At 41.6% G+C, this 72,089-nt stretch overlaps 1 long non-coding RNA gene across 1 annotated transcript; it reads right to left on the bottom strand.

Annotated features, from left to right (window-relative positions):
* Positions 1-20,270: 20,270 nt before the first annotated feature.
* LOC128107745 (uncharacterized) lies at positions 20,271-47,604 on the bottom strand. The gene is made up of 3 exons (XR_008217201.1): positions 47,515-47,604; positions 22,810-22,857; positions 20,271-20,730 (listed from the first exon to the last, which is right to left on the bottom strand). It is a non-coding gene; the product is annotated as an uncharacterized LOC128107745 (long non-coding RNA).
* Positions 47,605-72,089: the final 24,485 nt, after the last annotated feature.

Here is a 72,089-nt window from a genome sequence, read left to right as displayed (position 1 = left end):
ACCAGAGACCTACACTTACGCTAGAGAAAATCTCCCAAGGTACTCTGGGATACTTCCCATCAGCCCAAGGCAAGTTAAAACCACAGAGAACAGTGTGACTACAACACAAGGACTCACTGTCTTCTGATGAGGCAGTGCTAGTTCCATGGGCTAATACAGGAGAATCAGTCGATCGCGGGTTATTTTAAAGGGAGCATGTAGAAGAAATGGTTTCAACTGTCAGATTTTTAATACCTTGAACAGGAATTACTGACATGAAATGTGCTCATCTCTAAAATAAGTGCATTGTTGGCATGGAGCAACAAACCCATGCTGCCAGGGATGCACTAAAATAGCTCTGCACATTAACAAAGGGAATTTCAAAATTAACTTACATATTGTGTTACTCGAGAATCTTATTTGCAAGCATCACACTCTGGCTGATTTAATCAGAAAATGAATGAATTGAAATTATATCAGCTGCTTGCAGAGCTGAGTCATTTTTGAAGGCTGGAAAATGGGCAGGAACGGGAAGATGAGACAACACCCTGGCCAGGCTCAGAGCCATTCCACAAGACTCCTGTCATAGGGACTCTGAGCCAGAGGTGCTCAACATCCAGACCCAGTAGTCTACAGCAGCTCCCACCAAGGATCCAAATACAAGTGTTCCTGTTTCCTGCATTGCTGCTTCCAGAGGAGACAGTGAGTGGAGCTACCGACTGCTCTCACCTTGGATCCTCAGCTCCTGAATAATGTGCTTAGGTGCATCCGTTGCCTGGTCAACCTCAAATGAAGTGCCTGCAGAAGAGGCTGTGCAAGCTGCCAGCTCATCTTCATGTGTCTCTAAGATACAAGGGCATCTGTCTCCACTCAGATGCACAGCTGGAGGAATAAGTCAGGACAGTTCATATTATACCACAATAAGAACCTTCCTAAAGTTTGGTGACTTTACTAAATTGCTTTGATTATGTTATGCTTCACATAAATTGATCTTTGTTTCTATTGTTTTTTCTCAATCACTTACCCTTGTGTAATGAGTGATCTGTCCTTCTGTCTGTCCTGAGTCATTCTCTCGGTCATCCTAGAACACAGACTGAAAATGGTCTCTAGATGGAAGACTGGAGGCCATCATGTCAAAGGGAAACACTTTGTAGGAACACACTGGTGACTAAACCTTCTAACTTGGAGTGACACACACCACTTCCACATACACTTTAGTTGCTAAAGTAAGCTACCTGGCCAAACTCAAATTTGGGGACCCCAGAGAGGTGCAGGGAAGCACAATCCAGACATATGCTCAAATAAAGAAATATTTGGAAGACACCATTAGTGACCAGCATGTGTGATCTCCCAAGTTATAAAAAGGACTCAGACATTAGGTAGCCCAAACTTGATGAGCATGTTACACATGAGTCATGGGTCCCATTGAATGATGAACACATCTAAGGTACTGATGTTCTTGATTGCCTTACATACAGCATCCATTTAACTTACCTGCTAACCGAGCTTCTAGGATTATCCCCATTTAGATGAAGACATTGATGCTTACAGAGATTACATGACTTGCATACTAGCTCATACCAGGAAAGGTGTGGTAGTTTGAATGTAATTGCCCCTGTAAGTTCATAGGGAGCAGCACTATTAGGAGGTGTGGCTTTGTGGAAATAGGTGTGGCCTCATTGGAGGAAGTGTGTCACTGTGGGGGAGGGCTTTGAGGTCTCATATACGCTCAAGCCACTCTCAGTGTCTCAGTCCACTTCCTGGTGCCTGCAGATCAAGATGTAGGACACTCAGCTATTTCTCCAGCACCATGTCTGCCTGCATACCACCATGTCGCACCATGATGATAATGGACTAAACTTTTGAAAATGTAAGCCACTTCAGTTAAATGTTTTTCCTTCGTAAGAATTGCTGTGGTCATGATGTCTCTTCACAGCAATAGAAATCCTAACTAAGACAGAAAGGAAGAGCTGAGATTTCAGCTCATAGTTACTGAGAAGTATAAACTAAAGACAAAAGTAAAATCCACATCTTTCCTTGACAAACTATAGTCACAAAGTCAAGAGTTGTCTGAGTGGTCATTCACAAGTGGCATTTCTCTTCACATGATCTCGGTCTTTCCGAGTCCCCTCCATGTTCACCCCTTTCTCTGACTCCTGCATGCACCCGCTCATGTCTCTTTCATTCAGACTTTGACCATGAACTGTGCAGTGACTCGCACCTGGAGCAGGACACTTGGCGTCTTCTGTTAGTCTTAGATGTAAGCGGTCCCAGGCACTCTTAGTCTCAGTTTTTGCAGATACAGCATGGTTAAAATGATGACAATTTTATATGAGATTCAAATACAAGTACCTTACATATCATACATAGAAAGTATTTTATAAAAAGATTAGATAAAGAATCCTGTTTGGAGATTGGGGAGATGGCTCCATTGCAGAGGACCAGGATTTGGTTCCTAGCACCGACACCAGATGGATCATGGCATCTAGTACCCTAGTTCCTGGGAGTCTAGTGCTTTTCTTCTGTGCTCCACAGACAGTGCATGCATGTTGTGTGTGCACACACACAAATAATAAAAAATAAATAAATAAATCCTTAAAAATAAATGTCAACATCTACTCTGAAAAGAAGCATGAGAAACTTTGTTGAAGTTTATAATCCAAAAGAAAAATTGGATCAAGGATTTCTAACTAGTAGGAAAATACAAAGAGGATTATCCTTTTCAAGTCTCCTCTAAAATAGCATCAGATAGGCCATAGCTTAACTATAGTGACGGTCTTGCCCTTCCTGCAGCTCCTTGTGAAGGTATAGACTTATCCCCACAGGATTCTCTTTTCTAAACAATTGTAACCCCTCAACTATTTCCTTCTAAGACTATCGATGTGTTTCACAAAACGATGACATCACAAGCCACACTACACCATATTCATGGAGTTGTTGGTGAGCAATGACTATCCTGCCTTCCAGATAGTCACTGTTGAAATCTTAAAAAGATTCTGTTGATTGTGAGGGTGTCATTCTGATGTTCAGATTACTGAATTCTTGTGTTTGTATTATTTAAGTAGATAGAGAGGTCAGTTTAGAATAAAAGAGGAAGAAGAGTGGAATATAGGGAAAAACTACTAATAATAAGTGGAGAAAATGCTGACACTAAGAGTGTCCAGTAAATACCTCCCATGACCTCTGTAACACAGTCACCATGGCCTGAAGTGCCCTGGTCACTCTATTAATTAATGCATTTTTCCATTGTGTCAAATGATGTAGAATCAATTGATTATCAACACACCTCCGGCATGTCCCTATTAGTGGTGTGCTGCAGTTTTGTCAAAGTCTGCTTTGGTTAGAGCAAACCCATGGGAACAGGGGGACAGATTTTGAAGCTAAGAGAACTGTGTGCTTATGAGAAAACAAGAGTTTTGGTGTTTAAACAGTGCACTTTCCCCATTTCTTTAAAAAAGAGAGGTCTGGCTGGGGAACGGACTCAGTCAGTAAAGAGTTTGCAGTATAACGTGGGGAGCTGAGCTTAATCCCCTGGAACCACATAAAAAGCACAGGTCTCTAATCCCAGCCCAGGGGAAATGGAGTCAGAGGGTCTCTGGCGCTATCGGGGTAGCCAGTCTAGATTAGTGAGCTCCAACCAATGACAGACTCTACCTCAAATAGTAAGGAAAAGAGCAATTGATGAAGACACTCAACATTGACCTGTGGCCTACACACACACACACACACACATACACACACACACACACACACACACACACACACACACACACACACGTACACACATCACACACACATACACAGGCACACACGCAAGTATTGAGTTCTCTGCCATGTATCTGTAAACTGGCATAAAGGAGAAATCACAATAGAAAGACCAAGGGAGAGCTAGTTCACAGCTCTCCGTAACCACTGGCTACGGTCCCTGCTCTGATTTCTTTGGGTAGGACCTGTTGAAGCAGCTGGGCTTCTGTGGATTCTTCAGGGCCACATCACTTTTCCAGCATACTTTACTTGTGTTACAGGCAAAATAACTGTTCCATCTTATGAATCATATGTGGTGCTTCTTACCCCACCTCTCCACGCACAAGCCTGGATCACTGCTACACAGTTAGGCCCGTATTTCCAGTCTTCAAAAGTGGAATTTTGCGTCTGTTTTTCAGAGCCCCAGGACCTCATTGTTTATAAGTTCTCCTGTCACCTTGTCAGTCATAAGCTAGAGATGCCATTTGCTTCTTACTGATGAATTCTCATGTCAAGAGGCTGATGGGGGAAAAGTGTCATCTAAAAAGCTATTTTCTCACATTCACGTTAATATCTGCAGAGAGAACATGAAACTTGATTTCTTTGGTCCCTTGTATTGCAACACTGCAAAACCCACCCTCATTTCCAGGTCGATCTTCGCGTACACTGGAATATTGGAGAGGGTAGCTGCCACATGGACAGCTCTTCTCTGTGGACTGTCACTGAGGTACATCCCTCAGTACACACCCCTCACTCTGTGGACTGTCAGTCACTGAGGCACACCCCTCAACACACACCCCTCACTCTGTGGACTGTCACTGAGGTACATCCCTCAGCACACACCCCTCACTCTGTGGACTGTCACTGAGGTACACCCCTCAGTACACACCCCTCACTCTGTGGACTGTCAGTCACTGAGGCACATCTCTCAGCACACACCCCTCACTCTGTGGACTGTCACTGAGGTACATCCCTCAGTACACACCCCTCACTCTGTGGACTGTCAGTCACTGAGGCACATCTCTCAGCACACACCCCTCACTCTGTGGACTGTCACTGAGGTACATCCCTCAGCACACACCCCTCACTCTGTGGACTGTCAGTCACTGAGGTACATCCCTCAGCACACACCCCTCACTCTGTGGACTGTCACTGTGGTACACCCCTCAGCACACACCCCTCACTCTGTGGACTGTCACTGAGGCACATCCCTCAGCACACACCCCTCACTCTGTGGACTGTCACTGAGGCACATCCCTCAGCACACACCCCTCACTCTGTGGACTGTCAGTCACTGAGGCACACCCCTCAGCACACACCCCTCACTCTGTGGACTGTCAGTCACTGAGGCACACCCCTCAGCACACACCCCTCACTCTGTGGACTGTCAGTCACTGAGGTACATCCCTCAGCACACACCCCTCACTCTGTGGACTGTCACTGAGGCACATCCCTCAGCACACACCCCTCACTCTGTGGACTGTCAGTCACTGAGGTACACCCCTCAGCACACACCCCTCACTCTGTGGACTGTCAGTCACTGAGGCACACCCCTCAGCACACACCCCTCACTCTGTGGACTGTCACTGAGGCACATCCCTCAGCACACACCCCTCACTCTGTGGACTGTCAGTCACTGAGGTACATCCCTCAGTACACACCCCTCACTCTGTGGAGTGTCACTGAGGTACATCCCTCAGTACACACCCCTCACTCTGTGGACTGTCAGTCACTGAGGTACATCCCTCAGCACACACACCTCACTCTGTGGACTGTTACTGAGGTACATCCCTCAGCACACACCCCTCACTCTGTGGACTGTCAGTCACTGAGGTACATCCCTCAGCACACACCCCTCACTCTGTGGACTGTCAGTCACTGAGGTACATCCCTCAGCACACACACCCCTTACTCTTCAGCCCATCTTTTCTAGTGCTCTTGGCCTGTGTGTCTCTGTGGGAAATGCCTCTTGTCACATCAGCTTCACTTCCTTGTCGTCAGCTCCTGCTTCTGCAGCTCCAGAGTTAGAAATGAGAGTGCTGCCTGCCTTGTTTTCTGTTTTCTGTTTCTGACTCTCGGTTTGTACTGTGGAGACTAGCATATATTTCTCTTCAAACTCTACAAGGCCATCACATTCCCTTATAAGGTGCTGCAGTATTTATTTCTCAGAGACCCTTAATACAAAAGAGCAGTGAGCAATGCCCCACCCCTCCTGAACAGGTCTAGACAGTGCAGTCTGAGTACTGACTAACCTAAGGTGAAGACTTGGAGCAGGTAGGCTGGACCATTTGCTGAGAGGATTGGAAAATGGGGCCTTTTACACAAATTTGGTTGATTGAAATATTGGCGTTTCTATTTTACTAATCTACAGAACTCTTTTTCCTTTTTCACATTTTCAACATGTGATTTCCCCTGAACACTTACATTTCAGTGATTTAGATAAAGCAATCATGTAAAACTTCTATTAAACATCTCCAACTTTGATTTCTAATTTGAATTTATCCCATAAGACTAAACAGTGTAATTCACATTTACTGGACCGGGTGTATTAGGGATTGTGGTGGTTTGAGTGAGAAGTGTCCCCAGAGGCTCACTCTGAAAGCGTGGTCCCCAGTTGGTAGTGCTGTGTAGAGAGGATGCAGATTTGCTGGAGGAGACACTTCACTGGGGTGGGCTTCAATACTTCATAGCTTCATCCTCCCAGGTCGTTCTCTGTGGCTTGTGTTTAGGGTTGAAGATGTGATCACTCAGCTTCCTGCTCCACCCACATGCTGCTGTCCTTTTCCCACCCTTATGAACTCCCCATCTGGAAACTAAAGCTAAAATAAACTTTTTTTTTTTTTTAACATTGCTTTGGGTCACAGTGTTTCATCACAACAGAAAAGTAACTGATACAGAGGCCAACACTGAATCCAACAGTGATCTATCATCCCCATAGAAAGTAAGGAGACCCAAAAGGAGTTGTAAAGCAGCATTGGGTTAGTGGTGGGGTGGGCCATTCTACCAGACCGAAGAAACCCCTGAAGCTTTCTCTATGGGAGATAATATGATTTTTGTTCAAGCTAATTCAAATATGGGATTACTGTTGCATCCAGTAGCCTCCAGATGCATGACCTAGGACTGTAAATTATAAACAATAGACTCCAGGTCTAGGTCACTTACCAATGAGAAATGTACTAAACAAATACCTGAGGAATAACAGGGCTGATTGGAGCTTGGGAGGTCAGGCTGGGAAACGAACAGAAATCTAGGAGATGAGAGAAGTGACTTAGACATTAGTAAGAAGGCTGCTGCCGCTCATCTCACTTAAATGCCCTCTCTGCATCCTGCCATGCTTCCCACAGGATTGCCAACCAGCTGGCTTCACCTAGATCCCAGCCATACTGCTGAAGTGCGCAAGCCTGGAAGGAGTAGAAAACAAGCAGCCTCACTCAAAAGGCTGAAAGGCAGGTGAACTCCCAAAGAAAGGAGAGAATTGAGAGAAACTGGGGTGACTGTGGGTAAATTAAAAGAGCAAAGGACCTCACAGAAGCACACACACACAGGCTTTGAAGTCAGGCAGGCTCATCTACTAAACTGTGATGTTGGACACCTTGCTTTCTTCTCCAAGTTTCAGTTTTTACATCCATAAAATGATACTGATTGTGGGGATGAAAATGACTTGCTGCTTTGTCGAATTTCTCCAAAGACCAAATAAAGCCCTGCTTTACACTAAATCACTGGCCCAGCCACAAAGCAGACATGACCATCATCAGTGTACTGAGCTCAGCATCCTTCATTCCCAGAAGAAATGGGAGACAGCTGTTGATACAGCCTCTCTCCTTACCATTAGATGCCTCTGTAAAGCCATGAGTTCAATAGGATCATCCTGGAGGATGCTCTGGTTAAAGCGTCAACCAGAAGCCCTCTAGCAGCCCTCGTCCCAGTACTAGTTGTAAGAAAGGTAAACTCTCCTGTGCTTTGGAGTCAGAAGCAGACCATTTTTTGGCACACACCTCCCCAGGAGAAGCAGATTGTGAATGTTGGCTCCACAGGAAATTGAAGTCCTCCTAGTGCGTCCAGACCACAGCTGGACGTTCCGAGGCCAAAGTCAACTCAACGAATCCCACTTTCGAACATTCTGGCTCCTAATTCCTGTGAGATTATGGTGGAAATCTAAGAACACTGAGGCAGCTTCTCTGTTCCTCTATCACTAAGGACTCTGGGCAAGACTTCTGGGCTTTTACTGACTCCCCATACAAGGGACCAGGTGGGCAGGGAAAGGGGCTATAGGTCATGAGATAAAGCACCATCCTCCAGTCAGAAGCATCTCTGTTGAGAAGGTGTGAGGCAGTGTACCTGAAGTGTCAGCTCTTCCCCAGCCAATGCACAGCACTGCACAAGCATGTGTTGGCTAAGTGAACATGTTTTCACTGTGTATTGCTTTTAATTGATTTATGAGGCTATTGTAACTCAAGACATTCTAAAGTTATGTCTACATAATACATTTAGAACTAGAAATATTTCCGTGTGTGTCTGTGCATGTGCGTGTGTGTGCACTCATATGCATTGTTTTTGGGAGGCAGACTTATTGTTGTGTAGCCCAGGCTGGACTCACACTCTTCCTGCTTCAGCCTCCCCGTGCCAATATTGTAGGCATCTATCACTAGATATTTCTATACTTTTGTCAATAGAATTTAACTTTGTGATCTTCTCATTTCCATAATTTATTCAGCCATTTATTTAGCAATGGAAACTTAGAGATTCCCAGCCTCCTTCATTTTAGCCGAGTGTGTATAGTAAATAACTTTGCAATTGGCTGTAGTTCTGAGTACTTTCCTATAATATTTTGGTGAACACACTTGTTTTGTCCCATGTCTGTGTACATTTGTAATGTAATCTCTAAATTGAAGTCGACTTCGATTACACTCAGGAAGGAGATGAAATCTTGTTCTCCCACTGTGTCCCTCTTCCCATACATCAGCACACCATTTATCTCGGCCTGGGCTGTCTAGGGTGATTATGTTTAAGCACACGAACTGGTTTCTATTGGTTTCCAAAGACACATGGCAGCTGGTGCCTAGTGTAGCTCCCCACACAAATCAAATCATGTATCTTAAGAAACTTCTCTTGACATTAACTGATTTAATAAGGGTTGCTGTCTATATCTCAGATTGGGGAAAAAAGCATAACAAAAATTGTTTCACAATTATTTCTTTTCAGAAAACCACCACCACTTTGAGCAAAAACCTGGACCCAGAGTCTTGGAATTCATCATGGCACAAGAGACATGCCCCATTGCATAGGGAAATGCCATTAAGGAGCCATGCTGTTTTGAATGCTAATTTTAAAAGAAAAGAGAAGAAAGAGGCACTAAGTTCCTTGGTGTTCTGTGTGAGCACTCCCCCACCCCCACCGCCCAACCTTGCATTCCTTTTACTAAAGAAACGCAGAGTAGGGCAGCCCAGTGGCTTTCTAGTTAAGTTTCTCTCACGCTGAGATGTCACTGGTGTGACTGTGTCTCAAAAGTTCTTACAATTTTTATGTAAAAAACACTACAATTAAGTAAAACAAAGCATGTGATACAGGCAAGAGCATCTGTGGAGCAGTCAGATGGGAGGTTGTAGGGAAGGGGAGAAGTAAGGGCTCACCAGCTTGTACCCCGGGGTAACTGACTCAGTCCAAATGTGCTTAGGAGGGAGAGGCCAAGCTGCAGCTTAGGACTCGCTATGACTGGCAGGTAAAGCTTTGACTTCAGGACACAGGTAGATGGTGGCTCTATACTAACACAGAGGACCAATGAAATGAGGAGAGAAACATGGTTGGGAGTTCTGACGTCATCATGTTGAACGCCAGGGGCCTTATAGGAAAGCAACATATTCTATAGATAGTTGATACATGAACTCAGGGCTCAAGAGAGTTTAGGCTGCATATATACTATTTTTTCCATTGAGATTTAAAATGCCTTATTCTCTCCTGTGTCTGTGACGGGGGAAGAGTGACTACAGGAAACCAGTGGTCCAGCCTGGCAATGGCTTCAGGTCCCAGGCTGGTGGGCATCGCTGTAAAGATGGCACTGGAAGAACAGAGAGGAAAGATTGATTCTCAGTAGCCAGCTCCAAATCTACTATTTTAAAAAAATTTTTTAAACCCTTGCAAATGAGCAATATATGGATGTCAATAAATCTACAACTGCATTCGGTTATACTTATTACAATGTAAAGTCTCAGGCAGCATGCCAATGCTCAGTCATCTCTTCATCCAAGCACAGAGTGCCCCATTCTCTTCAATACACTGGTTATTGTCTTCAGTATTTGTGCTTAAAGAACAAACAGCTGGGGTCTGACCTTCCAGCCAGTGTATTCTGTATTTAGCCCATCTACTGGGAGGGTTAGGGAAAGAAAATGGTAGGAAGGGCTGGCAAGGAAGACGCTGTGATATGGCAATCGTTTAGAAGTCATTAACCCAAAAGGGTCAAGGTTATCACATGGAACAGTCTTCAGAGTCTTGGGGTGAGAGGGGAAACCCATTGTTTCTTGTGGGAACCTGTGGTGTTTTACCAAATGATAAGTATTGTTTCATATACAAGAAATACAATGGCCTTTTTAAGCCCTGCTGCAGGTTAATTTAATGCTATTGAAATGGCTTTAGTTGAAAATGCCTTTTTGGTTTATCTAAATTAATTTTAATCTTCACTTATATTTTCTCCTATTCAGTAACTGTTCTGCTAAAAGAAGTTTCTCTTGATTGCACTGGAAAAAATACCAAAAAATCTATTTTCCAGAAAAGCTACCTTGATATGATATGAGAAATGGTAACTTCTGTACCATTTAGGGGTTGATTAAAAGCATGTGTCTTGGGAAGACATTTTCCTTGTCTTTGGCTTTCTGTGAGCACAAGAAAGATTACCTTCAATACCATGTGCAAGCAGGCATCACACCAGAGGTGCAGAAGCACACTTCTAAATTGGATTAGGGTCACTGCAGCCTGTGTCTGCTGTAATTCCTGGGGACACAATGCCCAATTAACACTGGAAAGCTTGACAAACAGAAACCTTCTTTCCCATAGCAAGTATCACCCTTCCAAGGTGAACCTTGACCTCACTGTGCCCTTTGCTCTGTGTTCTGTGTTCCACTGAGCTTCTGGGGATTTCCTGTCAGGAGAGGGCTTCCTGGGGTACCTGCTTACCTCTCCAGGTCCACTCATACTGCAGCCAGCTGTCCAGTCTACACTGTTGATGAGCTTGCCACAGCTTGTGCATGCCTGGACACCTCTAGAGCCGCCACTACCTTGTTCATCAGAAGTCTTCCACTGAACTGCAACCCTGGCAGGCAAAGATTGTCCCTATTTTCTCACAGTCTCTTTGTACACATCAGGGATTTAATAAGTACTACATGAAATAGGAATTCTCCATGCCATTGCTTGCTAGCTGTGTGGTCCTAGGTGAGTTATATGGTTTCCCTGTGCCTCCGTTTCTTCAGAATGTAGCTACTAATCTACTGCATGGTAGGTTTGGAGTAGGGTTAAATGCAGAGACTTTGCCAAGTGTTTATTAATATGCCTGGCCACTGGAAGAAGATATCATTTGCCTCCCCTCAACCATTCCCTCCTGTGAATAAACGCTGAGCATTTGAACATGACTAGACATGAACCAGGAAATCCAGGCAGGAACATATGCCATAATGACCACTTTGCAAGTAAGCTTAAGACTTAGTCTCAACAAATAAATTTGGGAATTCTGTTGAGGGGTTCTTGGATTTTCTTCTCTGAAAAAAACAAAGCCTCCAAAAGACAAAGACTATCCCAATCCCCATGGATATCCAGACATTGTTTTATGAACTGTGACCTCCATGTTGCTTTCATGAGGAAAGCTAAGATTTTTGCAGAGAAGCCATACCAAGGGACACAAAATCTTCAGCTTGCAGTATTAGTCAATCCAGAAACCATCTACCTGTAGACTTTTCAGTATGTGAAAAAAGTAAATGTTCTGATTGTTAAGTCATCCTAACGGATGTTTCTGCTGTTTGAAAGGGGAAAACTCAAGCAACAGGAAAATCAACAGATTTTTATGTATTATTAGTTTTTGTATTTATTATTTATTGTGAATGATTTTAGTCAATATCAACACTCTTAGACCAATCATAATGAAGTAGGCTCTTGCCTGAGATTATCCCCTCTCTGCCTGATGCTATCTATAAAATAGAAATTCCACGAGGCCTCTCTTTCCTGCTTAGGAAGTGGGTGGATCAGATCCCTGTGTTTGCGGTAAACATCATTTCCTCACTGAGTCTCAAGGAAAACAACACAGGCAGTGATGAATCTGGCTTGTCAGTCTCCAGTCTGATGACCTGGAATACTGAAGCAAGCACTGTGCCAAACCCAACTCAATGACATTGACTTTGAACTCATTCAACAAACTCTTTCTCAAGCTTTTGGCCTTTGCTCCCTCCAGTTCTCCTAACAGGGTGAGTTGATATCTGATTTCCATAGGACAGTGTGGTAGTTGTAAAGCAAATGGCCCCCAAAGGGAATGGCACTATTAGGAGGTATGGCCTTGTTGAAGTAGGTGTGGCCTTGTTGGAGGAAGTATGTCACTGTGGAGGTGGGCTTTGAATTCTCATATATGCTCAAGCAATACTTAGTGAGACAGACCACTTCCTATTGCCTGCAAGATGTAGGACTCTCAGCTACTTCTCCAGCACCATGTGTGTCTGCATGCCTCCATGTCCCATCATGTTCATAATGGACTGAACCTCTGAACTGTAAGCAACTCACCACAATTAAATGTTTTTCTTTATAAGAGTTGCCATGGTCATGATGTCTCTTCACCACAATAGAAACCCTACCTAAGACAGAAGTTGGTACCAGGGACTGGGGTATTGCTAGGATAGACCTGACCATGTTTTTGTTTGAAGGAATATGGAGCTTGGGACTGTGGATTAGAAAAGCAATTGAACACTTTAAGTGCTGCTTAATGGGCCATTCTAGTAGGAGCATGGAAGACAGCCATGCTAAGAGTTATTTGAACTGTGGAGGCCTGGCTCAAGAGGTTTCAGAGGAGAAGAATATTAATATGTGGGCTGGAGATCATTCTTGTGGTATTTTAGTAAAGATTGTGGCTGCTTTTTGCCCTTGTCCAAAGAGTCTGCCTGAGGCTAAAGTGAAGAGTTTTGTTTTAATTCCATTGACAGAGGAAATCTCAAAACAACCTAGTATAGACTCTGTAATGTGGTTATTATCGGTAACTCTAACAAAGATTTATAATGAAAAAGAGCAAGCTGAGCAGAGTAAATTGGAAAAGGAGCACCAGGAAGTGGAATGGAACTAAACCCTATGTTCAAGGAGACATACAGATTAAGAAATGGAATAAAAGGAGTCCTGACCTCAGGGCAAGCTTCCACCCAGCTAAGTTTCCAACTTATGAAAAGGAATTAAAGAAAAAATTTAGAGCTGAGTGTGGTGTTGCACACCTTTAATTCCATCACTCTAGAGGCAGAAGCTGGAGAATCTCTGAATTTGAGGCCAACTTGGTCTATACAGCAAGTTCCCAAGTAGCTAAGCTTAGTTGGTGAAGGTAACCATGGAAGACAGAAAGCTGGTGAAGATGTAATTGAATAAGAGGGCCATCTTCCAGCTCCAGCAAGCAGCAGAATTTGGCAGTTTCAGTCATGTGGCCCTGGCTTTAGAGTTAAGGACAGAAAAAAAAAAAAAAAAAAAAAAAAAAAAAAAAAAAAAAAAAAAAAAAAAAAACAGCTTATGGAATTTGCCTCCATGATCAAAGAAAGCCACTAAGGCCAGGCATGTGTCAGAGGTGTCCCTGAATGGAGGCCAAGTGATGCCATTTTGTGAAGTTATGAAGTTGAAGCCTGGATTGCCTTGGAGAACGCAAAATGTTAGAGATTCCAGAATCATGAGATACCTGCCGAGGAGAGCTACTAACAGGGAATGTAACCAGCCCAAGAGAAACAAGTGTGCTGCAGTCAACAAAGCTGAAAGGAGCTGGAGATCTGAAGAGCATTTTGACATCAGACATGGAGATGCAGTGTTTGGAGTTTGCCCAACTAGTTTTTGGTCTTGCTTTGGTCCAGTATTTCCTCAGTATGCTCCCTTCCCTATGCTTTGGAGTGGTAATGTATATCCTGTGGCATTATATATTGAAAAAATGTGATTTGCTTGTTTATTTTGATTTTATAGGGTGTAGGGATAACGCCGGCACTACCACCACCCGTTCACCATGTCCGAGCGAGGGGCTGTGGATTAAAAAAATAAGGGACAAGAGACAGCGAGTCATTCGCCACAGCTGAATGCCGAGTGCCAGCCGAATGCCGTTTATTGAAAGAGGGAGGAAACCTTAAATACAGGCTTACAGCACAATGGCGGATCCCTGGAGGGCAGAAGTTTGCTACATTTTTGCATCTAAGCTGTTTACACCAAATGCAGGATGCAGGAACAAAGAACCTCCGGTAGTAGAACATTAGGTGAGAAGGAAACCAGCAGGGAATCTGAATAGGGAGGGAATCTGAATAGGGAGGACATCTGGTCAAGGTCGGCAAGCAAGGTGGCAGCCACTCACAGTGGGGGGCCAGGGCCCACAGGTCCCCCCTTTTTACTAAAAAATGAGCTTCTGACTTAGGTTGCGTGGGACGTCAGCAGGTCACCTTACCCGTCATAGAGACACCTGCCCAGGCCACACAAGTGCTTTGTCTTAGGTTGATGACCGCCCCCCAAGCATTACCCGTCTCTGAATACTCATTATCATACAGACTCAACCACGTGAGCTGTAGAGTGACTGCTGCCAAAGATCTCAAAGTGGTGCTGGGCTTGCAATCTGTGTGACACAGAAAAGACCAACAGAGGTCCTAACCCACCCATAGCCAGGAGGCTAAAGGCGATTGAGCCATTCCCTTCTTAAATGAGCCTTACTGTAAATTGGAGTCTTTGTAAGGTGGTATCCCATAAGCAAATGGAACTTGAGTTTTAATAATTTTTACAACTTTCAAAGCCAATTTAAATGTATAAATGCAGAATTAAATTTATCATGCCCAATAAAATAAAAGATTAACTAACTGTGGTAGCTACTTTTGCTGCCAGGGTCTCCATTGTGCTAGCTGTAGAACCCAATTATGAAATAGCCATCCCAGAAGCAATAGCAGCAGTGGCCACCACGGCTATAACAGCAACAACGGCAACAGTGATGTCAGATTCTCTTCTGGAGCGTGTGAGCATCATCTGTGTCTAACTGCCATGGTCCACTGGCATGGATGCAGCTCCAGGAACACGAACCACCAAGGCCCATTTTTCTTGATCCCAGCACTACTTAGGCTGGCAGGTCTGCAAAAGAACAACTAAGAACCATAAAGAAAACAAAAACAAAAACAGCAAACAAGGAGCAGAACTAATGGTTTCATTAATGGCTACATTCAGGCTCACAAATTTTAAGGTATCTTCAAAAAGGCTAGATGAATTTCAGGAGGCCAATAAATGTTGCACAGAGCCATTTCTGAAAAGTAGGTACTACACCAGCTTGAAGAGGGTTGCAAAATGTGAAAAGACTTAGCTGGCATGTTACTGTTAATAAATGAAGGTCATTGAACTTCAGGGTTATCCTTAATCTCCAAGGTGTGACACATTCTCAACATTTTTGAAAAAAGTTACCATACATTACCTTCTGAAGAATCCAACCACATGGCTACAGTTCCTAGGCTTACAATAATGTTTGCCAAGGCTGGCCGTATTGGACTCTCAATCCCCATTGGCATCAGAAGGGGAGAGTTTTTTATGAAGGCCCAATAGGTCTCTGCCATGTCGGGATTCAGCAGCAGCCACAGGGCGCATGCAGCGCTCAGGAACCCAAAGAGGAACTTCATTGTCCTGTGGAAAGACACAAACAGATCCCTGGGCCCACACCAACACCGGATCAGGTCCCCTCCAAGTGCCAATAGAAAGATCCTTCCATCACACCAGAGGATGATTTGCAACAGGAGCCCTCCAGCGCTTATCTTGCTTTGGTCCAGTATTTCCTCAGTATGCTCCCTTCCCTATGCTTTGGAATGGTAATGTATATCCTGTGGCATTATATATTGAAAATATGTGATTTGCTTGTTTATTTTGATTTTATAGGGGATTACAGTTAAGAGAGTGCATGAATTTTAGAAGAGACTTTGAACTTTAGATTTATAAATAAATTTGAGACTGTTATATAAGACTATGGGGACTTTTGAAGTTGGACTGAATGCATTTTGCATTATGATATGGCTCTTTAGGGGCCAGAGAGTGGAATGTGGTGGTTTGAAAGAAAATGGATCTCAAAGGAAGTAGCACTATCAGGAGGTGTGGCCTTGCTAGAGGAAGTGTGTCACTGTGGAGGCAGGCTTTGAGGTCTCATATATGGTCAAGCCATGCCCAGTGAGGAGGACCACTTCCTGCTGCCTGCAAGTAAAGATGTAGGGCACTCAGGTACTTCTCCAGCATCATGTCTGCCTGCACACCACCATGTCATACCATGATGATAATGGACTAAACATCTGAAAGTGTAAGCCACCCTAACTAAATGTTTTTCCTTTATAAGAGTTGCTGTAATCACGGTGTCTCTTTACAGCAATAGAAACCCTAACCAAGGCAGAATGCCTTCACATCCTCATATCTTCCTACAGACTTGTGGACATTTGCTGTTTTTCCATACTCTGGGCAGACTGTCAAGGTTTCAGATTTCTCCAGCCCCACCCAACTTTTAGATACCTGCTACTCACTATGTTGAGAATACTCATTGCTGGGTGCTGGTAGTGCATGCTTTTAATCCTGTAGCACTCCAGGAACAGAGGCAGGTGGATCCCTGAGTTCAAGGCCAGTTTGGTCTACAGAGCAAGTTCTAGGACAGCTAGGACTACACAGAGAAACCCTATTTTGCCCACCCCCAACATGAGTGCTTATCTTCCTGGCAAATCTACTACCGTTCATTAAGGACTCTCAATATGATCAAAGTATGCATAGGTATGAGATGTGCTTATCATTACACACAGCAAAAAGGAGAGGACTGGAGTGAGGCACATGTTTTCTTTAAAACTATAGGAGAAAGGGAGAAGAGGCATCCCCACACCCATATATGCCCTAAGGATCAGTCACGTTCTGACAGGAAAGAAACCGCAGAGTCAAACCGGAAGAACAAATGGAATAATGTGTGAAGGATTTTAAAGAGGCTATGCCTTAGGGAGGCTTTCATTCCATCCAGGCCAAGGCCACTGCCATTTCTTCAGTTCATTTTTCTTTCTGTTGCTGAGGATCACAGGAGGGCCTCATAATGCGAATTCAGCACTCCACCACTGACTACAGCACCAGCCTTCAAGGCAACCTTTCAAAGGCTTTAATGCCTCAACTTCATCCTCTTTTATTTTCTGTACTTTTGTACCAGGCCTTCCATTTGATCAACTCCAATAAGAATACAGAGGGGGAAGAGGAGCTTTTCGAAACCACACACTATGTGGTGTGGACTGGCCAAGTTATTCTGCAGGGACTAAGTATTAAAGTTTCTCAATCAATCCTGAGAAAGGATTTCCGTGAAGTTAAGACAGTCTAGTTTTAATGATTGTAAAATAAGAAGAAAAGAACGAGCAAAGCATTTCTTGTGAAACTCTGATTTTCTTCTGTAGACTGGGAAGTTTTCTCTGAGACCTCTACCTAGAGACTGAGTAGATGGGGATCAGTGGCTTCTGAAACTCAAAGTTAGAGAAATGGAAAATATATTTTTTCTTTATTGAAAATGTAATAAAACTTAAAATGTTTCTTAAAGAAGAACCCACAGGCCATGGTAACTCTGTTGGTGAAGTCCATAGAAATAAGTCTGCGGACAGAAAGAGTGAGAGGGAAGATGGGAGGTCTGGAAAGAAATATCAGATCAAGACTGTGGCTTTTATGGGAAGAGAGCTTGGAGCCACTGAGCTTTCTGGCAAGTGTGCTACCTGCTGAAAAGTTGCCAAGGTCAGGAGCAGAGCCAAAACCCTCATCTACTTCTCCTTGATTCTCAAGTCTCCCCAAACTTCAGACCAATCACTGGGCCTCTAGAATATTAACAAGTATTTGGTCTGGTGAGAGGTATAGAAAGGCAAAGTCAGGAGAAAATGGAAGAAGATTAAAATTAAAAGCTAATTCCTCTCCATCTTCAATAGGTTGACGCTAGATGCAGGTTGTTAAGGTTCAGTCTCAAATACTCACTACAGAGCTGTGTTTTGAAACTTGTTTCCCAGCTCATGGAGACATCAGGAAGGTTCTGGACACTTTGTAAGGTGATTCCTTGATGGATGATTTTAAAGTTTGTACCCAGGCCTTAGCTCCTACTTTGCTCTCTGCTTCCTGGCCTTCCAGGATGTGAGAGACTCCACTGCATGTGCCCACACCCTTCACCAACATGATGGGCTGAAACACTCTAACACTATGAGTCAAAATGAGTATTTCCTACCTAAGTAATTTCTTTCTGGTATTGTAGTAACACAAAGGGAAAGTCACTAATATATTGAGAAAATTATAAAGCATTCTGGGGAACTTTTGCTTGATACCTGGACATTCATTAAGTGCAAATGACTATAGATAATTAACTTCTACACGTGTAATAGGTATTTTCATTTGATTTCTAAAGGCATGTAACATTTCTTATACCTTTGTTTTAAGTACTTTTATAGACTTCTGGCAAATGAAACTTAATCAGTTTTGCACATGATCTACTTATGCCTCAGTGAGTTTTCATCCTTAAACTGTTTGACTATATTTTTACAGTCTTAATTATGTTTTAGTTAGTCCAATGAGGCCATATTTGTTAAGCATGAGCGTATTAGTTCCTCTTCTACAGCTTTAATAAGATAGCATGACCAAGTCAACGTATAGAATATGCTCCAGCATATGTCTTTAATAAAATGAAACAGTTATTTTGCATATTACAACATAAAGCATATTACCGGTATACCACACAATCCTACAGGGCAAGCAGTTATAGAAAGATTGAACTCTAAAGGATATGCTTAATAAACAGAAAGGGGTAATAAAGACCCCCAGAAATAGATTGCATAATGCTTTATTAACTTAAAATTTTCTAAATGCTAATGGGAAAGGATTAACAGCTGCTGAGAGACATTGGATAATAGAAAAAAACTACTGAATTAAATCAGCCTGTGTACTTTAAAGATGTGCTAACCTCAGAATGGAAACCAGGATATGTGTTACATTGGGGAAGAGGTTTTGCTTTGGTTTCCACAGGAGAAGAAAAAATGTGTATACCATCAAGATTGATGAAGAAAAATCTGAACAAAAGAGCCTTCCTGATGAGGAGATAGTTAAGACTCAACTTGGCCTAATGGTATAGTATATTCCAACAGAATAAAATTTTGTAAGCCTTCCTAAATATTTGTTTTTGTTGTTCTTTACAACTATAAAACACAAATGATCTTTCTGTAATCCCAATTTAATTAAAATTTAAAGCTGGCTTTGGGGTTGGAGCATGTTTGTTCCATGCTAAACCCCAAGTATGTTTGTTAAAGAAAAATTCAAAATCTCTGTCTTGTGTCAGAAGAGCCACTTGATGTGGGATGGAAGAAAACCAAAATTTAGGGACTTTACGATTGCCAATAATCTCATAATCCTTTTGGTTTTATTTTAACTATTTAAAACTTTTCATTGACATTATTAGCTCTAAATTTATAAGGCTATCCTGTATATGACCTTTAAAATGTTTAAGTTTTCAGCAGTGAAACATAACCATTCATAACAGTGACCTTTGACATCGCTAATAGAAGATGGGGCCCCACAATGATGATTCTATAGGGACTGTGGTAATGCCATTAACAAGCACCACCCAAAGATCAGTATCAGACTACAAACTGCTCTGGACAACTCTAAAGTTGCTTGCTGAGAGGGTCCAGCCTCATAGGATACTTTAGCCAGGATTTCAGATGAACTCTACACTTTCCCATTACAGAGACTGGACAATGAATGTTGCGGCTGGCTTTCTCAGGACTTGGCCAATATTTCAGTTTTTTTCATGGTATCATGACCCCCACAGAACAGGAAGTAACTTTGGGAACATGATGCCCACATTCCTGTGAGGTAGGGAGAATGGTATTTGGTCAAATGGTGGCTTATGGATGGCTGTCATCATTTATGGGGGTTGTTTATTAAGTGTTACTGGTATTGGCAAGGGAGGAAATTATACAAATGATATTACATTCAGGGATATCTTTCAAAAAAGAGAGGGAGGAATATAGAAATGATAAGATGAAAGGGTAGATTATTGAATCTACTTTAAATAATAAGGTAGATTATTGAACCTACTATAAAGTAAAATAACAACTATTAGCCTCAAGTATTTTGTATTTATAAGGACGTTCGTATATTGATACAAATTTAAGGTAATTTTTGCTACAACACACTGTTTATATGTTTCCATTCTTGTTTAAAGGATTTTTGTATATTAATACAAATTTAAGGTTATTTTTGTTACAACACATTGTATATATACTTCTATTCTTGTTTAAGGTATTATACCTATGCAAATCATTTTAAATGTAAAGTTCTAGTTTTTGAAAGCTATTATTATAAACTATATAGGATAATCAAGAAACATAGGTTAGTAGTTAGTCATTTATAACAAACAAATTTGTAGATATGCTAGATATGTTTCCAGATCATATAGAGATAAGTTTTAGATAGATAGATGGTCTTCAAACCTTTCAAAGACCTACAGAATATGGCACTTAAAATGTTTTGTTAACTTAGGGCTTTTCTTGACATTGAGACACATCTGCTCCTGGCAATACCAATTTACTTCAGAGATGATGGGCATTGAAGAAACTCCTTATGGAATTTGCTTTCAATGTGACAAAGCTGGCGATTTGGGCAGAAAACTGCTCTTACCTGTACAGATTGAGAGTATGTTGTATAAACTGGACATGCAGGACCCATAGGAAAGTGACCACTGAACTTCATCAAAACAATGTGGGATGGTCCTTCAGGGCTCCTGCTTCACAGAAGAATCTGTCAGACATTCTGCAGAACACAGAGGAAAGTGACTGATGAACTTTGCCAATATAGGCAAGATAGTCTTTCAAATTTCCTGCTTCACTGCAAAGTCTTCCAGATACTCTAAGCCTATAGGCTGAAGATGGATATTCCACTGTTGCAGAGGAACTTTGGATGACTGTCCAGGCAGTCAGACAGACGTCTCTGTCATTTCTAGAATTTTGAAAGTTGCTTGCAGCGCACTTTCTGTTTACTCAAACAATATTATATCCTTCTGGAGCCTTTGATGGAGTTGAAGACTAGATAGTTATAGTTGCAGTTTTCCTTAGGTATGATAGAAAGTAAATTGGATATAAAATTTTGGATTCACAAAGATAGGATAGATTATGGAGTATTTTCTTTAAATTTTCCAGACACAAGTGAATTGGAATTCAACACATTGTGAATATAATTTTTAGTTGGTAATTGTTCTTGTTGTATACAGTTTTACTATGTTAAAGTTAAAACCTTTCATTTTTGTTTAGACAAAAGGGGGAAAATGTTGTGGAATATTATTTTCCTTCTTTTTTTTTTAATGCTGAATGCTATTTATTGGAGGAAAGAGGTCTTAAATATAGGCTTACAGCACAACGGGAGAACCCCAGAGGGCAGAAGTTCACTACAGATACTTTACAATCTTGCATCTAAGCTGTTAACACCCATTTTGCAGGATACACAGACAAGGAACTTCCCTTAAGCATTCAGGAGGGTGGAACCCAGCAGGGAATTAGCATAGGGAGGATATCAAGATCAAGGTCAGCAAGCAAGGCAACAGTTACCCAAAACGGGGGCCAAGACCCTACAGGTCCCCCTTTTACTAAAAAATGAGCTTCTGACTTAGGTTGCATGGGACGTCAGCAGGTCACCTTACCCATCATGGAGACGCCTGCCCAAGCCGCACAGTCACTCTGTATTAGGTTGGTGAGCACCTCCCAGGCATTACCCGTCTCTGAATACTCATTATCATACATGCTCAATCATGTGTGAGCTGCAGAATTAACTGCTGCCAAAGATCTCAAAGTGGCACTGGGCTTGCAATCTGTGTGTTCGACACAGAAAAGACCAACAGAGGTCCTAGTGGAATATTATTTTAAATTGTGTTGCATTTGTTCCTACTGCTTTTGTTAACAATGCAAAGATGTGTTACATTTGTTTGATTAAATAAAATTAACCTGCAGGCAGGAGGCTGAATTAACAGGAAGTGGTAGGGAGGAACCGCGTATTGCTAGGGTTCTTAAGTGGTGGCTGAGTAGTAGGATGGAGGTTTTTTGAAGACACAAGCAAAGGGAGAAGGTGAGCTACTTGCTATTCAGCCTCTCTAAATGATCAGAATTCCACCTCAATCTTTGAAACATGAGTTCTTTAGAGGGATAGAGATCTAGATAAAGTTTCCCTTAATAGCTTTGAAAGAGTCAGTGCCTGAAGGAACAGAATTCCCTCAGGCTGTGGCCTTTGCAGCCAAACCACTGTAGGTAGCAGCAGAGTTACAGTCACTGATTAGGACAGCAGTTGCTTAAGGGGAAGTCACTTTAAATAATAAAAAAACAGTCAACAATATGTCTTGGTTTCTATAAGGCAATTAGAAGGGCATAGAGTTGCTTCTTTAGAAGTCTCCCAAACAGTTCCTGAAGACCATTATTACTATGTCAACAAATCCTTTATCTCCTTATGAACCAGGATTGCTCCTTGTTTCAACAGGTAGAATAATTTTTCTCTCCTGAAAATGAGTTTGACTTTTGTGATTATAACATGGTCGAAAGAGTACAGCAGAAATGATACTTAATAACTTTTGAGACCAAATCATATGAAGCATTTCAGTTGTCACCTGGTCTTTTGGCATGCTAACTCTGGGAAATCCAAACAACATATAAGATGTATTAAAAGTCTCATGCTTTGAAGAGACCCAAACTAAAAATACTGTGCAGGCTAGACAGAAACTGGACAGTCCACTTCTGTTCCTGCTGTTCTAGTGAGAGCACCAGGCAAGTTTGAATAGAATAAGACAACTGGAACATCCTTCTTCTCTGGTAGAAAATGTGTACAATACAAGCACTAGTTTCTGTGCACCTGCAGGTATATCAGTTCAGGTATAGTTGAACCAGGCATCCACAGAACCTGAAAAAAAAAGAGAACATTATAAATAGTAGAGTTTCAGATATTTTTACAAAGTAAAATTTTTACAATGATTATATATGTGTGTGTGTGTGTGTGTGTGTGTGTGTGTGTGTGTGTGTGTAATTTTTCAGGTTTAAAAATTGTTTCTTGATTGTACTTCTAACTGTTGGTCTCTTGCCATGAGTGTGTGAAGATTCTTGTGCTGCCGAACCCCCTCTTTTATACTAACAAAGTTTATGAGACATTTTCTAGCTGATGTTTTTACTTTGTCTCTGAAATAAAGAAATATTAGTGATTTCCATTTGCAATGGGGAAGCTGTGTCTGTTGTAGTCAATGCACAGGATGAGACACTCTTCTTCCATTCCTCAATAAGTGAAGGGAGCTTGTCATGATTGGCATGTCTTAGTTTCTATGTCCCCAAGTTTGCACACTACAGTGTTCAGAATCAATCTTAGAAAAATGATCCAACTGTGTTCTGGAGGATCAGTGTGAGGCCAACCTGAGGTTCTCTCATGCAGAGAGGCAGCTCTTCTCAAGGTATGTTTCTAAATATATAACAGAATTCTTTTATCTCTCTGATTCAGTTAAATATGAAGCAACTCAACTGCAATCAGAAATGAGTACAGAGGATTAGATCATCACACTTCTGGGAGGATTCTTTGGAAGCATAGAGATGGTCAGTCTAGTGACTTACAGTGACTTGAAAGATGCCAGGACTGTTTTGATCCCATTACTGAACAGGTTCCTGTCTAAGCCCACAGAATAATAGAATGTCCAAACTTAATCCAAAGCAAGCTAAGCCTGCCTTTTCCATGTCACCCTTCTTTGTGCCATGTAGGAATCCACCATTGTTTCTATGACCCACAGGCATTAGCTCACATAAGCACAATGCATAGCTATTGCATGTATGAGCATGCCTCAGACTCCTCCATTTGGTCTCCCCTCTCCAGTTGTAACATTTTGAAACCAGGCAGGCATTTTCAGATATATTCCCTCTGCATTCCCACAATGCTATTCCTAACACTGTGGATGATGGTATCCAGTGCCATTTTATAACAGGGACTATGGGGGTCCAGCCCCTTGATAGTCCATACCCAGGGTCCAGGAAGAATCTACAACCAGCTGATAATTTAATCTTTGATAATATGAAATGGACCTATGCACATGAAACTCCTTAGTTCATACACTTTATTCTTCTGAGTGAGTTCTCTCTCAACACAGCTTCTATTCTGCTCTCGCATCTAGTCCCTTTCTTGCCTGATTTGTCTCTACCTTTATCTGTTGTCCCCTCTAAGTTCTATCTTAATTCTCTCATCTTAGTTCTGTCTCATGTAGGGCCTTCTCATCTTGTTCTTACCCATCTAGTACTTTCCCATCTGGCTCTTCCTCATCTTCCATCCTAACCTCCAGTTCTCTAGTCAAAAATCCTCTCCAGCCAAAATTCTTAATATCCTCTTTTCATTCTCCTTATACTTCAGTTACCCATCTCTCAGGTGTTCAGTTGTAAATCCAAGACTTAGCAATCCTCTGACAGAGCAAGGTCACCAGACTTGAATTCTTACAGAGTCATAAAAGCAGGTAAGAATTTTCTTCAGGCAGTGGCCGTGGGGCTTTCTTTTACAACCCAAATGAGTGCTAATGATCTGTTAGTCAAGAAGAGAATTTATGTGCTCAATCTACATTCCTAGAAGTTGTTAGGTAAGAAATTAGGAGTCTATTAGTAAGGCTGTGAGGAAGCTATCCACCTGACCTAGGAGACAGGTGTTGTTTCATTTGGCCTTGGATACTTGATAGGTATTTTAGATAAATACAATGTTAGGAGTTATTGGAAGCACACCTAGCATTACAAGAAAATCACTGTAGGAAACAGCTAATATATATACAAAAGCTAAAATATCACCAAGACTTCTTAAGCCATGGCTTGACCTTTGGAGAAGTCCTCGACTTTTCCAAGTAGTAGCTTTTGTGATTGTAGCTGAATTCCATTATGTTTTCCTGCATCTTGCAGCAATTTTATGTGACAGTATTATGCTCATTACACAAACATGGGATCATAATTCTATTTGCCTTCATTTCTCACTTAGTTATGTATTGTAGACTTTTCCATAGGTACAAATGTTTCTTGCTGCTCTGTCTTTTCTAGACAGCTGTGCAGGGCTCTACCACCTCATTCCTTTATTGTACCTGTTTTGTGAAACCCCCAGAGACCACTAAGAAGCTGGTTTCTGATGCAAACACATAAGGGTCCTTTTATTCAGGTTCAACTTGGGCCACCACATGGCAGATGGAAGGAAATGTGGCAGCAGCCATGAGCCCAGGTGTAGAGAGTTTTTATAGGAAAAAAACACAAGCTGGGAATTGGCAACATGGGATAGGGTAGAAGGCATATGGGGCAAGGTGATTTCTTGAAACCATTGGTCTAGACTTTGGGAATGAAACCGTTGGGTTAGACTTTTGGCAGGGAACCACAAACTGCTAAACAGGATTATCTGGACTGTTCAACAGCTTTATCTAGATATCTTCAAGGGCCATAAACTGCAGATAGGAGGTGTGCAGGAAGATACTACTCTGTATCAGTTCAGAGTTGTCATGGCATATTCCTGAAGTCCTTCCTGGAACTGAGAACAGCAGGTGGTCTGAGATGGTGGCCCTTTCCCTAAGATGGAGCCTGTAAAATCAAGTCTAGACCTTCACATTCCCCCCTTCACAAGTACCAATGACAGAACTCAATCATGAGTCCTACCTGTCCAGAGGTTCAAGGATATTGAGACCTAAGAACCATTAGCTAACAGATTATTCTAGGGCAGTGACATCTGTATCCATTGCCATTCTTAAGGCCCTGTAGTTCTGATCTTTGGGTACAATCAGATTATAATCTTATATAGTACCTCTTTGGTTCTGCATAAAGAAGATCAAGTGTCTTATCTTATTGCAGAACCATTTCAGTTAATAAATTTATCAACTGACAACTCTGAAACTATTTTCCTAGTATGTCAATGTGCATTATAGTTGGCCATCTTACCATCTATGCCAGGGAGTTTTCTTTTGATCCAGCATTTCAGCCTTTTCTGAACAGGGAACATGGGGTGACATATTCTCTTTTAGAACTGCTTCTAACTGGCATTAGGGTGCTGTTCTCAGGGTCCCAAAAAGGCTGAAAGGCTGGTCAAATGCTTGGCAATGGGGCATCTGTCAGAAGCATATGGCTATCTGACCCTGTAGAGACAGGGAACAATCATGTTGACTGAGCTGGTCCACATCAGCTTTTAGCAAGTCCAGAGCTCACAGTTGTCCAGAGAAGTGTAGTCAGCAACTGAAGCTTGGAGGTGTCTGCCAGCTGAGTGGAAATCTGTTAAGACAAACTTAAACAAGAAAAAGAAGTTAAAATTTATGAACTTATTTAGAACCCTTAGGCTCGTAGTAATTGGGAAGAGCAGGAGTCCCAAGACAAGGAGAAAAAAATACCATCCTTAGTAATAAGCTGCACTTATCTGGGGTCCTTCCAACCTCTGTGAAGTGGATCCAAGTTTTATGACTCTTTTATCCAAGTTTTTATGACTTCTCTGAGGCCTACATGAACTATCTTACAAAATGACATAAAAGCTTTAGATACATTAGTATTACCAATCTGTACTGAAATCTATATTGTAGACAAAGCAGGTAATGGGTATCTGTAAAATAGCAGAAGTGGACTCATACCCTTGAGTCCCAACAAGAACTATAGATTTGGGTTAAAAGCATATGCAATTTCCTTTTGTCCAGAGAGCCAGGTATAAATTGGATAGAGATTTTTGGCCCGATGAGAAGCACTTTTAGGTTTATGTGTAGATATATTTAGATGACATCTAAAATAAATCTTAAATGTTGAGTTTATGACTGAACAGTAAGTAGTCAGAACTCTATTAAATGTTAAGTTCTGAACTGTTATATCATAGAACAGGAGAACAATCTGAAACATTTTTCATCTTAAATCATTTTCTGAGATCCTCAAAGCTTAGAAGCTTTTATGTCCTCAGACCTTTCTTAAACCCATATTTGAAACTTTATGACTTATTTAAACTTTTATATAGAACATTTTCTTTAAAATGAGCTAACAAGCTGGCTATAGCCTTGAAGAAGGATCTGTTTGTCTGATGCTGCCACGCTGACAAAGTTATACCTAACCTAGCCATCAGTACTATCAGAGATCTGAGAAGGATAAATTATTACTGAGTGCAGACAAAGCAGCTTCCAATTCTATAAATGACAGGGACCAGTCCATACCCAGGTCTCCATAGCATTGGAGGCACAAGTGTCAGAACAGCATCACCTTCTGCCATCAGGCCTGTAAGGCAGATTTTTTTTCCTGTGGAATAGGGACACAGAAGATTGATCTTACTTTGTCTAGGTAAAAGGGTGTAATCAATTCCAGTGTCCTGCTGCTTGTCTACAGTCTGAGCCAGGTCCTAGTGGCTGGTGTTGCATTGGGGTATCTTGCCCTGTGGTCAGTGTTGCCATGATCCAGGAGGAGATGTTGTGGTGCCTCATACATAATCTTCTTTGGAGACTTTGGGTCACTGCTAGGATCTGGAAGTCTGTCTGATATAATAAGCTTTTTAGATCAACATTTTGAATGCCATATTCTGCAGATCTCTGAAGTATGAGAGATTTCAGGTATATCTGAATAGACCAACTTTGTTTCTAGTTATTTGTTTAAAGCTCAACCCTGAAAACATATGCAAGGGACTGAGTAAAGCTTATTCCTGCAATATTATATCAGTACTTACCCTGACTACTATGAAAAAACCTGATTATTTATGCCTATTTATTTATGTTCTCTAACAGTTTATAATAAGTAGCCTTAAAAACAGTGATTTTTAAATTGAAGCTCTTCTAGTATCAAATATGGGTTCAACAAAGAAACCAAAACAAAATATCAATATAAAACACATATATAAATCAGTTTATCTAAATAGTTTGAGTTTAAGAAACTAACAAATACAAGGAGGCTAGACAACATTCTTAAGCCTGAATGTGCCTTGAGTAAGGAGAAACATTCTCCAAGTCATTGCTTCTCAGCTTTCTCAATGCTATTTCACAACTGCAGTTTTGCCATTGTTATGAATCTCAATGCAAACATCTGAAATACAGGTGGTCCTAGGCTACCCCTGTAAAAAAAATTTTTCAAATCACAAAGGGTCAAGACTCGGAGTCAGAAGCTATTTCAAGCCCTTTGCCAGAATGCTTAGGTCATTGTCTTGCTGCATAACAAGAAATGAACATCCCAGTTTTTGGTTAGTATTTGTTGCTTATGGCTGTGACCCTAATTTTTAGCCTTTTATTTTTTAAGTCCAAATATTAACAATATAGAGCATTTTATAAACTGAAAATGTCTCATAGCCTTATAAACTTAAATATTTTAAAAGCTTTTCTTCTCAAATATCTTTCTGTAATATCAACAATAAAGTACCTTCTTTTACTTTAAGGGGGAGAAAACATAGCATCACCACAATCTATATAAAGTAAAACCAAGCTCCAAAGTGCAAACAATCCCAAAGTTCAATATGTGGGATTTATTCATAATTCTTTTGGCTCTTTTACTTAGAGGCTTGGATGATTTTTTTTAACCCTACCCTTGGCAGCACATACATAGCCTGCCTGCTCCACTTTATTGTGGCTGGTGCTTCTGGTGATCATCACCTGGCACTGACATTTCTAAAACTGCTAAGGTCATATATAAAAGATAAATATGAATCAGTTTATCCAAATAGTTTGAGCATAACAAACTTAGCAAATACAAGGAATGCACCATTGCAACTAGACTCTTTTAGGAGGTCTAGCCCTGCCATACATTTGCAAACCTCAGCTGTTCCCTATGATACTTTCATGTCTTTAAAACCATTATCATTTTATTACATGGATAAATCTTAAGTTACAAAGTTTAGCTGCCAAAGCAAGGTAAAGTCTTGTGTTCAAAAGTATTGAGGTGCAGCTTTAATATTTATGAAATCCCTTATTTATTAAACACATGTAGCCATCTATTTAAATTCTCTAGAAACTTGCTCTTGGACATTTGGTAAAGACATAAATACTTAGGTGTAAATCTCTAAGTTACCTTTTGTTAACTTGAATAGATCTTTATAACCTTAGTAAAAGATGGCTGCCAGCCATGTGGCTGCCCATGAGGTCATCAGCCAAGATGGAGGAAAGCCATGTGGTTGCTGTTTAAAGCATGTTTTCCTAAACAATAATTACTTGCACACATCTGCACAGTTGGATCCAAGTTACATACACATACATACAGTTAAAGCTTGCTTGCATTTACACATATAGTTAAATCCAAGTCACATACATGTACACACACACACACACACACACACACACACACACACACACACACATATCCATCTTTAACGTAAACAGTTTGCAGTAAAGAATCATCAGCTAATTTTAAAATGAAAACCAACCAGAACTAACTTTCAAATTCAGTATTTGCAGATATAAGAAACCATAACAAACTTAGTTCACATCACATCCCCTCTGACTTTCTACAACCTTCCATGTGCCTTAAGTTCATTCCTTTGATCTCTCAGACATTTACTTTACACAAAATCTGCTTTTCCTTTCTTTTGTAAACATAGAAACTCTTACCAAAGTCTTTCTTGTGATTTCTCTCAGTAGTCTAGAATATATTGTAAAGCAACAGTATTTTAAACAAGAACAGAAATACATGCATATACCATAAAAAGAATAACTCTAAATTTGCGTCAGCACTGTACCATAGACAAGGAACTGTTGGTTAGCCTTATAACATAGTCCTGGTAGCTTAGCAACCATAGGCAGTGGCATTCCATTCTACTCTTGGAGCTAAACGTCCTTCAGTTTTAGCCCCAGGGCAGGTTTTTGGAGCCCTACCCATTAGCATGGGAGAGGAAGAGGACTAGGAAGGTGCACATCATAGGGACAGAAGATTGTTGTTAACTTCAGATTTTCAAGTACAGGAGAGTAGCAGAATGGAAGGGACTCCCTGTCCCCATCCGGGCCACAGACCTGTAGGCCACTCCTCAGCTATGACCCTGGAGGGGCAGTTAGTTCTCTACCAGCCCCTGCCCAGTTTAGATACACTTTGAGCTCTTCTAGGCCCCTGCTGGCTCCAATCAGCTCTGCCCCACAGCTCTCCACATGGGAGCCTAGTCAGAACCTGCCAGCCATGTCAGGGTCCCACAGTGCTCAAGGTCCATCCTAGTGTCCAGTCATGCCTGGTCCCCACGCAGCCTCTGGGCCAATCTGGCTGCCACCTGCACTGTAATGCAAAGCCTCCACCCCACAGCTCCCTGAGCAATCAGGGGCCTGGCCCAGAACCCACCACATCTGGGCCCTGTGGTGCTCACAGCCCACCTAGCCCACTCAGCGGTGCCCCGGCGTCCCTGCAGTAGCCCCTGGACTGTGCAGCCTCTGCCTGCCAGACTCTTTGCAGTGTGTTCCCAGCCTGCTGCCTGCTGCCTGCACTGCAGTCAGAGAGCAAGGAAGCAATGGGGGAGCTCTGTTAGTCTGTCCCAGTTCAAACAAAAGGACCTCTGTCCCTTTTGCTGGCCATCCAGCCCAGGAGTCATAATGCACACACAAGCCCAGGCATACAGCACACATCCATGTGGCCATACTTCGCACACATTTACACATTCATGTAGGTAGGACACTCCAACAGAAATGCAAACAGAACTTTTTACAACATAAGACAACAAAACAACTCTTCTGCACCTGGAGACCAAACCAAAAAGACTCCAGCCTCATGCTGGTCCATGGGAGCAACCCATGTCATCTATACTACAGATGTGGGGTTCTACTACAGATGTGGGGTTCTCCACCCCCACTAAACCCAGTAATGGTGTCTGAAACATCTTTCAGCCCCTTGTAATCACAGTCTGTGGTGCGTCCACCCATTTACCGTTGCTGATCACAATCACAGACCTGGGCATGCCACAGAGATGAAACTGAACACAGACACTTGGAGACATGCTTACCAGCCAGTCAGGAACCCTCCAATCTGGAGTCCCACTGGGTCATGGAGGTTCCTAGCCAACGCACCAAATGTTGTACCTGTTTCACAAAACCCCCAGAGAGCACCAAGGAGTTGGTTTCCGATACAAGCACACAAGGTTCCTTTTATTCAGGTTCAACCTGGGCCACCACATGGCAGATGGGAGAAATTGTGGCAGCATCCATGAGCCTAGGTGTCGAGAGTTTTTATAGGGAAAAACCACAAGCCAGGAATTGACAACTTGGGATTGGGTAGAAGAGATAAGGTGCAAGGTGATTTTTTTGAGACTATTGGTCTAGACTTTGGGCACAAAACCACATTTGAAACCATTGTGTTAGACTTTTGGAGGAACCACAACCTGCTGAATAGGATTACCTGGACTGCTCAGCAGGATTATCTAGATATCTTCAAGGGCCATAAACTGCAGATATCCATAAACTGTCTGCAGGAGGATACTGCTCTATATCCATTCAGAGTTGTCCTGCCACATTCCTGAGGTCCTTCCTGGAACTGAGTACAGCAGGTGGTCTGAGATGGTGGCCTTTTCCCTAAGATGGGGCCTGTAAAATCAAGTCTAGACCTTCACACCATCCTGAGCCGAATGAAGGAAAATTTCTGGAGAAAACTGTAATCACTTTTTTGTAGTTGTTCTTTTTTTGTTTTGTTTTGTTTTAGTCTTTGGGAGTCTGCCACCCAACTCCCAAATAAATACACAGAGACTTATTCTTACTTATGGATGCTTAAGTAACAGTCTTAGCTTGACTTGTTTCTAGCCAGCTTTTCTTAACTTAAATTATTGCTGGGGACCAGCCTCAGCAGTTTCGAGGGTCTCAAAGGGTAGGGATGTCTGGCAGGTGCAAGAAAAGACTGGGACACAAGAGTTGGTGCAAGCTGATGAGTCTTGTCAGATCTGGAGATGTGCGTTTTCTCCGCCTTCTTCTCCTGATCTGACTCAACCCCAGTCTTTTATTGTAATAATACAAGGAAATAGGGGCTGAGAAAATTCAACAGGTGATTGGGTTTTTCACCATAGTTTCAAAAGTTCTTTTTGTAAATCAGCAAAGTGTACCCCGTGCCCCTTGATTGCACATAGAAGTTCCCAGGAAGAAAGCCAAAGCATACCAGCTTATTCTTTTGCCTGTTAATAATTATCAGAACATCTGAGGTAATCACCCCAGATGCCATCTACTTGAGGTTTCTCAGAAAGACAGAAATACAAGTAATGGTTTAAAGTACCAGACTGCCAGCTTCCTCTCATCCTAAGTCCGTCTTCATCTCTCTGTAATTCGTCAAGTTGTCTTTTAACTAGTTCTGGACAACTCTTGTCTTCTATCCTATCTGTGTGTCACTCCATCTACAGTTTTCTGCCACCAGCCTTCTGGGTTTTCCCCATGACCTGCATAACAGCTTTAACTCCTGCCATTGTCACAATCTCAATATCATTTCTAATTTCATGGAAACCACAGAGAGAGAAAGAAAATCATAAGGAACAAATAGAGTAGGAGGATTATAAGAAGTAGTAACAGTTGGATGGGTGAGAACATGACATGCATACACCATAAAGTCTGCCCTCAGGACACAAGTGTTGTTTTCTCCCTGGCCCACAGAAGGCAGGCTTAGTAGACTATCTGGTGGGGCAGGCCTGGAGGGATTGGTTTCCTCATTCTTGGGTACCTCCAGCACAGAGTCCACTGGCTTTTCATATGCTGTCTCCAGCAAATTATCTCATCTGCCTTTGCCTCTGGGCTTTTACCTTTCTCTATTCTATATACTTTTCTTTCCTTCTTACTCTGTGGCTGGCTATGTGGCTGGGTGGCTGGCCCCTGGTGTCCTCCTTTGCTTCTCCCTTTCTCCTCCTCACTCTTGCTTTTTATCCTATTTATTCTCTCTGCCTGGAAGTCCTGCCTAACCTTTCTCCTGCCTTGCTATTTGCTGTTCAGCTTTTTATTAGACCATCAGGTGTTTTAGACAGGCAAAGTAACCCAGCTTCACAGAGTTAAACAAATGCAACATAAAAGAATGCAACACAGCTTTGCATCATTAAATAAATATTCCACCGTATAAACAAATGCAATACATCTTAAACTAATATTCTGCAATACATTTTATTTCAGTGGCTCAATCTAAAATGTGATTTGTAACAGGTTCAAAGCAGAGCAGACCAAGAAATACTGTGAAAATTGAAAAATTAAGGAATGGGAAACATCTGAAGGTTGGATGGTGTGTTAGATGCTGTGTAGAATCTGTATTGAAGGTATGTATCCTGTGGCTGCTGTGTGGATCCTGTGTTGAAGGCATACATCCTATGTGAACTCTGTTAGATGCTGAGTGAATCCTGGGGTGTAATCTTGCATCCTATGTGACTTCCCCACAAATGCTGTGTGAATTCTGCAGATGCTGTGTGGATTCCATGGGTTCTGGGTAAATTCTGCAGATGTTGTGTGGATTCCATGGGTGCTGTGTGAATCTTGCAGATGTTGTGTGGATTCCATGGGTGCTGTGTGAATCTTGCAGATGTTGTGTGGATTCAACGGGTTCTGTGCATATTCTGCAACTGTGTGGATTCCATGGGTGCTGGGTAAATTCTGAAGTCATTTACTCAACAAAGGGAAGAAAACAATTAATGACATGGCAACACGAAGAACTTGCTCTTACCTTGCCATGTCCTAGATGGAGCTAGGAGTGCATAAACACTAAAAGTACATCAAATTTGTTATTTAAATGAATATAGAGGAATCATTAGAGTCCAGGAATTATGGAAGGTCTTTTGTATCCAGACACACTGTACATTAACTTTGTGAGGAATAATCTTCACAGTGGAACTGAATACAGGAAACCCCTCTCACTTAGCCTTTACTGGACAGCTGCTCAGTTTCACCGATATTACCATTTTTTAAAATATCAATAACTGCTAAGTCTACCTCCATTCAGAAAAGTCTTTACTCTTTGAATGACTTTTATCACATGCAGCTGGCATCAGTGGCATTGAAAGCAGCAAAATACCCCGGGTTTAAAGTGATGGTCTTTGTGGCAAGCAGCAGAGCTGCATATCTATGGCTGGCATTTTCTATATGTCATGAGGGAAACAACATACTATTTCCTAGAGCCACTAGTTATCCAAGATCCTTCCATTGGTTTCAACCTTATGAAAGAATCAGTTTAACATCAAAAGTATTGTGGTGACATTGAAAAATAGTTTGTTCTTTATGTCAAATTAATAACAAAACAAGCAGAGGAAATGGGAGTCTCAGGGACCTGTGTATGCTGCACAAATACAAAACATTCCTTCATCCAGTGTCCAAATAAACATGGATGTGGAAAGAAAGCATCTTGAGATATATTGTATGGGATTGGCCCCAATATATTTTTTCTGGAGACTTAGGCACCCACAGCACATGCTTGTAGGCACATATATGCACATACACACACACACACACACACACACACACACACACACACACACACACACACACACCAACACATGCATGCACACAGAATTTGATATTTACATGAGGTCTAAACTATGTTTCCCAACTCTTTGCTTTCTAAAATATACTGCAGAGAAATATGAGCAAACTGTTTCCCATGCTGGAGGCTCTGGAGCTGTCTGCTCCTTCACTGAGTGATTCCACACTGCTAGGGATTAGTGTCTTCCCTTGTGTTTTCTTTCTTGTTCGTGAAAATGTTATTTGTGCATCATTAGCAGCCAGTGCTTGCTGTGTCCTGTAAATTTTTAATCCATTATGAATTGAGGAACCACAAAAACAAGCTTTTCGAACTGGCTCCAAAGGACATGTCTGCTTGATGACCTCAGTAAACTGCAGTGTTTACTGCCAGGATTTGGGTCAGCTGTTGTGGATGCTCAGTTTCTCTTTTACTGAGGGATCTCTCTCTCTCTCTCTCTCTCTCTCTCTCTCTCTCTCTCTCTCTCTCTCTCTCTCTCTCTCACTCTCACGAGCTCACTCTTGAGCTCACCCTTTCTCTCATGCACGCACACACACACACACACACACACACACACACACACACACACACACACACTGGCAATTGTTAGATGAGTGCCAGAGTGTAACATGAATCTTAAAGGGTATTATTAATAAAAACAAACCTGGAGCCAGGTATTGGGGTGAATGTTGGAAGATCAGAGAAACGAAACAAGCCACAGCTACCTCACCTCGCCAATTCCTCATCTGATCTTGTTTCCTCAAACTGGAAGCCTCTGTGTCCTCATCGGAATGGATCTCAGCTGAACTGCTGCTAAAAGCTAAAAGCTTAAAAAGGCTCTAGTTCCTGGTCCTCACCCCTTATATACCTTTCTGCTTCCTGCCATCATTTCCTGGGATTAAAGGCATGTGTCACCATGTTTGGCTGTTTCCACTGTGGCCTTGAAGTCACAGAGATCCAGACAGATCTCTGCCTCCGGAATGCTAGAATTAAAAGCGTGTGCTACCACTGCCTAAACCTATGTTTAATATAGTGACTATTCTGTTCTCTGACCCCCAGATAATTTTATTGGGGTGCACAATATATCAACTACACCAGAGGGACCCAGTCTGCTGGTGACATGCAGTGTCTTCCCTTTCCCAGAACTAAGTCCTCATAGAGAACATCCACGTTCTACAGCTTCTCCCTTTAACACATTAAACCATGGCCCTGCCAGATGATTCTGGTGAAATCTGCAGACAGAAGTAAATGAAGGCATTAAAGACGCAGCAAGGAGAGCTGACTCTGGACACTCCCTGGCATGGCAGGAGGCTCAGGTTCCTTGAGGTTCCTTGGCTTGTTACAGAAAAAGAAGATAAGTGAGGGTGGGGAGGACCAAGGACGTATCCAGGATAAGAGTGTCCACATTGTGTTCCAAGGAATACTGGGTTCAGAAGGTGCCTTCATGGACCACTTCATGGCAAGAGCAAAAGACTCACAGGGGTCTCCACACGCTCCTCAGCCACCTAGCCAGAGTCACTCTCTTTTCCTCTGTACACCACTCGTGATGGGCTATAAGTTATGGTTTCAACAGGGGTTTTAAAGAGAATAACATTTCAAAGTCATTAATTGTGAAGCAGATTCAACAAAAACCATCAACTGTTTACAGCCAGGCAATAAATGAGGTTGGTAGCATGATTTACAAACTTTTAAAACATGTTATCATCATGTGTCTATTTGATATGAATATTTAGAGTCAGAATTTAAATTCTTGAGCCTGTTGAGTGGGCTCCTATTCTATGGAATGAAATGAAAGTGAAAATTGAGGAAAGAAAAGTGGACTGAGCCAAATAGCATAAAAAAGACTCAAAGGCTAGAGAAACAGCTCACAGGTTAAGAGTGCTTCCTGCCCTTGCAAAAGAACCAAGTACATTCAATTCACATTGTGTGGCTCACAGCCACCTAAAACTCCAACTACAGTAGATCTGACACCCTCTTCTGGTTTTTTCGGGCACTGTACTCACACACACAGAGACATACACATATACATAAATAAAAATAAAATAAATCTTGTTTATAAAAATGGAGAATTGAATAGGTAATGGTGGTCAAAGACCTTAAGATGAAAAACATATTCACTGAACCTGAGACCCAGGACAGAGCAGATAAAAGAAAAGGTAAGGTAAACTGCCAGTGGTGATCCAACATCTGCACAACGAGATGTCCCCTGAGTCCACTCGGCTTCTAGGCAGCATCTTCAACTTTTCCACTCACAAGGGAAGAAGTGTGACCAGACATGTCACTAATGGAAGAATCTTCCCTTAGCAAGACTGTGGAATTTTCCCCATTCCCAAAAACCTCTTTGTACTAAACACACACACACACACACACACACACACACACACACACACACACAAAACCAGTGCACCAATACCAGTGAGTTCTTAGAAAATACAATTGTCATGGATTATGAAAAGCTGACAGTGTAAACACAAGCTGAGCCTACAGTGGGCTCCCTGCATGCACACTCTCACCTGGCTCTCAGATATGGAGACTGTCTAGACAGGGTGAAGTTGATGTTCAAAGGGCAGGAAACAGTAGAAATCCAGGAATCATATGGAATGTTTTAGATGTTGTGATATAAGGGGAAAGGCAGAACAAGAGATACAGAAAATTATATCAGCCAAAATATTTCATTTTCCTAACAAGTCCAGGGCAGTGCCTTTTCTATATGTAATGGTATAAAGACATTCTTACCCTTCATTTTGTCTATTACTAGATGTTGCATCTGTGCTGAATACTAAATCAAGAAGGAGTAATAAGTCATCCTTTAAACATTCATCTTCTCAGTTGGGCTTGGTGGCACACACTAGAATCCCAGCATTTGGGAAGCTGAGGCAGGAGGATCCCTGAAAGTTTGAGAGAATCTTGGGCTATGTATTAAGACTCTGTCTCACAAACATCAATAACAGAGAGGCTAACTGTAGGTAAATAAGAGAGTAAATGTGATCAAAGAACCTTGCATACATGGATGTCATAATGAAACATAATACTTCACACAATTACTATATAACAAAAAAATTAAAGAGATATAAAAAAGCCAAAATCTCTCTTATTTTAAATAACTATATAACATTTATTCATCATTTTGATTCTTATATTTCACTTAGATCATCTTGAGAGTGAAATACAAGGAATAAAACTCAAATCACCTCATTGTAGCTTAGAGATTTTCATGAACCCCTTGGACCCTTACGAATGAATCATAAGCAGGCTTGCTCCCTTTCTTGTATGAACAGTGTAGCTGGAGTTTTCTGCCTGGCCCACAGTCAGGACAAATCTCTCTCACCTGCCAGTCCCACAGCCGTCAGACCCAACCAAGTAAACACAGAGACTTATATTGGTTACAAACTGTATGGCCGTGGCAGGCTTCTTGCTAACTGTTCTTAAAGCTTAAATTAATCCATTTCCATTAATCTATACCTTGCCACATGGCTCGTGGCTTACCGGTATCTTCACATTCTGTTTCTCATCGTGGCGGCTGGCAGCGTCTCTCTGACTCAGCCTTCCACTTCCCAGCTTTATTCTCTTCCTTGTCCCGCCTACACTTCCTGCCTAGCCAATGGCCAATCAGTGTTTTATTTATTAACTAATTAGCAACACATTTGCCATACAGAACATTCCACAGCAGAACAGCATGTGATTTACCTCCCCTGGTTTTCTGTACTTGAGTTGGCTATTGAATTGACCAGTTTCCTACACATTGGTCATTTATATCCCAGTTGGACTTTTGCCTAATCTTGGGAGGCAGAGGCAGCCACATCTATGAGTTCCAAGCCGGCTTGGTCTACATAGTGGATTCCAGGACAGCCAGGGTTACATGGCTACACAGAGAAACCATGTCTCAAGAAGAAGAAGAAGAAAAAGAAGGAGGAGGAGGAGGAGGAGGAGGAGGAGGAGGAGGAGGAGGAGGAGGAGGAGGAGGAAAGGAAAGAAGGAAGGAAGGAAGGAAGGAAGGAAGGAAGGAAGGAAGGAAGGAAGGAAGGAAGCAGGCTGAGCATGATATGGGGAGCAAGCTACACTCCTCTATGGCCTCCAACTGAGTTCCCACCTCCAAGTTCCTGCCTTAAGCTCCTTCCTCTCCTTATGATGGACTACAACTGTAAAATGAAATAAACCCTTTCTTCCCCAAATTGCTTTGGTCACGGTGTTTTAAAACAATAGTAACCCTGATTAAGACAGTGAAGAATGTGGTCCCCAAACCAGTAGTCATAACACACACTATACAGCACACCCATATTGTCTGGAGGGAATAGAGGTCAATATTTTTGTACTATATTTATTTCCTGATAATTCTACAGGAATAACTTCCAATTAAAGTTATTTTTATAAAATAATAATCAAGGCATAAAATTATAATGTTGGTGACCAAGAAGGATAGAAACTAGAGTGAAAGGAAAGTTCCAGTGACTTATTATGTATCCCTAGTTCTCCAATAACTAGTAGGGGCAAGAAGCTGGCTCCCAACAGCAAGCTCAGTGTCAAGACTAAGACACAAAGTCCCACCCTAAGGAGCTTTTGGCAATTGATAACTACTTGGAAAGTCAGTTTTATTTTAGGGTGTGGTGCCTGGTGGGTTGAGCACCCTCCAGTGAAGGTCACATATCTAAGAGGATATGGGCAATTCAAATTTAACTTAACTTTTTAAAAGTAAAATGAAAAATAAATAAAATATCAAGATGTGATGGTATACACCTGTAGCCCCAGAACTCAGGAAGGAGATGCATATGAATTCTGTGAGTTCAAAGCCAGCTGAGTCTACCTAACCATTTTCAGGCCTGCCAGAGTTACATAGTGAGACTTCATCTCAAAAAAATAAAACAAAACAAAAATAAATAAATAAATAAATAAATAAAAATAAATAAATAAAATACAAGCTTTTTAAAAACAAACAAACAAAAATGTTAACTAGAAAGACAAGCTATCTTTCCAGAATAACAATCCATCAAGGATTCTGCTTCATGAGATTAGGAAGGTGAGACATAATCATTGAGAAAACGGAGGCAGCACATTGGAAGGGTTCTAGCACAAACCACAGTAGGAATATTACCAGGCAGAGGTAGGGGTCCTGCTAATATTGGGTGGCTTGAAATGAGCCAGGAGCCACCATTCTTCATCTTGGGACAGTGAGGAGAACAGTAATCCAGGAGACTACATGAGCTTAGGTCTGTAAGCGGAAGTTTCTCTCCCACCTGGCTGTTCCCAGATACCCAGCAATCACTTCCTAAATAAGCCTCTTTGACTTGGAGGCTTAATATTACTTATAAATACTCAGCCAGTAGCTCAGGCTTATTACTAACTAGATCTTACATTTAAATTAACCCATAATTCTTATCTATGTTTAGCCATGTGGCTTGGTACCTTTTCTCAATACAGCATTCTCATCTTCCTTCCTCTGTTTCTGGCTGGTGACTCTTCACTCTGTTGTTCCTCTTTCCAAAATTCTCCTAATCTGGTCACCCCACCTATACTTCCTGCCTGGCTAGTGGCCAATCAGTGTTTTCTTAAACCAATTAGAGTGACAAATCTTTCCAGTAAACAAGAGCATTATTCCACAGCATTTCCCCTTTTTTGTATAATTAAAAAGGAAGGTTTTAACCTTAATGTAGTAAAACAAAAACAGTTATTAAGTAAGAATTACAGTAACAATATCCAATCCATTTGCATTTGACAAAATTAGAGAAAATAATTATCTATCTTATCTTGGTGAGTCTAAACATTTGTATCTAATTTACTTTCTATTATAACTAAGGAAAACTATAATTATAACTATTTAATCTTCAACTCCAACAAAGACCCCAGAAGTATGTAATGCTACCTAATGACAAGGACATCAGGCTGCCTGGACAGCCACTCAAATTTCCTCTGCAATATTGGAGCATCTATCTTCAGCCTATAGGCCTAGCATATCTGACACACTTATCTGTGAAGCAGGATTTTTGAAGGACTATCCTACCTTGTCTTGACAAAGTTCTGCAGTCACTTTCTTTTGTGTTCTGCTTGTCCAATTTGTACAACTTACAGTAAAGACAAAGGCACTTTCCTTGCCCACATAACTAGCTTTTGCCATAAAGGAAACAAACTCTATATGGAGTTTCTTCAATGCCCATCATCTTCTTTGAAGTAATTGGTGCTACCAGGAGCAGATGTATCTCACTATCGAGAAACGTCTAAGTTCTTAAAACATTTTAATTGCCATATTCTGTAGGTCTTTGAAGTGTTTGAAGATTGCCTATCTATCTGAAGTATATCTCTGTATTATCCTAAAGGCATACCTAACATGACTATAGGTTTGCTATTGTAGATTACTGATAGGGATGTTGTTCTGTATGTTATGAATATGTGCTGCTCTGATTGGTTGATAAATAAAGCTGTTTGGCCAATGGTGAGACAGAATAAGGTTAGGTGGGACATTCTAACTAGAGAGACAGGAAGAAGGCAGAGAAAGATGCCAGCCAGCCACCCAAGGAGCAACATGTATGGGACTCAGGTAAAACCACAGAAAATGTGGCAAAACATAGACTAATAGAAATGGGTTAATCTGAGATATAAGGGCTAGCTAGCAGGAAGCCTGCCATGGCCATAGTTTAAAAATTATATAAGCCTCTGTGTGTTTACTTGGGTCTGAGTGGCTGCAGACTGGGCAGGACACAGAAAAACTTTCAGCTACAGATGACTATTAATCTGTATTTCTTAATTATATATTGCATTTTTTAATGAGCTGCATAAGCATAATACCCTAAACAAGAGTAGAAATATACATATGGTATAACAAAATTAACTTTAAGTTTGTATCAATAAACTAAAATCCATACTGATTTAAAATATGTAGGAATAACAGTTGTTCTTTAGATTAAAGTAGATTTAATAATCCACCTTTTTCCTCATCGTTTCTGTAGCATATCCCTCTTTCTTCTTTTAGAAAGAGATTGACTATGACCAATAATAATTTATAGCCAAACTCCCTAAACAAAGACAAACATCCATAATCCATTTTTTAGGAATGTGGGTATAGTTTTCAAGGATACTTCCTGCTGATTAGTGTGCTGTTACTCTTATGGGGACCCTGAGAAAATTTAGGATTATGGTCAAGTCCTGATTGGAGTAGTCTGTGAGGCTGGATCATCTCAGCCAGCAGCCTTGAAGCATTTCTGAATGCAGAACTCAGAGGAAACTGCAACAGAGGAGCTCTAAAACATTGGATCATCTACACCATCTGTTCCCATTGGAGATTTTTTAGGGTGCCTTACTCAATTAAATCTGATTTTTCTTAACACAGAATGAATCCGTGACCTCTCATTTCCTGTGGAAATAAAAGCATAACCTCTTCTCCAAAGTAACATATCTTTGACCTAAATTTTGAAATCAAGGCATTTTCAAAACATATAGGTTGCATTAATCCAGCAACATTTACAACCAAATGTCTCTTAGCAGTTGTTGCTCCTTCCTCAGTTGCCAAACAATTCAAAGACAACACAATAACATACAGTGTTCTGACTCTCTGTGTATTTTCCATCTTTATGTGGCTTATTTTATATTACTTTACTCTCTTTTTAAGGACTTTACTTTATTATTTTAAAACTATATATATAGTTTTTTATATATAAATACATATATTTATATATTTATGACTGTCTACACCTTTTCTTTACTCTCCCAAATCTACATATATTTTAGACACACTTAGAGGTTTTTTGTTTTTGTTTTTGTTTTTTGAATCTGTCTTTACTGCATATCTCTATCTTTTTCTGACCATATGAACATGTAAGCTGCTAAGCAAGCATGGCTAGGACTTAAGCTATGGCTTTGGTGGCTGGCTGTGCCTCAATCCTTGGCTCCTTGAGAAGCTAGTCTCATGGCAGAGGAACATTTACCACCAGCTCTGAAAGCCACATTTCTCTCTCCAACTCTGAGAAGTTTTTGGGTCCATGAAGCCACCAAGTAGCATGCCACCCACTGCTCAGGAACTCCATTTAAGTGTTTGGTAGCAGGGCCTCTTAAAAGAACCACGTGGTTTTTGCCGCTAATGCCATCTCTTAAAGGAGCCGCACCTCTGCTCGCTGCCAACAAACAGAGCCTACCAGAGAAAAGATGGTTACCAAGAAGCTACATTTGACTCTGTTTTTGTGTGTTTAGAATCCTTTTTTAAAGCTTTCTCGGATTTCATGTGGAGATTCTTGCCATACGTTTGGGCACCACATGTAGATGGAAGTTTTCCTGTATCTCACAGCAGTTCAGTCTCAAACAAACACACAGAGACTTATATTAACTATAGACTGTTTGGTCTACAGCTCAAGTTTATTGCTAGATAGTTTTTACATCTTAAATTAGCCCATTTCTATTCATCTATAGTTTGCCATGTAGTGTGCTGACATCTTACTCCTTGGGCAGCTGGACGGTGTCTGTATTGTCTCTGCCTTTCTTCTCCCTGTCTCTCTCTTGGATTTCCCACTTGGCTATAACCTGTCTTGCCATAGGTCAAAGCAGCTTCTTTATTAACCAATGGTAGCAACACATATTCACAGCATACAGAAAGACCATCCCACAACATAAATCAGAATATTTTTGCTAAGTCCAGGCAGTCCATGGAGCTAAGAAACCTGAGTGGTCAACTAGAAGAGTTCTGGTGGAGCCCACTGAATTTATAGAGAAAGCCAAGAGCTAAGTAGTCCTGGGAGAAAGCCACATGACTGGGTAAATAAAAAATATTTGAGTCTCAAAGAGATTATTACCAAAACCAGTTTCTTCTCTCAAGGTAGTTGTATAGCTTGGCTTCATTTTCCATTAAGATATGGTCAGTGACTTTGTTATAAAAAGAAATGAGAAGGGATTTAATAGACTCTTAGGGCTGAAATGGTTAAAAAAAAAAACCATATGGTACTCTCTCTCATTGGTCATTTGAAAAGTACATCTCCAGTGTCCTCAAAAGCAGAAGAACTATAAGGTAGAAAAAGCATATGAGAAGATATTCAGCCACCCACACATACATATGAATGGACCCTCATGTGTAAGAGAATGAAGTTGTACTATTTTAAGCCACTGACATTTGGAGTCTCATCTATTACAGCACACAGGACCTTGGTAGACTGAACCAATGGTGATGCATAGCCATTGTCCAGGAGAAACAGCAGACTTAGAAACACGGGCAGATAAGACAGCTGGGTTTGAATTGCTAGAGGGAGAAGTATGCCAGGACATGACAATGACTAGAAAGGGACATCCTTGCTTGTGGGACACACATGATAGCTGTACTGAACGAACTGTAGTTTGACCAGACTTAAGCATTAGGAAAAGATAAGCACAAGATGTTGTCCAGAAGAACTCAAAATTGCTTAGGTGTTTTCAAACTAAAGCTTGAGTTAAAAGATCTTTCCTTATCATAGATTCAAGGCCAGCTTAAGATTTCAGTATGTAAAAATTCATAATTATATGTGTGATGTGCAAGAAGTCATAGACTAGTTTACAACCTGGTTCTGAGCCTGAAGAGTGACTTTGTAGCATTCTCTGAAACACGTATTTCTGTTGTCGTGGCTGAGAGCTGAGGGTGGCTGACTTCTCCAGGGGAGACCTGGAGTTGCTGCAATCCTCCTGTGGTGCACATGGCATGTCCCATTGAAAGCATTGTATAAAATATCAAACCAGAATACAACAGAACTCAGAAAGCCAGCTTTAGAACGTCTGTGATAAAAATTTGCCTTCTAATTTTAATCAAAACTAAGAGCTAATTTTACAGCTGCTTTGACTTTGACACCAGCCCTTTTTTTTAGTATATTTGATTTTTCAAGATCTCATTTTCTCTGTGGTAAAATCATAGGGGAGAAGGCAAGCTTCCCAGTAAAGTGTGTATTAATTAAGGAAAGACCCAGGGCACTTGGCTTATATTTACAAAATTGCACACCACTGAAAACTTGAGATTTATCAAGGACAAAAGTCACTGAACAAATCAATAATCCCCATGGTTTAAAAAAAAGGTTCTCAGTCCTGCTTGAGTATTCTATTCTCACTGCAAGAGTCACAGTCATTTGTTTATTGGTGAGCCCATGAAGAGCAGGGACAAACAAAAGCTATTGTACCCACAGGAGTCAGAGACCTTCCTGACTGGCATGAACAGCACAGACTATGAAGCAGTTGTGAGGGTGTGTCTGGCAGGTGGGCATAGACGATAGAAGATCCCAAATGTTACCCAGCCAGCACTCAACTGTGCTCTTTTGAATACCCTCTTGTTCTGAAAACCCTTTTGTTAATCCCAAGAGGGAAACTTTAATTTTTTTCCCTCTTAGCATTTTATCTTCATTTTCAGTTGCATAAAAATTAGTATGTACCCTGATAATTCTGGGATGAGCAAACATGTAAATACCACAGTGGACTTTATATACATTTACATCCTTTTGCAGACACCCTGTGTGCATGCATGGCCATGGAGATTGACAGGTAACCAGCAACAGTCCACTATCCTGCTCTAACTTCAGAAGAGATCTTCAGACTTAATTAATTCTTATTTCAGCTATGTGGACACTAGAAAACTTAGTTAACATTTAACTGTACTCATTGAATGTGTGCTTAAGATACAAACTTCATTCTTCTTTCATTAGAATTTTCAAATCCATCCTTTTGTAAAAATCAACCACTGTCTACCTGTGCTTTGATAAGGTTATTGATAAAGTCAGTTGTTCAGAAAACATTGACATGTTTTAAACATTCATGTTAAGATAATTGTCCCCTGTGTCCCCTAATACACTTCATATTTTCATCTATATGATAAATCACTGTCACGCTTAGTTTGAAAGTATCCCAAAGATGAGCAGTACTCAACAGTGGGACAGACTATGCTGCATTACTTCTTCATTTTCAGCATCAACAAATATGGATGTGGGAGCTAAACATATATGTAAGCAGGCTTACTGAATAAAGGAAAGAAAGGAGAGGACTTCTAAGGAATTAGATCATGGTCTTTTAATAAAATATAAATAAATAGTAATAAAATACAAATAATTAATAAAATGCATAACCAAGTAGGTTTACTAAATAAAGGAAAGAAAAGAGAAGGCCAAGAAGAAAGGCATGGACTTCTGAGGAATTAATCATGGCTTTTTTATAAAATACCTTTGAAACTTAAGACAACCCTGAAAACCAATGTGTTTATTCAAAACAAATATAGAAAACTGTAATTAGAGCTGGAAAGATGGTCTCACACACACACACACACACACACACACACACACACAAATTAGAGCTGGAAAGATGGCCATACACACATGTACACACACACACACACACGAATTAGAGCTGGAAAGATGGCCATACACACATGCACACGCACACACACACATGCACACACACACACGAATTAGAGCTGGAAAGATGGTCACACACACACTGTGAATTGCGAAGCATGGTCATCCCGGCAATGAGTCAAAGAGAACTGTGTAAGAATGTTTTTAAAGGAGTAGTGAAACTAGGCAGGAACTTTGCAAATTCTGACCAGAGGTGCAGCAGGATAACACACAGTGGACTTGGAGAATATTTGACTGAGTTTTAAAGCAAGACTGGTCTATGGATGGCTACGGGATGACACATTTGGGGTCTGTAAGTACATGAATAGATTTTGTATAAATGAAAAGTACCTCCTCATTGTTTAAATTATTTCCCCAAATCTCTATCTAAATCACTCAGCTGTGTGAGTCACGTCTGAGTTGTCACCTCGCTCCCCTGGTAGCGTGTTTTAATCATCAATCCAGATTAAGTCTCTTAAGATATAAATTCTTAGAGCTTGTGGAGGTTTTTACACAACTTGCTAAGCCAGGAGTTGGGAGAGGGTGATGGTGTGGCGGTAACTTGGAAATAAATCTTGACTATTCAGTCAAATTTGGTGTCTGAGAAACATGGACCAGGGCCTCGCTCTCTGGCCATCCTTGGGCTTCTTGGCCCTTGTGATATTCATGCAAAGAATTCAGAGGCGACACACAGCATGGAGTAGAAGATAGGTGGGGTTACTACAAGGTGAACTGGGGAGCCCTAAAGTGTAAAGAATGACCGAGGGATCACTGCAGAAAAGACCGCTCTCGGGTGCAAGTGGACACTGGCCAGAGAGACCACTGTGTCCACCTACATTGTCAGGGAGATTCAGAACACACAGCTTTCCTAAGTTTGGTGTCCTACCAAGTACAGAAAGCTACCCCCTATTTTCCCACAAACCACCCCTTGGAACACAAGAAATACTCCCTAGAATGAATAGTCTTTCTTCTGTTTCTCCAAGCCAACATTAGAATAAAGCTCTCTGCCCACTGGTTTTGGCAAGAGCAGGAAGTGGCCACACCACCAGGGCTGGAACCGGTTAGAGTCCTCCAGTGCGCCCTGGGATTCTAAACTGCTGAGCGTCAGAATTCCTCCCTTCTAGGTGACCTGTAAGCTGGCCTGTGACCTAGCTTAGCCATTCCCTTGCAGGTGCCTGCTTGTGCCTATACCTTTGTTCTCCTGAGTTTCCCTGTAATTGTTACATTTTGTGTACAGACTTTTTCAAGTAAACAATTGTACTTCATTTAACATCTGTACTAATAAGTAATTCAGAAATAATCAGCATTCCCATTCATATTCATGCAAATTCACTTATGCAGATTAATAAATCCCACAGGCTTAAGAACCAAGGAAACTGGTTACAACCTGAGTATAGATACATCAGCAAAAACTGAAATCACAACCCGAAGCAAGGGCATTGGAATTCTCTGGGCTTCTAATGTCTGCCTCCGCAATACACATCACAGCTCTGAGCACCTAGGACATGTGGCAAGATTGTGTCATTCCTCCTATGACAGCATGAAATCGAAGCATTATTTGTAAATTCATACATGTTCACATGTAGAAGAATCTCTCCAAGTCAGCTGCCAGAGTACAGACCTACTTCGATTAGCAAGAACAAAGAAGTTGCCAGTGTTTGTGGGAGAATGTACCTAAGTATATATAGTAACTGCAACCAGAGTAACAATGAGCTGTCTTTGAGGAGCCCCAAAGGAGACTCCCTAATGACTAGCGAGGATTTTTTTCAATTAGCATATTCATTATTTTTATGCAAATTGAAGCTTCAACAGCTACTTATCTGTGTTTAAAAGCAATTTGTTCTATTAAGCAGTTTAAACATTCTCCTTAAAATCTTGTTTACCTGTTTAAGTTGTTGAACAATGTCTTTCCTCCAAGTCTGAGAGACAAAAGGGAGATGGGACTGGCTGCCCTGTTGTTTCTCCGCTCCTACAGCCCTTCTTCATTGTTTTGTTTTCTTGGGGGGGTTTGTGTGTTTCTTTCTTGAGAGAGAGAGAGAGAGAGAGAGAGAGAGAGAGAGAGAGAGAGAGAACTTGAAGTTGGGTGGGGAGGGAGGAGGGGAGGATCTGGGAGGACTTGAGGGAGGAGAAGAATATGATCAAAATACATTGTACAAAAACAATTTTAAGATAGCAAAAATGTAATTTTAAAAATGAAGAAAGGGGCATATGCTTTTATGTTAGTATTTCAGTGACTTTATATTTTTAATCAAGTACTGCAACAGTAACATTTGTGGAGGTGACTCTGTGTGTGTGTGTGTGTGTGTGTGTGTGTGTGTGTGTGTGTGTGTGTGTGTTAGCATGCTCATATTTGTCTGTTTGTTGTCACACATGTGTGCAGGATTTTGATATCTACCCTCTTTGGGACTCCAAGTGTATTAGCCTCTCATTTTCTTCATAGGAAGGTTACATCTTTCATAAGAGTATTTCCTCAGAAGTCTTGACTAGAAACCAAGATAGTGGGGACAAGTACTTGTTCTCAGCTTCTTTTTGGTTGTTGCTGGAAACTTTTCCCCAAATCGTACTGTGGTTTAAATATGCTGACGATGAACCACCTGGCATTAGACTCCCCAAAGTCTGATCCAGGTTGACAGTCAGTCTGCACCAGGTTTTCATTCTCATCTCTTGCATGGTTTGCTTCCCTGGCACCTGCAGGAACCCCTCAGCTGGGCAACAAACCTGAATTTCAGCTTCAAGCAAACTGGGAAACTGATACCTTATAACCTTTTGGCTTCATCTTTCCTACAGTTTTATTGTTGTTATCATTTCCTATTATTCCAGAGGATTTGGGACTTAGCTCATAATTATCTGGTTCTGACTTCTCCAAAGAGACGGAGAAATATCAAAGGTTAAGGTTCAGAGTCACTTCAATTACTAATGGGCCAAGTGACAATTTTTCAGGATCTCTGGACATATAATTCTAATTAGAGACATAGTTAAAAAATGTAAACAACAGCCTTGGTATACTAAAATCACCAACTCTGTGGCTCCCGAAGCAGTGAAATCCCAGTGTGCCCAGCTCTGCTGGGTCCTTTAACCCCTGACAGTTGCAATGACCCGAGGTAGACTAGCATGTTGCTAGTTACCTAAACTGTGATGATGAAAAAGGCCAACAACAAGATCTTTGACAGACAGATAAATGCCTCAACTCAAAGAGAGGAGGGACTGGCCTGCTGTGGGATGTTCTGTATGTCAAATGTGTTGCTGATTAGTCAATAATTAAAACACTGATTGGCCATTGGCTAGGCAGGAAGTGTAGGCGGGACAAGGAGGAGAATAAAGCTGGGAAGTGGAAGGCTGAGTCAGAGAGACACTGCCAGCCACCACGATGAGAAACAGCATGTGAAGATGCCAGTAAGCCACGAGCCATGTGGCAAGGTATAGATTTATAAAAATGGATTAATTTAAGCTGAAAGAACAGTTAGCAAGAAGCCTGCCATGGCCATACAGTTTGAAACCAATACAAGTCTCTGTGTTTACTTGGTCGGGTCTGACGGCTGTGGGACTGGCAGGTGAGAGAGATTTGCCCTGACTGTGGGCCAGGCAGGAAAACTCTAGCAACACTGGCCAGCATTCATCGGGGTCTGGCAAGTACTCCTGTGCCATACCCTGGCCCTCAGACTAAGGAGGTCACGTACTGGGTCCATAGGCTGTGCCTACAAGGGAGACTGAGGTCACCTTCAGATACTACACTATTAAAAGCAACTCAGAAATAAGGACTTGTGGCTCCTCCTCACAAGGTACCCCATCATTGTGAGTCTTATTGTGGGGAAAAGTTACTAAGGAAGGAAATCAGAATATCCGGACAGGATGCTGTAGGTACTGAGATATTGCAAAAGTAGTTCACAAGACCTCCTGTGCAAGACGGAAGTCTCTCAATCTTATCAATCATACCATGTCATCTGTATTATCTCACTACAGGGATCTTCTCTAGCATCACAGTTCTAATCAATTACCTTTACTTTTCCTAGCTATGTCTAGTATCTCTAGTCTATAATCAAAGTATACCTTCTCCAGAAAACTGAACTTGGACCAAGTGTTGTTGTGAAATATTATTCTAACTGGGCAAAGATGTGTTACATTTATTTATGCTTTGGAATATTACTTTAACTATATAAAGGTGTGCTACATTTGTTTCTGCTGCATTTGTTTGACTATGTGAAGATGTGTTGCTGTTTCACCTTTCCTGCCTAAGGCACCTGATTGGTCTAATAAAAAGCTGAATGGCCAATAGCTAGGCAGAAAAGAGACAGGCAGGGCTGGTGGGCAGAGAGAACAAGTAGGAGGAGAAATCTAAAAATAAAAAAAGAGAGGAGAGAGCGAAGGAGAAAGAGAGAGAAATGCCAGGGGTAAAAAGCCAGGCAGCTGCCAGACAGACAGACACAAGAAGCAATGAAAGTAAGATACACAGAGAGAAAAAGCAAAATGCCTCCTCAAGGCAAAAGGTAGATAAAGAAAAAGAGGTTAATTTAAGTTAAAAGAGCTAGCCAGAAATGAGCCTAAGCTAGGCCTAGCATTCGAAACTAATAATTAGTTTCTCTGTCATGATTTAGGAGCTGGTTGGTGGCCTAAAAGAAAAAGTCTGGTACAAAGTGTCTCAACTGCTGTTTGCAAATTTGTATGCACCACATGCTCCAAGTCTCTCAGCTCTCCCACCTGAAACACTGCCACCCCTTAAATGTTCTACTGTTTCGTGGTCTTCTTAAAAAGAATCCCCGTATTAACACTGAGTTTGATGAGATGCTGAATTTGCAACCGTCAGGAGATATGCTTGAGGAAGGATCAATCATGCCACACTGTCTAAGAAGGAGAAAGATGCAAGGAAAGCAGAAAGGCAGGAAAAGAAAGAGGGGAAGGAGGAAACACTGCAGATCTCAGAACCGCTTTTCTTACCTACTCCTGCTACCAACACTCTGTTTAGTCATTAAATATTTATTGGTATATTCCCTGTGCAGGTCACTGTATGAAATGCCAAGGATATTACAATGAATGAGACACGAGCAAGGTAGTTCTTATCATTTCAAAACTACACATCTAGTAATTCACTCACTCACTCTTCAGCGTCTGATGATGCTGTCCTTCTAAACATTTTTCTTCTCCTGGAGCTTCTCATTTTCTACCATCCTTTGCTCTAAACACTTACATGAGTCTACTATAGACTGAACAGTGTGTCTGCACTGATGCATTACTGTTTGACCGCCCTCCGCCCATGCTGGACAGTTGCAGAGAAGCAGACTGGAAGCCCTTCACTTTGGTAAGATAGAGTCCAACAATAAAATTGAAAATAGGATGGGACAAGACAACATACTTCTAAGAATTTAGCAATAAGAATGCTGTTTTTTAGTGATTTATATATCATACCTTTATTTTTTAACTCCCATATGAAACTCTCCTACAGGGAATGGGATGGGTGAGTAAGGGGAGGGACGGAGAGGGAGAGCAATGAACAAGATATCTTGTTAGAGGGAGGGAGCCATTATGGGGTTAGGGAGAATCCTGGTGCTAGGAAAACACCCAGTAATCCACCAAATGACCCCAGCTAAGACTCCTAGCAGTAGTGGAGAGGGTGCCTCAACTGGCCTTCCCTAGTAATCAGATTGGTGACTACCCTAATTGTCATCATAGAACCTTCATCCATTGACCGATGGAAGCAGATGCAGAGATCCACAGCTAGGCACTGGGCCGAGCACCTGGAGTCCAGTCAAAGAGAGGGAGGAAGGATTGTATGAGCAAGGATGGGGGTCAAAATCATGATGGGGAAACCCACAGAGACAGCTGACCTGAGCTAGTTGGAGCTCACCTACTCTGGACTGATGGTTGGCAGCCTGCAGGGGACTGAACTTGGCCCTCTGAATGTGGGTGACAGTTGTCTGGCTTGGCCTGCTTGTGGGGCCCTGGCAATGAGACCAGAATTTATCCCTCCTGCATGACCTGGCTTTTTGGAGCCCATTCTCTATGGTGGGACACCTCAGTCTTGATTCAGGGAGGAGGGGCTTGGTCCGACCTCAACTTGATATGCCAGACTTCGTTGACTTGGCCATGGAATGCCTTATACTTTCTGAGGAGTGGATGGAGGTTGGAGAAGGCGAGTGGGAGGACGGGAGGTAGCGGGAACTGTGGTTGGTAAGTAAAATGAAAAAAAAATTTTAATAAAAAAATAAAGATTAAAAAAAACCCTCATACAAACACACTTTTTTCAGTTAAAAAAAGTGATATTCAAAGAAATAAAATTATCTAAGGTAATAGAACTAACAAAAAGCCAAGACCCGAAGTCAAGCACACCCTGATGATTATTCTTGTTTGTCACCTTGATAACACCTGGAATTAATTAAAGCCCATGTAGCTGGACACAGGCAAGTTTTGTTTTCTGGGGTTTTTTTTTGTTATTGTTGTTGTTGTTTTGTTTTTAACTGAATCACTTGAAGTGGGAAGAACCACTTCTAATCCAGACATTCTGAAGTGGGAAGATCCACCTTTAACCTGGACTTCACCTCTGCTGGTAGCCTCTATGAATAACATGGAAAAAGGAAGCTTGCTCTCTTTGCCTGCTTGCTCTTGCTGACAAGTCCATTCCTTCAGCGGCATTAGAGTCTACTTCTTCAAGACTCTGGAGTATACTGAAGGCCAGTTGAGACATCTAGCCTTGTAGACTGAACAACTATTAGATTCTTGAACCTTTGTTGGTAGACAGCTGTTGGAAGACTTTGCTGACTAGTTAGAGGTCACAGTCTGCCATAGTCTAGCAGCTTTTTCTCTAAGCTCAGCAATATGGAAACTCCTTCCCTCTCCAGCAAGACTTCTTGTTCTCTACCTGCACTTATCTGGAGAATGTCCCTGGGTCTAGTGGACTGACCTTATCTAAAAGCTTTCTCTAAACCAGATGCCTGATTCATCTTTAGCTTGACCCTTGGCACAGATCCCTGCTAAGAAGACTTGTGCTAGGAGCTCTGCTATAGGACCCTACTGCCACATACTAAGCCTTGTGATAGGAGTGTGCCACTTAATGCAAATTAGGGTTTGTCCCCAGGCTCCTCAATCCTATATATGGTGATATTTTATTTGTACTGAAATGTGATTTTATTTGTATGTTAATAAATAAAGCTGCCTGGGGACCAGAGCCTGGGGATCAAGCCATAGCAGAAGTCTGGCAGTGGTAGCACACACCCTTAATCCCCGATCACATGACAGGCAGATCTCTGTGTGTTCAAGGATACCACCGAATGGAGACACATGCCTTTAATCTCAATACCAACCATAGAAGATCTGGAGGTCTGTATAGATGGGCAGTGATGAGGAGGTCATGTGGTTGGGTTTACAACCAATGAGAAGGCAGAACAGAAAGTCTATAAGAAGACAGACACACAGGAAGTAGTTCTCTTACTGAGGAGGACAGCAGCGGCAGTGAAGGATAAGGTTTTTAGCTCTTAGCTATTGCTCTGACCTCTTGGGCTTTTTAACTCTGCAATTGGCTCTGTGTTTCTTATTTAAAAAGACAGTTACATCTACACCTATATATTCCTTATACTCTGGAATGTAGTTGAGCTAATTCACCAAAGTCTATCTCCAGGAGGCCTCCCTCCATCAGTGCTCATGGGCCGCTTACAAAGCTTTCTGTCATTTCTTCTGCCTCTTTCCCCTCTTGGACTGATGGCCAACAGGTGGAGAAAGAGGATCCCCACAGACAGCTGTATTGGACTATCTGAACCACAGCCTGTGAGCCATTCTAATAAATCCCCTATATTATTCCTATAGAGAGCCATGACTAATAATACCAATGCAGCCTAACCTAAGAGTCATCATATGCTCTTAGAGTCTGAACTATGGTAATAAAAAGCAGACCACAATCTAAAGTTATCTATGTTGATTTTCTAAGTGCCAAGTTCAGTGTAGTTGAGAATAAGCAAGTAGAGACTAAAGGCAAACCCGAAATGGTAAATGATAAGAGCTTGCAAGGGATTGATATGAGTAGTATGTCCAAACTGTCTTAGTTACTTGTTTCTGTTGCTATAAAACACCCCGACTGAGCTGAATTATAGAAGAATTTATTTGTGTTTAGAGTTCCAGAGGGTAGAGTCCATAATAGCAGGGACAGTATGAGAGCAAATGGCAGTCACGGCAGCTAGAGCAGCAAGCTGAGAGCTTACACCTTGAATTACAGCATGAGGAAGAGAAGGAACTGGAAGTGACAGGAGAATTTTAGTTCTGAAAGCCCACTCCCAATGACACTAGCTGGGGCCAAGTATTCAAACACCTGAGCCTATGAGGGGCATTCTTTTCAACCCATGACACAAACCAAGATTCTTGTGTTATATTACCTAGTTGGCTTCCTTATAAAGATTAACCCTGAATATCTAACTCAAATAATTTCCAACCTAATCATTCCCACCCCTGCATCCAATAAACCCACTATCTTTACAACGGGTACTTCACTTCCTGAGATGAGCTATCTGCAATGTGCTATATTATATGGAGGCCACTGTCTCTCTTCCTACAACACCACTTAGTAAATGCAGAGCTGAACAAGTATGATGAGGGGTCCCTAAGCAACCCTAGAGATGCCTTGTAAGTACACATTAATTGTGTCTAGACTGCGAGTTGTTGGAATAAACTTCCTCACTGTGTCCCTCTACTTAGTGTTTGCAAGTCTGAGAACATCTCTAGGTTCTTGGAGATGCATTTCTCCACTAACCTAAAAGAGAAATATCACCTCCAGTCACCTAGGCTACTTCCTCCAGTGTTTCTGAGGAGAGATGCCTCACTGGTAGCATTTTTAATTAGACAAATGCTATGAAAAACTCTCTCAGATGAGCTTTAAAATATCCAGAAAAATGGTGACATTGATGAAATTTAACTCTTCCCTTCACTTTTCACCCTTGACCCGCATTCAAAGAATTGATCTGGCAATATTAAAAATTTAGGCTTTCTGAAGACCTAAGAGAGTGAGCAGGGGATAAGAGGATAAGGACAAATTACTGAGCTCCCTGTAGGCAACCATGAGTTTGGAAGTGAGAAGCCATCTTTGGAAGGGATTAGGAACAGAGAGAGGATTCAGAGATTTCAAAGATAAACCCTGAAAGGAAAAGTATCAGTTCAGGACCCCCAAAACCAAGTTCTTAGACCAAGTTCTCAGCACAAAGGAGATTTATTTGCCCCAGAGGGACAGAGGGTAGAGATAAGGGACAAAGACAGGAGGTAGAGGAAGAGGGGTAAGGGGAAGGAACAATGGAAAGTGGGAGGGGTATTTGTCCCAAAGGAACAGAGGACCGCCTCTGGATAGAGAGGACACAGATGTGGCACATAGGAAAATGGCAGTTTACAAAGATACAAGGGAAACTCTGTTAGGATGAGGTGTTTAATTTTAATTGGGACTGTTAATTAGGTTCACCAAAGTGTGCTTTTGATTGCTCGATTTCAATATTTTGATGGCTGGACTTTGGTGGTCAGCCTCAAGAGGAAGGATTGGCCAAATAAGGGAACAGACCTTAGGGGTTAGCTTCAGGAATGTAATCTAATGGTTTTTTAGCAAGGTTGAGGGAATCAGGGAGAAGGACAAGGCCTGCCAAAGCCATATCCTCATGTCTCTTCAAACCCTGCAGAAAGACTTTTTGGTTTTGGCCTATAATAAATTAATCTTCAGTTCATGTGCTTCTCTATGCAGCCTCCTGAAAAAGAATCTGTTTACTAGTCTTAGCCTGTTCCTAACGAGCCTCAGAAATTTTCTGTTCCTTGCTTATCTTGTATTGGAGCAAAAGCAACCAGGTAGTTATAAGATGTTCCAAGGCAGGCCATGTGCATCTACCTACCTCCTCACCCAACATGTAGGTGAGCAGCGTAGGCTGGAAGGTGTTGGTCAAACCTTTCTGCTCCTTGTGGTGTTGATAAGGTCACTTGATGGTGGTTAGTAGGTCTAGAGTATATGAGATGTCCTCTCATGTATGCCTTGGAAGGTCAGTGGGTAGCTTGGACTGTTCACAGGATCATCTAAAGTACCCTTCTAATAGAGAATCTCCAGTGTGGTCAGATGTTCCTCCTAAATTCCTCCAAGCATTAATTCAGGAGAACATAGCAAAGCCTGCCTCTCCCTTGAGCCTTCTAGCTTTGGAAGTCACATTGTCACTTTTGCTACAGTCTGTCAATATAAATTCGTAAGTTATTCCAAACTAAAGAGTAAGGAATTTAGGCACAGCTGTCATTGGAAAGTACTCTCCATAAAAAGAGAGAGTTCCTATTGGACAGACAGGAGTTCAAATCCTACTTCATTTCCTCTGAATTATGCTACTCTTAATAAGTGACATATCTCATAAAGTCTATTTCTATGAAATGAATTTTTTGAATGCTACTTCTAATGTTGAATTATAAGATGCACTTTGGCTCAATATACACATATTTTCTTTCCCTGTTTTCCCTAACCAGCAATAATGCAAACCCCAGTTCTCACAGGACAGAGGGCCCACTGTTCCTGTGACTGATGTTTCCTTATTAGAATCTTCTCTTCCTTTACAACCTGTTTTCCCATACCTCTTTTAACACTCCATCCCAGAAAATGCAGTTAGCTATATCAGCCCACATATCCTCAGAACATTGTAAACTTGAGGCTATGGGAAAAGACCCAAAGACATTGAGAGCTGCTGGTAGCTATAGTCCATGAGAGTATACAGCAGTGACAACTAGAGTTCAGAAGGTCAACCTATCAGAACTAAGGGTTCTGTTAGAGGAAACCATCATGCAAGGTGTTATGGAATTACTGCCTTTTGAATGAACTGGCTGTCTCTTGTTGTAAACTTCTTGTGCAATAACAGCTATGATTCTCCCCATTTACCGTGCATTTCCATGTTATGTGTACATGTAATCTCATGATTGCATCTCAGTCTTGGGCACAACTTTCCCTATACATTTGGGGTAATTGGATAACTGTCACCAGCTGTGTTTATTTTTTCATGAACATATATCTGGCCAGGGCCATTCTCCAGACAAAAATATTTCAGCAAAGATATCTTTTTCCAAAGACAAAACTGCACATAGATAAACATTAGCTCATCTCACCCACAGATAGAGAAAAGAACCACTAACAATTAAATCCTCAACTCCTTACCTTCACCTCAGGTTGTTTACCCAAGATCCTAACTTAACAGATTTACTGCTCATATTCCTGGGATGATGTTTTAGCCATTTGCTAGTTACTAAATTAAGGTAGTTACTTCTCACTGACCCAAGGAGATTTCTGTCAAGGCCAGGCAGGTGATGGGCACCAAGCTACTTTCTTGTGCAAATTAAGTTTTAATTCCTCCTCAGCCAGGTGCGCTTCCTAGATTCACTAACTGATCTTAGCCTTTAGTTGACCCTACCAGAGAACTCCCCTTTAGTCACTCCCCTTTTGAGTTGTAATTAGAAACTGACATTTATTGCTTTATGTGTGGATCCTTATCACCTCTCTCTGTGGCCCTGAAAACTTCAAGCCTCACATTGCTTTGCCAAAGAATTACTGCTTGGGGATATATACTAGTTTTCTGAGAGCACTGGAGAGAATTGATTGAGAAGAAAAAAGATGAGGATGGAGATGGAAAGAACTAGACAGAGATGAGAGAACAGCAGAAGGGACTGAGAGGAGGGACTGAGAAGAGTTAACTATGAGAACAGAAAAGAAACTGTGTAGGTAGAATTGACTTAGAAGAATAAAGTAAATGGACTAATGAGCTCAGTGTGCTTAGATTAATTTGATATCTCTCAGATTAGTATCATTAGCTGATTGTAGCATCTGTTCTGGACCCTGATAGAACTCTCCTCAAGGCAGGCACTTGAGGGGAATTCCATACAAAGACTCACTAACTACGACAGATTTCAGCACCTAGTAACAGATTAGAGAATCTGCCTCCCTTTGGAGAACAAAAGGTAACACCAGCTCAGGCCTAGTTCACTGCAAGTACTGAACATATAGGCACACATTCCCAAAGTGTGCATGATGGTGCATATGGTAAAAGTACAAATTACACCTAAAATACCGAGTGTAATTGTCAAATGATAATATAGAATTTTACATGAAAGTGCAAATCCAGGCAGTATAGGTATGGGCAGTAAACCAATTAGGGTGGGTCTATGAGGCCTGTACTAATGCACCATGCACATTTGTTTTTACCATTACTAACAAGGTACTTCTCCCATCTTTCCTTCCTACCTTATTTCTTTTATCTCTCCATCATTCATTTTCTTTGCTCCTGTATTTATATTCACTCCTTCTCTGAAGTTTACGAAACTCTGATGAAATATAGAATCTGGGCCAGCTCAGTGTGGAGCAAAGCCAGACTAGGTTTGCTTTATTTCAATAAATGAGGGAAGGAAGGACAGTGGAAGTGAACCTCCTGCAGTCTGGCTCTGGATGGCCTACAGTGTGGTGGGAGGATTGGTGACTTGGGGAGGATCAGGGAGGCTATCTGTCTTCTTTGGGGAGAGCTGAGACTGTCTTGCTGTTTATTACCCATGAAACCAGAGCATCTTCACGGATGAATCGTTTTTTGCTGGAGGCATGAAGTAGCACTGCTCCTTTGAAGAAACCAGAGAAAAACTGTCAAGGACAGTGGCTCTAGACATCTTAGGCCCTTTTCTTCATGGAACAATAAGGGTTGAGAACAGCAATTAGATCAAAAGCCGACTTTACAGCTCGCAAGTCTGGCCCAGAAATGCTCAATGCAGATAAGAGCTTACCCAGCAGTACCCTCCCAGGCAGGCCAGCAGCAGTCCTGGGAACACGCAGTCCTATTTGTGCCTTCTTATAATAAAGGTAGTCAGACTCCCGCCAATGCCATGTTGTGTCTTGTCTCATTAAAGGTGTTGGCCATCCAATCCAGGCAGTCATACTGTGGCCTCAAATAGACCAAGGATGTTTACCATGGAAGTTTTAGCAGTATTTGAAATGACAGTGATTGTTTTAGAGAGAGAACAGGAGAGGTCTCCAGAGCACGCAGGCAGGCAACAGTGGTAACCACACCTGTACCCACCAACTGGAGCTACCACCATTAACTCTCTTGTCTTAGTCCATTCAAGCTGCTATAACACAATGGCCCTGACTGTATGGTTTGTGAACAACAGCCTGTGTCTCAGAGTTTAGGAAGGAAGGCAGTCCAGTACTCAGACCCCACAACCTGTCTTGAACCTCTTCACAAGGCAGAAATATGTGAAATCTCTCTCAGGCCATTTTTATAAGAGCACTAATTCTCTTCATTAGGCTCTGCCTTCATGTACACACCACTTTCCAATGTCTTGAACCTTAGCAATCCCACACAGAAATCTTGGAGAACGTATATTCGCAAGCTAGCATTTCCCTATCTGTCCTCAAATAATGGATGTTGTGTTTTACAATAACTTTAAAAGACTTGTCCATATTCCAGGTATCTGGCCTGATATTTTAACATATGTACATGCTGTAAAATGGTCTCCATGACCAAGCTAATTAGCAGGCCCAACAACCCACTGATTCCTGTTTTCTCCTGGCCTGTGTGTGAAACACATACGGCTTTGGCTTAGCAGGTCTCAGGTTCTAATTGCTCCTCTTGCATCTGGAATTCTGCACCTTTTAAGCATTATCACTCCACTGCCCCTGCTTTCAGTCTCTGGAAACCAAATCAAAGCTGCTGGTGGATCTTGTCTTCTCAAAGGAAAGAATTCAGGCAAGAGACACAGTTTAAGCAGAAGTTTGTTTAGCAAAGATAGACCACTCCAGAGGGATTGGAGTAGGTCAAAAGGCCATTAGGTTCTGTGCTGTTCATCTTTGAGGAGGATTAATGCACATTGATGAGCTGAAGGCATAGCCGTCAGGTGAGGAGACCTTCTCCTCTATCAAATCATGGATGGCTGGATCTTCCTTTTGGAGCTTTTCTTCCCATGATCTTCATGAAAACTCCACAGGGATTGGGTTAAGCCCATAATGCAAAAGATGTTATAATGAAATGGGTCTTTTGAGGACACAGACCCTTCTTAGTGTGCATATGTGGCAACCGGGGAAGTCCCTGGCACCTTAGTCTCTGAAAGAACCTAACTGAAGCCTCAAGGCTGTTCAACCACAAAGGAGCATTCTACCCACCAGGAGACACAGCTGCAGGTTCCTTAGATGCCTCCTATCTTGCCTACCTGGTCTCATCACTACACCTCGGCTTCTATGAGATCCTTATTGCAGATTTTACAAGTGAGATTATGCAGTATTTATCTTTCCAGGTCTTGCTTATTTTACTGAACATTGCATCTTCCATATATATCCATGTTGTCCCAAACAGCAAGATTTCCTTCTTTTATGAAGCTGGATAAAATTTCATATGTGTGTTATGTGTATATATATATCACATTTTGTTATCCATTAGTGAAGGCTAATTTTGACCATCAACTTGATTAGACTGAGACATGCCTAGTGGATAAGTGAAGCACACCACTTGGTGTGATCTGATGGTATCATTAGACATCAACCTGATGCAGTTTGTAGTTTGGTATTCCTCTACTGGTATTCCAAACCCTTATAATCAATTCTTGCACACATTCCACTGACCTTGGGAGGCACAAGGCATCTTATTAGTGATCGTCTATAAAATTTTTTGCATATTTCTGGAAAAATAAAAAATATAATGTTTTGGTCACTTGTCTTCAGTATATTTCAATAAAGTACAAAGGAAAAGGATGGGCTCAGATGAAATTTCCAAACTTCAAAAAGACTTTGATGTTGTCCTGAAAGAGAATCTTCTCTCCAGCAGCCATAGGTCTAAGGATGCTAACAACCAAGGCTAAGCTTTATGAGATATGACAGCCTAGGAGAAATGTAACCATTCCCCCCCATGACACCCCACCCCGCAGCCAATGTCTATCACTCTTCAAATATAGTATCAACGTGCTAACAAGAGTTCTTCTCCCACTACAAACAAGTGCATTCCCTGCACTGCCTCCAATCGTGTATTCCTTGTAGTAAAGCCATACATTGCCTTAGGGCACTCACCCTCATCTTGAAGAGTATAGTGTACCCCCACCCCCACATAGGTCACACTGTATTCTTCACTTCTAGGGGTCTGTTGAACTTGTGTCTGGTTATATGTCTAGAAGCAAAAATGATTGGTAAGGCTGGGCCCCAAGAGGCATCCACAGAAACTGCAGACGGGGATACATCTGCTGTGAAGGGTAAGGCGCATGCTTCCTCAGGTAAAACACACCCTTCAAACTCCAAGAGCTTGATGTTTTCAGTCCCATCAGGATCCTCCTGTTATAAATGTGAAGCTGATTCCTGAAGTGTCTACTAAAGTTTCAGGTTCTTGTGTCCCAGGACAAAGAATTCAAACACAGAAATAGACGCCATTTATAAAGGAAGGAAAAACATGCTGGAGAGTGAGAGTGGCCAGTGTGCTGGGAAGGGGCATCCATTTTGAAAGTGGTGGACCACAAGTCTCTGACCCTTTACCGCTCACTGCCTCACCCATTTCTGTATTGTGAGATTTTGAGGGATCTCCATTTGCTATACTGCATTGCCTTGGTGGATCTTTTAAATGACACATGTGATAACGGTTCCACAGGAAGAAACCGGCAGGCATTACCCCTCAGAAGAACTTATTAGGAGAGTTGTATTTAATAGCATCATAGGCACAGACAGCTGTGATGGAGCCCTGAACGGAAGACCATTCAGTTCCAAAGAAGAGCTTCACTAGAAGAGACAGCCATGATGGATAGCATGACAGGATTCCCGAGGGGAGAGATGGATCCTTCAGCTCCCTTCAGTTCCAGGGAAATTGTTCCTGCTGAGAATTGTAATTGTGGATATCCCCTGGTATGTCATTCAAAATCCTCTCACTATCTTTTTTGACAATTTAATTATAATGTATAATAGTGAGATACATTTTATATTCAAACTATTTGGGATTATTTGGGCTTTTGTTCAAGTTCTTAAACTTATTTTTTTTGTGTGGATGTGTGTGTGCACATGTGTGGTGTATGCGTACCATAGCATATGTGTGTGACAGGCAAGAAGGCAGCTTTGAGGAGCCAGTTCTCCCCTTCCACGGTGGGCTCTGGAGACGGGCTGAGGTGTCGGCTCAGGCAGCACGCACCTTCACCTGCTGCGCTGTCCCGTCAGTGCTGTTTAGGCCGCCACAGTCTGGGTCTAGATTTCCTTTCTCGACTTGAGAGTTTCTTGTCCAGTATTTCTTTAAGAATTTTGCCTGTTTGTTTCTCTTCCTCTTTCCAGAGTGTGTGACCTCCACAGTATGTGACCTCCCCAGTGTGTGACCTCCAGTGTGTGACCTCCAGTGTGTGACCTCCACAGTGTGTGACCTCCAGTGTGTGACCTCCACAATGTGTGACCTCCACAGTGTGTGACCTCCACAGTGTGTGACCTCCACAGTGTGTGACCTCCAGTGTGTGACCTCCACAGTGTGTGACCTCCACAGTGTGTGACCTCCAGTGTGTAACCTCCAGTGTGTAACTTCCACAGTGTGTGACCTCCACAGTGTGTGACCTCCACAGTGTGTGACCTCCACAGTGTGTGACCTCCAGTGTGTGACCTCCACAGTGTGTGACCTCCAGTGTGTGACCTCCAGTGTGTGACCTCCACAGTGTGTGACCTCCAGTGTGTGACCTCCAGTGTGTGACCTCCACAGTGTGTGACCTTCAGTGTGTGACCTCCAGTGTGTGACCTCCAGTGTGTGACCTCCACCATGTGTGACCTCCACAGTGTGTGACCTCCACAGTGTGTGACCTCCAGTGTGTGACCTCCACAGTGTGTGACCTCCAGTGTGTGACCTCCAGTGTGTAACCTCCAGTGTGTAACCTCCAGTGTGTAACTTCCACAGTGTGTAACCTCCACAGTGTGTGACCTCCACAGTGTGTAACCTCCACAGTGTGTAACCTCCACAGTGTGTAACCTCCACAGTGTGTGACCTCCAATGTGTAACCTCCACAGTGTGTGACCTGCAATGTGTAACCTCCAGTGTGTAACCTCCAGTGTGTAACTTCCACAGTGTGTAACCTCCACAGTGTGTGACCTCCAATGTGTAACCTCCACAGTGTGTGACCTCCAATGTGTAACCTCCACAGTGTGTGACCTGCAATGTGTAACCTCCAGTGTGTAACCTCCAGTGTGTAACTTCCACAGTGTGTAACCTCCACAGTGTGTGACCTCCACAGTGTGTAACCTCCACAGTGTGTGACCTCCAATGTGTAACCTCTACAGTGTGTAACCTCCACAGTGTGTGACCTCCAGGAGAGGAAACAGTATTATTGGCTTTGAACAACAGAGAAACACAGCAGCATGATGGAAACCCAGGAGCAGAGTCAACAAAAACTGCAGAACATTGGTGACAAAAGTCCTGGGATCCATGACTGTTGGGTCATCTATGTAAAGACCTTTGGGGTGGCTTTCTGCTCTCTTTCTCTGAGCCAGGAGGATTCCTCTTCATGATAATCTATGCCAGCCTGAAAGACAGGATGACTCCAGTGAAGTGAAACTCATTTCATCCTTTTCTATGTTTTTTATGAAAACTGATTCCCTGAAATCATTCCAGTCCTTCCTCCAAATATCCCTGGCCAAGTGTATAAAAAGAAAACTTGAAGAGCTCGCCCAGCGATGCAGAAGAGACTGTATAGGATGGGACCCAACCACACAGGAAGTGCTGTGCAGTCACAAAACATCACCCAACACCAGCTTGCTGTCCTGACAGTCATCCAGTGTCCATCCTGTCTAGATTATACCAAGGTGCAAATGAACAACAGCTTTCTGAAAAAAGTGCAAGACCCTACTGTCCTGATGTCGTTCTTCCAAGCTAGGCAGTGTAGGTAGAGTGGAATAGAGGGACTTTCCTGATGGGATTGGAGATGGATGCAACTTACCTTCACTTTAAAAATAAACTTACCAAAACCTATAAGGGCAAATTTCCATGTAGTCGTACTGCAGTATGAGTCACATTCATATTCTCTTGCTACTACAACTGAATAGCTAAATCCATGATACACACACACACACACACACACACACACACACACACACACACAATGTGAAAATAAAAATAGTTTTAAAATTATCTACTCTCTATAGGCAGCTGATGGACACAGTAACTCCCAGAAGGCTGTCTTTGTGCGTCTCCCTCCCGCAAACAATTGATTCGTTTATGTAATTTTTCTTTTCTTATGGAGACTAAGACAATATCAATTTACTTACTATGCTAGAATATAAATGGTTCAACATTTCAAACATTATTACTAACTAATAGACACATCAGGAAAAACCAAAAGACAAATTATTTACTTGCTCTGTTTACATTTTTATTTCAAAGGGTAATATTTTAACCTACCAAACTTTCTTCATCACAGGCATTTTTGGATCTTAAAAAAAATGTAGCTACTGCAGGATCGTGCTAGGGCCCAGCAAGCTAATGCTGTTTGCAGGTAGCCCACTGTTGCCGATAGAGAGCTGTAGTATAACCAGTAATTAGCTCTGCTTCCAGCAATGTACAATACAGAACCACCCTGAAAGGAAAAGGTGTTCTTATTTTCCTGGTGTTGCATTTCTTTAGTCACACACAACAACACAGGAATTGTTATTTTATTATTCTTCCCAGAGTCTCAGTTATTTAAAACAAACAAACACACCAACAAAAGAACAGTGGGCCAAGGTTAGACTTATCCAACTATTCTGAGTGGAAACAGATGCCTCTCCTTGTTACCTTTCAGTTCCCTTCAAGACCTGTCCCCTACTTACCTCTGTCGCCATATTCTCCATAGTTATTATTTTTCTCTGCATTTGACAAAATACCCCAAATAGATTAATGGAATGGAGGGGATACACTCTATCATGGTGGGGAAGGGACAGCGATAGTGGCCCCAGGATGATGATGATGATGAAGAAGATGAAGATGATGATGACTAAACCTTGGGGGTCCTCAACTCCTATATCTCTGTGTAACAAGAATAAAGCCCACACAGGATGCAGGACTCAGGCTGTATCCCGCAAGGCTCATCTCCCAGAGACCCACTTTCCCCAGCTAGACCCCACTTCCAAAAGTTCTACAACCTCCTAAAACAGGCACTAGAAAGCCAAATGTTCAAACATGAGCCTGTGGGTGGCCTTCCAGATCCTAGCCAGATTTACTTGACTGGCTGTTCAAGGGACTGCCAACAAGTCATGTGCCTTTCTTGGCCACACCCTCTGTAGTCTACATCTCAGACACTTGCTTCCACAGAGAAGTCATGTTCCATTCTTCAAACCACGGATTGGCTCCATCCTCTAGACCACAGACCTTCATACAAATTGTCTTCTTAAACTTCCATAAAATAAGCCTTGTCTATTTAGCTTATCATGTAAACCTGGCATCCTACACGGCGTTTGTCATACATACTAAAAGCTCCATAAATAACCACTGAATAAGCACATAGCTTCGTTTTCAGGGGAAACTGAAGAAAAGTCCAGCATTCTTCCATACAATCCTAGATATATCTGTCTTGGCAAAAAATGAACAGGTTACAAATTAATATATATTAAATCCTGTGAAGTAACATATCAAACAAATACAAGTTTGTTATTCCTGAAAATGTATGTTTTCTGTAATGATATAAATCTGGAAGGGAAGGCATAGAAGACAATTCTCAGTGTCCTATTTCACATACCATACTATTAGGATTAGCTGTTCTATAGACTGTTAACTTCAATAATGGTACTTACCATGAGGTAGGAGGTAAAACTGAAATGGGCGAGAAGAATAAATTGCCCAGTTGTGCTGGCTACTTTTACATCAACTTGACATAAACTTCAGTCACTTGGTAGGAGGAAACCTCAACTGAGAAAATGCTCCTACCACATTGGCCTGTGGGCAACCTGTGGTGCATTTTCTTGATTGAAAATTGATGTGGGAAGGCCCAGATCACTGTGGGTGGTGCCATCCCTGGGCAAGTGCTTCTGAGTTGCAAAGGAAAGCAGGCTAAGCAAGCCATGAGAAGCAAGACAATAAGCATTCCTCCATGGCATCTGCCTCAGCTTTTGCCTCCAGGCTTCTGCCTGAAGCTCCTGACCTTTCTCCTTCAGTGATGGACCTTGATGTAGATCTGCAAACTGTAATAAACCCTTTCCTTGAGAACTTGCTGTTGGTCACGGTGTTTATCACAGCAATAGAAACCCTAACTAGGACAACCATACTAGCTGATTCTCTATATTATTCTGTGAAACTCGTAGAGCAAAAAACTGAATCCCACCACCACCCAAAAAAGCATGCCCAAGCAATTGCATGGCTTCTTAACCTTCTTAGCCTCTCTGACAAGTAGTAAAAGCTATAGACCTGTAATCTACCACTTTTGCTGGACTCTCTTCCTCATACTGCAGCAGAATGCTTGAGAAGGCTCATTAAGATCACATACACGCATGCTTTCCCATTATCTTAAAATACCTTTCAAACTCCTTTGTAGCTCTTTCCTTCTTACCACAAAATGGTATTAACATCTACTCACCTTCAAGGAATATTTATAATGCACAATGAATCAAAAGAGCTGAAAAATTGCATACACATGTTATAATGGAAATGTCTAAAATGATTAAGAAGGAATCCATCCCAGCTTCACAAATCTTTGCAGCTTTCCAACATCACAGAAAAGCTAGCAAAAATAAAATACTTCATGACATTTCTCAGAAACAAAAAGAAAAGAATGTAAATTTCAAAGAAGTAAGTGTCACCAAGAGAAACGGCATGTGAAGGAATTAAAATAGGACTCCTGAACCCCTCAGAAGCTGTGATAAGCACATTCAAAATGATGAGTAAGAGCCACTCACATGCACAATGCGCCAAGTGGGTTGGTGGGAGGACTTAGTGGGCAAAGGTGCTGCCTCTAAGCCTGGCAACCTGAGTTCCATCCTTGGGATCCACACGGTAGAAATAAGCAGCTTCTGCTTGATGACTTCTGACCTTCGCCTGCAGGCCATGTCACACAAGTGTCAACATCCCCAATGAATGAATGGATGAATAAGTAAAAATAGATAATAAGTAAATAAATAAATGTAAAAATATGTTTTTAAAAGAATGCACCAAGCAAGACATTCAAGGGTATGTCACATCTCAATATAGACACAGCCCCTTACTGTGATGAAGAAAGTTTGGTAGGTTAAAATATTGCCCTTTGAAATAAAAATATAAACAGAGCAAGTAAATAATTTGTCTTTTGGTTTTTCCTGCCGTGTCTATTAGTTAATAATAATGTTTGAAATGTTGAACCATTTATACAATAATGTGCTATTTCATTTTTTGTATTATTCATAATAAATGAAATCAGTCATAATAATAAGAGAGGACAGTGGTCTTAATGAGACTGTTTGCCTTGTAACTTTCTTCCATCTGGTCCTTATCAAACTTAAACTAAACACAGAGGGAGAATTTAGTATAGCAGGCTGAGAACTGGCCTATTATCTTTGTGAAACCCTTTTATTCTTGGCATTGGGTTCCTTGTGGACATGTCATTGTTGAGCAATAGGCCCTACAAGAAAACCGGCTATTGATTTTCTAAGTAGATACATTGTCAAACTGCCTCCACAGTACATGTTTATACTTGTGGATAAGCACCTCCCTGAGCTTCACTCAGAGAGGGCTCCTCTCACTCGGAAGTGATTTGTGCAGACTCATCACGATGTGAAAACAAGTATTTGTTGAGTGTTCAGCCCTCAGCAGTACACACCACCCCCTCCAAGGATCCGGAAACCCTGCAGAAGGGAGGCAGAAAGGATGTATGATGATGTTCCCCATGATGGGGAAGAGAGCCACGAGATGCCTTCTTCTGGACATGACAGTGCAGTCCGAATTCACACAGCTGTGGCTGTCTACATAGGCCTTGAAGAAGACTGGGGCAGTCACTCTGCAGGATAGGAATGGGGCTCATGGGTTCACGCCACTTTGGGAGAGCTGATGGTAGCTGGTTGCTGGAGACAATATATTGTCTTTATTACTGGAGACAATAATCCCTTCTTCTACAAACAACCAATTGATTGTAATAGAGCCACTAATGGGTCGACTGTTCTCTAGCCCCATTCACATGTGGGTAGCCCTGGTCAAACTCAGTGGGTCACAAAACAAAAATAAAAACAAAAAGGTATGATAGCGGGAAAGGGGCTTGTGGTGATTTTATTTTATTTATTTTTTTTATTTTTTTTAATTTTTATTTTTATTTTGCAATACAATTCAGTTCTACATATCAGCCATGGATTCCCTTGTTCTCCCCCCTCTGGCCCCCCTCACCTTCCCCCCAGCCCACCCCCCATTCCCACCTCCTCCAGGGTGGTGATATTTTATCTGTGTCCCCCAATAAAGCTTATCTGAGGATCAGAGGAAAAAGCCAGCCACTATAGCAAACATAGAAGTCAGGCAATGGTAGTGCATGCCTTTAATCCTATCACTCAGGAGGCAGGGATCTGTCTGGATCTCTGTGAGTTCAAGGCCACACTAGGAACAGAGCCAGGTGTGGTGGCACACGCCTTAAATTCCAACACTAGTTAACTGTAAAGGTCTGGAGGTCTTTACAGACAGACAGGAAGTGACAGAGCTGGGCAAGAAGAGGAAGTGATGTAGCTGCACGGAGAGAGGAAATGGGTTAACAGAACAGAAAGGAATATAGGCGTGGGTATATAGGAAGTAGGTTTCTCTCTTTGGAGACTGAAGGTCAGTGAGGTTAGGTTGACTTGTGGCTTCTCCTGTTCCTCTGATCTCTCAGCTTTAACCCCAATTTCTGGCTCTATGTCTTTTTCATTAATAAGACCATTTAGCAATTCATCTGTAAGGGCTTGCTGGGAGGAGGGGGGTTGGCTGGTGGTGATGGAGGAAGATGAGAGGTGAGAGTGGGTGGGATCAGAATGTATCATATAAATGTATGAAATTGTCAGGAATATAATAACTTTTAAAAGAATTTTAAAATATAAATGAACCTCATAGCATTAAAAGGAAGATCTTCTGCCTAAAGGTAATAGAATAACATGGTAACTGAAAGCCACAAAAAAAAAAAAAACACAAAGAACACTGGGAACCATATCTTGTAGTATATAAAATCTGAAAGCATGTATTTTTACATTTCATTCCTTAGCTCTCTAAAAGGCAATAATTTTAGTCATTGACACAACATACAAGCATACCATATGTTGAGCTAAAAGCACAGAGAAGTGCAGAGAAATGCATACATATCCGAGTAAAGTTTCTGTATTCTACCCAAATTAAACTAGTATTATTCTATAGGAGATAATGGTAAATTGAGATATATTTTATTTAAAATTCTCAGAGCCATCACCGAGTAACTAAGTAAAAAAGCAATTGGAAGAATCTATAGAGGAATCGATTGGTGAACTAAAATTACTTTCTCAACAAAAGAAAATGTCAGAAAAAATAGAGGAACCAAGAAGTAAACTGCTGAGGTCACAAGAAGCCTTGATGGGGAGGTTCAGTCACTGGTAAAACCTCCGTAAATGGACCAGGTCCAAGCATGGCAGCCACCCAACATGGCTTACCCTGGAGAACATGCCACACAGGGACTCAAAATTCATGACCTTTTCCAGTACATAAGGAACACTTTCCATAAGAGCATTCTGTAGCCAGTAATCAGATCTCAGAACTTTGGAAAGACCAAAGTCATTCCGTGTGTTACCAGCCACGAAAGGACTAATTTAGAAATTAAGAACAATCTAGAAACTCCTCAAACACTTACAGGGTAAATAGTACACTCATGAGTCTTAAAAAAAAAATCAACCAACCTAAGTGTGTTTGTTCTTTGAAAAATAAACAAATTTACAATGTTATGTGTTTGCTTATAGTAGCTAATGAGAAACAGACAGACAGACTGAGAGGCTAAATTTCAGTCATAGAAGAAATCGTGAGGTAAAATGAGAAATGTTTTGCCCTAAAAGAAAAGAAACAAAGAACTTCATCCACAACATATCAAAGTCATTTGGTTAATCTGAGGCATGAGCTAGCACCGTATAGGTAGTGGGGGAAAGAGAAAACTGCTCATAGCTCACACGTATTGCAGAAAGAGCAGAGCCTGAAAGGAAGATTAAGGGTCAAAACACAGAGCCCCAAGCACCAAGAGGAGTAAGAGGGCCTGTGGCTGGGTGTGAGGGATCATCAGCTAAACGGAAAAGGGGGGCAGAGCCTGAGCCCCTGACAGCAGTCAGCGGGGTCCCCTCAAAGCCTTCAAAGAATTCATGTAAAGCACTGTGGTCCTTTCACCCAGGCTTCTAAAACAGATCATTTTAACAGAAGAAAATGTCAGTAAGAAGACTTCTAGCAAGCCTGACCCAGTTCAGTAAAGAGACCCAGATCCCCACAAGGACAAGGTGCTGAATATGAGCTAACCCAAAAGGACTGCAGCTCCATCTTGGTGGCTGTGGTAGAGTTAACGTCTGCCATGGTAAAACTTCAAGCCAGACATGTAAATGTGCAAACAGAAACAGCTTAATGACTTCTGCTTTGAATACTGTTCCCACAGGAGTCCATATCATTGATTTTTCTTTTGCATGCGACAACAAACTCAAAGCCTGGCCCTGTCCTATCTTGGGTGACAACGAATGTCTGTCATTTTGTGTCCTTGGGTCAGGCAAAACTGGTGTGAATGTCATGCTCACAATCCCTGCATCACAACCAATGCTTTGAGAAACAATTACAGCTCACAGGCATACATAAGAAAAGAAAAAAAAAGACCGCTCCAAAGTCAAAGGTCTGTACTTCTGCCGTATAGAAGCAGCTAAAGAAAAACAGGCTAACCTTAGAGTAAACAGAAGAATGGAACCAAGAATATTAGAGGAGTCAGTGAACTATGAAACAAAAACAATAGGGGGAAAGATCTATGAATTTCAGAGTTGTAGCTGTGACAAGATCAACAAAACTGGAAGTCTTTAGCTGGACTAACCAAGGGGGAGAGAATGAAAACACAAGTTAACTCCAGTATCGCTACATTTAACTAGTATCACTACACTTAACAGAAATTGACATGTGGGCGCGCGTGTGTGCGTGTATGCGTGTGTGTGCCTGAGTGTGTGTGCCTGAGTGTGTGTGTGTGTGCTTGAGTGTGTGTGTGTGCCTGAGTGTGTGTGTGTGTATGCCTGAGTGTGTGTGTGTGTGTGCTTGAGTGTGTGTGTATGCCTGAGTGTGTGTGTGTGTGTGCCTGAGTGTGTGTGTGTGTGTGTGTGTGCCTGAGTGTGTGTGAGTGTGTGCCTGAGTGTGTGTGTATGTGTTTGTTCAACGTGCTTGCAGGAGCCCATGGGTGTCAGAAGGGATGATGTTAGCTCCCCTGGAACTAGAGTTACAAGCATTATGAGCCACAGTGTTGGTGCTGGGAACCAAACCAGGGTCCTCTGCAAGAGCAGTAAGTGTTCTTAATTGCTGAGCCACCTCTCCAGACCCACCCACCCACTTAAACAGACATTTAAAAGATTATAAGGGAATTTATAAAGAAGCATGCCTAAGCATAAGATAAATAATACAAAAATGATTAAACTACTAAAAATAATGGGAAAAATTCTGAATTGTCGTAATGCAGAAAGTGGAGAAGCTGGTGTGAAAACATCTAGTACTGCTTGTCATGTAGGAAGTACAAATTGAAATCATACGGTATCATTGAGCATACACACATACTAATGATGATAATCAAACAGAAAGATACTCCAGTGTGAACACAAACACAGGAAAGATCTGGACCCCTCATTTGTTGCTGGTGGGAAAGTCAAATGATACTACAAGTTTGCAAAATAGTTGGCAGTTTCTTAAAAAGTTAAGAAAAAAAAAACTTACTACATGATCCAGCAATTCTACTTCTTGGAACCCAAGTGAAATGAAGACAGTAGTCTACACAAATGTTTGTAAATGAATATTCACAACTGTGACCAAAAACTGGAAACCATTCAAATGCCCATAAGATGATAAGTGAATAAACAAAGCATTATGAAATAGTAGACACTGTTCAGCAATGAAAAAGGGTGGAATGATAACATGTGGAACAGTGTGGATGAAGCTCAGAAATGTGTGCACTCCAGAGACCTAATCCAAAAGCTGGACACCAAACAGTTGCTCTTTGCAGAATAGCCACATAAGGTAAATTTATAGTCATGGGGCAAACAGGGATGTGGGTCCCTAGCACCAAGTGTGGGATAAAAAAAATCACTTGCAAATTGGTGGGAGATCAGTATACAACTACAGATTTGCTTTTTAAAAAAGATCAAATAGAATTGTACTCATAATATGATGGTGTTTATATCTTGTAAGCTATACATCAATAAAGATTAAAGATTAATATGAAAATTAAATACAACTATTTCAATTAAAATGTCTGATTCCTTATAAAAAGAAAAATGTGAGCTAAAAGTGTACTGCACAGCTTTTACAACTCGGGTTTGCTGAGATTAAAAAGTCTGTCATGCACCCAATTTATAATGACATGGGCACAACTGACT

The sequence above is a fragment of the Peromyscus californicus genome, unplaced genomic scaffold (genome assembly GCF_007827085.1).
Source record: "Peromyscus californicus insignis strain IS unplaced genomic scaffold, ASM782708v3 Scaffold_12__1_contigs__length_115047231, whole genome shotgun sequence".
NCBI lineage: Eukaryota > Metazoa > Chordata > Mammalia > Rodentia > Cricetidae > Peromyscus > Peromyscus californicus.
The sequence above is the reverse complement of the archived record's forward strand: the minus strand, read 5'-3'. Positions and strand labels throughout refer to the sequence as shown.